At 29.3% G+C, this 72,089-nt stretch overlaps 7 pseudogenes; 6 read left to right on the forward strand and 1 right to left on the reverse strand.

Moving 5' to 3' along the window:
- Positions 1-3,740: 3,740 nt before the first annotated feature.
- Positions 3,741-7,438, reverse strand: LOC149516858 (25S ribosomal RNA; annotated as a pseudogene).
- A 5,618-nt stretch (positions 7,439-13,056) lies between these two features.
- LOC149516859 (18S ribosomal RNA) lies at positions 13,057-14,343 on the forward strand (annotated as a pseudogene).
- A 377-nt stretch (positions 14,344-14,720) lies between these two features.
- Positions 14,721-15,945, forward strand: LOC149516860 (25S ribosomal RNA; annotated as a pseudogene).
- Positions 15,946-17,447, forward strand: LOC149516861 (25S ribosomal RNA; annotated as a pseudogene).
- A 10,150-nt stretch (positions 17,448-27,597) lies between these two features.
- On the forward strand, positions 27,598-27,753 carry LOC149516862 (5.8S ribosomal RNA; annotated as a pseudogene).
- A 232-nt stretch (positions 27,754-27,985) lies between these two features.
- LOC149516863 (25S ribosomal RNA) lies at positions 27,986-30,670 on the forward strand (annotated as a pseudogene).
- Positions 30,671-39,755: 9,085 nt separating this feature from the next.
- On the forward strand, positions 39,756-42,315 carry LOC111303303 (3-hydroxyisobutyryl-CoA hydrolase-like protein 3, mitochondrial; annotated as a pseudogene).
- The last annotated feature ends 29,774 nt before the right edge of the window (positions 42,316-72,089 follow it).

Here is a 72,089-nt window from a genome sequence, read left to right on the forward strand (position 1 = left end):
TGGGTGCTAGTCCTTATACCTTATATTGGCCACTTATCCCCTGAGGAACCTCGACAACTCACACCCCCTTAAAGAGCATAAGAGCTTTTACAGGTTTATAGCCAGTAGCCATTCAAATGTCTAAAATAGAGATGTATTTTCCAAAATGCCACAAAATCTTCTACACTTTGATTTTTTAGCTGAATGTTTTTATGGATGCCAACAAAAATACAAGGATCAAGTATACCAAATTTAGAGCCAAAACTCCTTCTAAAAAAATTTAAAAAAATCCTTAACCACAAAAAATTCCAAAAATATGAAAATAGAAATCAAGTCATCTTGCCATTAAACTTCACATGAAGGCTTAGGACGTTCCTTGTACCAAAACCACATGTTTGTGTTGCACCAAGACTACTCTTAGTGAAAGTCAACCTTTCTTAAGTCCATTTTCCTTGGATAGATCGTTATTGATCTTTCAAGCTGCATACTCATGAGCTCTTCCATGTTTTGACCTCATAGGGTCGTATGCAACATTTCTAAACTCAATATGGAGGAAACCAACTCCCATCATCTCATTAGCTTATGATTCTTAGGGTGGTCCCACACACCCATCTCTACTTGTAAACATCAAGGTCCTGACCACTGACCCACCTTACTCATAAGGGTGTGCTGCCTTGGTTCTTATGTTATTATCTTGTTCTAGCATGGTGAAAATCTGACACCATGCCCACCTACATCATATACAAGCTCTTATGCCTAGAACTTAAAGGCACAACTCCAATGCTGGTCAACAGCCAGCCCAGAGCCACACTAGGCTCATCTTATCCCACAAATCTCATATCTTAGGGCCTCAACCCTTAGCCTCATTCTAGGCTACCCTTACATATGATGGACACTCAACATCTTACCTATGTTGCCTCATGAAACTTGGGTGTGCCACCTTACTATAGCACACTTTTACCGATTAGCCATAAAAGTCTAACAGTGTGCCTACCTGCTAGCTCACTCATCTTTTAGGCTTAATGGTGCCCCTTCTACACAAACACCATCTCATGATCCTTGGTTATTGATCAAATTAGCTTAAAGAAGGAAAACCAAAGGGCCTAGCAAATGTTATCATCTAACCCTATGGTTCAACATAAAGGCATAATGCAAGGCCTACTAGTCCCAACAGTCGCCAAGCTTACTATGACCCAAGAAGACATTGTGCCATACTCATGACCTAATGATGTCCACCCACCTAGACACCACATGTGCCTAAGAGTAGCTCACTGCAGACTAGCCAAGCCTCTGCTCACTCATTAACCAAGGGAGTGATAGAGAGCTAACATCACTCATCCCCCTATAAAGAGTGTAAGAGATTTCTCAGCCATCCTACTAGGAATCATAAGACTGTTTAAAATGGGGATACTTTTCTCCCCAGCCATCTAAGGGCCTTTCTTCATCCAATTCAGGGTCAAATGACCTTACTCTTGGTCATCATAATTCTTAGATTCAGCTCATTGCTCCACCAACCCAATCGAGGTTGCCTGTGTATAGCTTCGATTGATAGCATCTGACTGGCTACCTAACTTTAAGGCACCTGCCCACTGGCTCGCACCTGCCTGTGCACCTTTGGGAATTAGGGCACACACTGCCCACACACTTTATCAAATCATGTTTCAGGGCTTACATTGCTCATGCACTATTCTAAGACCATTGTTTCAACCATAAGGCCTTAATCGCTGCTTAGCTCAAGGTTAGTCATTGTAGGACCAAAGCACACTAGGGCCTGACCATCACATATGGGCAGTGATTAAAACTTGAAAAGCTTAAGCATAATGTTCAAGTTTAGTGAAATTGAGCCAGGCCAAGGTGCAGGCATTGGTAAGCAATAAGATGAATTGATAAGCCAAAAAATGGCATTAGAATGGCAGAAATATGAAGATGTGCCTGAACCCACCTATTACACAGCCTCGACTCAAGATACCGATGTAAGGTGTGCAACCTAGTGTGTGTCAATGTTGTTTGAAGGAATTGCTCACACAAAGGACCACTATGTGCCAATGATGGTCAAAGCATATGTTGAGACAAAAGGCCAACATGTCTCGATGGTGGTCAAGGCATGTGCATCTATCATGGTCCGTAAACTGGTCTAAGCCTAAAGATTTTCTTTGAGTCAAAGAGCAATTCCAATTCTGATGGTGTAGAGTTCAACTGCTAAGGGGACCAGGCCTTGAGGCCTACTAAAAGCCCAGGTCTTGAAGCTTACTAAAGGCCCTGGTCATAGGGAACTAGCCCAGAATAGTGGTTCAAGCAGAGATAAAGACTCTAAAGGCTTAGGCACGAGGTTCAAGTTTGGCAAAGTTAAGCTAGTCTTAGATGCAAGTGCTGGTGAGTGTTTATAAGAATTCACAAGCCATAAAAATGGCATTGGCATGGCAAAAATATAAAGATGTATCTAAACCCACCTACTGTTGGTCATGGTGCACATTGTGCATAGCCTAGGCCCATGATACTTATGCATGGTGTGTGATCCAACATGTGTTGATGGTGTTCAAAGGAACTACCTACACAAAAGACCAACATGTGCCACTAGTGGTTGAAGTATGTACCAAGACTAAGGGCCAACATGTCCTGATGGTGGTTGAGGTATCTACATGTTTCATGATCTGTAATTTGGTACAAGCCCAGGGGTTCACTTTGATCAAAAAGTAGTTCTAGTTCTAGTTCTAGTGAGCTAAGATCTGACAACAGGTGGACCAAGCCTACTAGAGGCTAAGGCATGGGGAACTAGCCCAAAATAGTGGTATGGGTAGTGATCAAGACTTTAAAGCTCAGCCAAGGTGTTCAAGTTTGGTAGAATTAAGCTAGGCCTAGGTGCGAACACTGGTGAAAGATGCAAAGGCACACAATCAGACCTAGGTGTAGACAGTAATGATTAAGGTGTGGGTGTATGATCAAACTCAAGTGTAGGAATACCTAAACTCAGTCTTGGGAGGGTCAAATTTGTGGGCTTCTAGAAGGCCTAATACTACAGCATAATGTTTGACAAGCTAGAATTATGCTGAGCACTTAAGTTTTGTAGGCTCACTTAGGTAGATGGACCCAATTCCTGGTCCAATGTTACATGGAGTTTGGCTTTAGATCAGAGCCTATCACACATGCACCAAGCGTCATTTGGTGTCGATGATGAGCAAAGGGCAAACAAATGCCTTAGGTGAAAGGTTCACGGTAAACATACCACACCAAGTGCCAGCATCTACCAAAGAGGTGTCTGAGGCAATAACCCACTCCAAGTGCTAGCATCTATCAAAGAGGTGTCCAAGGCAACAATTTGTACCAAGGGCCCACTTGTGCCAACAATGGCCAAGACAAGTGCCTACACTAAGTGCTAGCATCTGGTGATGGTGTTTGAGGCAACATCCTGAACCAAAGTGCCAAATGGTCTTCGAGGCAAAAATAGGTCAACATCTACCAATGGTGTTGGATGCAATTGCCTATAGGAACCAAGGTCTAGGTGTTGTCGATGGCATGCAGGTAGAATCGATCCAAGGGCCTATTTGTGCAAATGGAGTTTAAGGCAAATACCTAAACCAAGGGCAAGCCCATCCCTATAACAAATGCCAAGGGCATTTAGTTGTCATTTACTTAGATGCTCGAGAGTGGGATGTCATCCCTAGACTAAATCAGTTGCAATGGAGAACACCATTCATCCCCAACCCTAGAGGGGTGTAGTGTAAAAAATTAAAGTGAGGAATTCAATGGGTGTGGGAAGAGGGATGAATCAAAGTGACAAAGGGCTGATCTTAGTGGATCATGACAGCAAGGCCACTTTGCCACTTAAAATACCCCATTGCATATTTAAGTCATCTACAAAAGATTCTACCCACCAATTGATGGGAATTAAGCTCGAATGAGGCTTACACTACTTTTTTTTCTTGGGGATTGTACCTATGACATGTGCCCTTATGGGCCATGGACCCTTACTGTGGGTCAGCAATTGGGAAATAGGCATGTGCATCACTTCTAGCCTAGATTTTGACTTAGAGGTATTCAATCATGATCCAATGTATGGCAGCTTTGTGCCATGGCTTTTCAATTAAGCACAATGACCAATTGTGCAAATCAATGGTTCCTCTCATATTAGGTTGATTACTATTGTGACCTAACATCAATAGGGTAAAACTAACCTATTTCATGATAGTCTAAACCTAGCTCACATTCCCTATTAGTGGGTGAACAATCCAACACTTGGTGAATTTTGCTTGACAATGATAGGAAGAACTAACATCGAAGGATGAAAAAGTAACGTCGCTAGGAATGCTTGGTTGCTACAAGCTAGTTATCCCTGCAATAACTTTTTTGACACCTTTAGCTTCAAATTCTGAAGGTTTAAAGGATTGATAGGCCATGCTTTCATGGTTTATATTTGTATTGGAAATTAAAAACAAATGAGCTTTTACCCATTTGCTCCACCTGAGATTTCTATTCTCGTTAAGCTCATCTTAGGGCACATGTATTATCTTTTAATAGATGTGCCACCCTAGCCAAACTCCCCACCTAACAATGTCTTCCATTTGGATCAACTAGCTAAGGCTAGCCTTGGGTCCAAAAGAAAGGATCACGCCTTGCCTCTTATTCATGGAATAAGTAAAACAATGTTAAAAGTAGTGATATTTCAATTTTGCCCAAGGGCTCGCACTTATCCTATAGCTCTCAAGTCATTTAAGAAAGTTAGACTAAAGTCAAGCTTAATAGGGTTTTCTTTCCCTATTGATTCTGCCAAGCTTGTTCCCTTGGTTGTGGTTTCACTAGATAGTAGACAATTATAATGGGAATCTCATTAATCCATTCATACGCGTCACTAATTAGATGACAAGGCATTTGGCTACCTTAAAAGAGTCATAGTTACTCTCGCTATTTACCTGTGCTTTGTTGAATTTCTTCACTTTGACATTTAGATCACTGCACAAAAATCACATTGCATGGGCATTTGTAAGAACCATCACAATGCATTGTCTTAATTAAATAGTCAATTCCCCCTATCCATACTAGTTATGAGTTAACTATTCATTATCTGAGGAAAGCCCCCTAGGAAACCTATGGAGACCCACATCTACCCTACAAGCCTTTAAAGCTTGATGTCCCTATCAAGCAAAGTCTAATCATAGGACCAAGATCACACCAGACATTGAACTTCTAGAGGTGGCTCCCTATCATGTAGCACTTAGCAACACCTATGATGTAGCACTTAATTATCACTGACTGGTGACCTCCCTAATACCATTTATAGAGACCTACACCTAACTTATAAGGTATTGTCTACTTTGACCTGAAAGACTCACTGTTCTATCCCATAAAAGGTGCCTCACAAGTTTGGGTTTAGATCTTTACATATATATCATATCATATCCATATATTCTTCCAATGTGGGATTAGGGCATTATAAAGTTGTTCCCAGTTCATCCCCCAGCTAGAAAATGATGACCCATTCTCACCACTAGAACAGCTTGAGTAGTGCACTAGCAGTTGATGGGTTTGGGACTAGAACCCTCATGCCTAGCCCTAAGATCTAATCCTTTTCCCAAGGTTACATATTCCATCAACTAGAGGCAATTCACCTTGTAAACCTATTACAACTATAAGTATGACCAAGCATGGATGGCACTTGATCCTCCAGATTTTCAAAGGCCACTAGGAATGAATCGAACACTATGTGACAAGTGTTGCTTTTCCAATCGCTAGACCTTTCCTTTAGTTAAGCCGTTTCTAGGGTAGGCATGATGTTAAACAAAAAGGATAACTCTTCCTGAGGCCTCTGCCTATGTCTTTGGACTCCCTAACATTGCCATCAACCATCGTGTCCTAGTTCAAGAATTTTAAGCTAATTCCCTTTTTAAGCTCACATTAGATGCATTATCGGATCAACTTCCCCCATCTTTTAAGATTGATTAACCCTTGTGCAAGTGTCGTTCACATAGAACCTTTCCCCTTTCGACCTTCAAAGTTCTCATTTAAATATTTGCTACTACCACCAAGATGTGCACTGACAGTCACTCCGCCCAAGCTCATGCCTCAATTTTGCTACGATCATCGTGCCCCTACACATCGGGGCCTAACCTTGCCATGATGGCTGGAAATAGGTCATGAGCTTAAGCACCATCCATTTTGGGGCTAGTTGTTTGGTAGATGAATTGTTACATAGTTCTTAGAAGATTTTGACTTCCATGACCATCATCCTGCTATTTTAATCAACCAACACTCTTTATGGGTTTTAGGTTAACGTGCAGTTAGGCACCATAAATAAGTTTTTGGTTCATCCTGCATTGCCAATTTTGCATACTAAAAATGGCCCACTTGAAGCTTTTGATTTTGTGGCATGGCTCAATAATTTAATTGTACCATCCTACCTATTTAAAGTTTAAGAATAGGTCAAGCGCATTATGCCCTTGATGTCTCTAATCATTGGCTTTACCCGATAAAACTTGCTAAGTGGTCCAGTTATCCTGAGGGAAACTTTGGAAGAAACAAACTACTAGATAGTTCGATTAGTCTTTTGCCCTTATACCCTAGTCAAATGAATAATTTGCATGCTAATATCTCTAAGGTCCTCCATAAGAGTTTCCTCTGGCTTTGCCTTGCTTAGGCATTATTCACCATCTTTCGGGTCCCAATAAGCATGCTCACACTTGAACCTTTCTTAGAATATCAAGGTCAATCGGTGGTGCACCTTCTAGGGATCCCACCAATTAACTTCTTTGCACCTTATGGGTGTTTTCTAGCCCGTTGACTCACACACATGTCAGACTCCTTGGTCTGTGTTTCAAGATGGACTAGATAGGGAGCCTATTGGTAGAAATTGGGAACATGCAAGTGTCGAGGCATGCCGAGATGGCACATGATGCATTCCATAATCACAAAGACGACATCTCCATCAGCATATTGAAAGCTCAGGCTTGGGCCACTATCATGACCCACATCGGTCCATGCCTCAAACCGATTGACGGACTAGCTCTTACCATTCCACATCCAATTGGCATGCATCACTGGCCCTCATTCGCTTCCTTCCTAACAATTTCAAGCACTCTTTGACTTTCTTTCCAAAGTCCTTTTCATCTTTCCCTCACGATACTTGTTCGCATTAGTCTCTCACCCATATTCAGCCTCAAATGGAATTTACCACTGATTGGGGCTACATTCCTAAACAACCCGAGTCACAAACAACGCTTTATGGTGTGATAAAGTCTAGGCACTTTGGGGCTTTCACCTTTTCCACCACCCCTTTCCAAGGGACTTGTGTCCAGTCCGTTACTAAGGATGTTTCTCCAAACTATAATTTGGATGCTAGGGTGCTTAATTCTCAAGCTATGTTATTCCTAGTTCGATCACTGGTACTAGGGGAATCCTGGTAAGTTTCATTTTTTTTATTTATTGGTATGCTTAAACTTAGAGGATAATCTTGCTTTACTTGGGGTGGGATACGAGCATCGACCGAGCCATGTGAAGGGTCTAATGGGGTTTAGATAGACAATGAGCATGTATCATCAGAGATGAGGCACGCTAGGAGGTTTACCACTGACAGTCATGGCGCTATCATTGCTGGGGACTCACTTTCAGGCCAACCACAATTGACAAGATCATGACAGGCCATCTTCTACCCCTTTACCCAGAGTCTGTGAGGGGTTGGAGGGGGTGATGTTGCATGACACCCAAGCAGGTCTACCCTCAACCTAATGGCTTGGGGTGTAACTTTTTTTCACAAACTCGATGGTTCATAGGATGCTATGATTCACACCAAGTATCGCATTTCGTAACGTTTCCATTATCGATGGTCATTTTGGTTTTTCATGACAAAATGAGTCATGATGCTATCGACGCATGCATAGTAAATAGGATGGCAATGGCGCATGTGCTCTTTTTCATTCCAATTCTTAGCATGATTCACACCAATGGATAGGTCATTTGACTATGGGTGGTGATACCAATCATATTGCCTACCTAGGAGGTGGAATGAAGTGATCATCATGCCTACCTGGGGTCAGAAGTGACCAATAATTGGAATGATCTATCCCTATCATGATGAAATTTGAAAGATTACCTAGGCCTATTGGCCAAGGCTATGGACTCATTGAATACATCAATGTAGTGCACATGCGGCCCATAACATATAAGGGCATCACTGACTTGTTATTACCTCAAACTTCCTTGGCATAAGTGGCTAATGTCCCTCTAAGAATCTAGCCATGAAGGATCAACTTTACATAGCTAGTTAGCAGGCTAACATCTTGTTCATTAATAGAATTAGCTAGACATATTACTCCACCAACTAAGAATGGCCATGTACCACCACCCGTAGAATCAAGAAAGAGCACTCATTCTGTTAATCCTTACTATGTCTAGACCTAGTAAGTTTCCCTATGTTAAGTCAAATTAAATTATAAGATCCACTCTTGGTGGTGCCTTTACATCAATTCCTTTAAGTTTCAACCTTACGACCATACTCCCCCTAAAACTAGCTTTAGGATGGCACTAGCCTATGGATCTTTCTTCATATTATCTTCATTTAGCTTGTAAATATCTATCATGATTTTACTAGCCACCATCAGGGTGATTCTCCTAAGGGCAGCCAACTCTGTCTATCTATTCGATGCATTTGCCATTTGATTGGTCCTTCCAGCTGTGTGCTCAAAACAAAATTCAAATTAGGTTGAAAGTCCAGCCATCTAGCTTACTTAGTTGTGAGCCTCAGCTAGGTGAGAAATGACTAACTACCACATTATTAATCTTAATTACAAATTGTGAACCGAACAAATAATGTTGCCATGTTTTCAAACAATTGATTATAGCCAAGAGTTCTTTCTCTTGAACCGTATATCTCTTTTTGGCTTCACTTAACTTTCAACTTTCAAATGCTATCAGGTGTCATTCTTGCAAAAGCACTCATTTAATAGCGAAATTAGATGCATCTATTTGAACTTCAAATGGCTTCCCAATGTCAGGGAGAGCCAAGACAAGGTCCTTCATCATGCTTCCTTTAAGCCTTTAAAAGCCTCTTGACATTCACTTGTCCAATACCACTTATGCTCTTTTTTAAATACCTCTATGAAGGCCTTGACTCTATGAGAATACCCTTCCACAAATCTCCTATAATACTTGGCCAATCTAAAAATGAGTAGAGTTCACTGATATTCTTCAGTGTTGCCCACTCCTTGATAGCCCTAACTTTTTTCATGTCCATTTGAATGTGGCCTTGTTTAATAATGTGGCCTAGGAAGTGAATCCATGTTTGAGCAAATGCACATTTCTCTTTTTTAACGTACAACTAATGGACTTATAGTATTTGAAACACAAGACACAAATGTTTTTATTGCTCTTCTAAGGTAGAACTATAGACCACTATGTCCTCTAAATAGATGACCACAAACTTGTCAAGAAAGTCATGGAACACTTGATTCATCAAGCGAAAAAATGTGGTAGGAGCATTAGTTAATCCAAAAGGCATAACAAGAAATTCAAATACACCATACCATGTTACACAAGTGGTTTTTAGCTCATCTCTTTTAGTAATTCTGACCTGATGTTAGCCATATCTCAAGTCCAATTTGGAGAAGTACTTAGCCTAGTTTAGTTGATCAAACAAATCCATAATAAGAGGGATAGGATATTTGTTTCTCACAGTGACTTTGTTCAAGGCCCTATAGTCTATACACAATTGTAAACTCCTATCACGCTTTCCTGAAATAGCACGAGTGCCCCAAATGGTGCTTTCGATGCTCTAATGAATCTAGCTTGTAAGAGCTCATCTTTTTCTCAATTTAGCCAACTCTGGTGGACCGTGTAATATGGGCCTTTAGTTGGTGTCTTAACTCTCAAAAAAAGCTCAATCTTATGGTCAATTGATCTTTAAAAAGGTAAGATCTTGGGCAATTGCTCTAGCATCACATTTTCAAACTCTTCCAATACTTTCTGTGCCCCATCGGGTATCGATTCCAACTTAATTCCATCTTTATAAATTGACATGGCCACATAGAAAAGCTTCCCTCTCTTTACCTCTTTCTTGAATTGTAATGCTGAAGTCATTTTCTTCTTATGCTTAGGGAGGATCATGGTTGACACAAAACATGGGTGTTCCCCCAAGAACAATAGACAACTAGTAGTGAGGATTAGGATCACCTGAGCCAATATCATGAAGGTCAATCCTAGAACAACTTCAAAGTCATCCATAGGGATTACTATGAAGTTTACGTTTCCTTCCCATGGCACTAACTCAGTCATTAAACTTTTAGAGCTTTCACTAATCACAAAGGTTGGTGAGTTAACCGCTTTCATTTATGCACCATCCTTATTAACCTTGAGACCACATATTTTTGCTTCCTCTAGTGCATTCAAGGTATTGATTACACTTGTATCTACTAAGGCCTTTGTGGTTTTACCATTGAATACTAAGTCCACATACATTAAACCTCTCCTAGGTTCTTTCTTTATCATGTTTAGTTAGGTACAAAGGGCACTAAAAACCATATTGAGCCCATCCTTATTGGCTCCCCCTCAACTTCTTTGACAGTTTTGTGCACTTTGGAAAACTATTGAAAAGAGGCTATCAGAGCATTAAGGGCACCTCTATATGGGCATTCAGCCACTTAATGCAACCCATGGCATAGGAAGCAAGTTAACAGTTGCTTTGGCTTTAAATTTAATGCATTGTTTACCTTGGGTTGGGTATTGTCTTGACCAAAAGGCCTCCTATCTAATCCCTCACTGAAAGGTCAATCCACTTTGGCCATCTTTCCCCCATTCCCAAAGTTGTAGTTACTGTCACCTGATGGAGGGTTATTTCATTTTGAAGAGCTATCATTATAGTCATTAAGACATTTGGTGACAAGGATGGTAGTGGCCACTTCTTTCACCTTTTATCTTTGTAATTCTAGCTTGGCCCAAGGTTTAAGGCCCTTAAGGAAATAAAACATCTTATCATTTTCAGACATGTCTCTAATGTCTAACATGAAGGTAGAAAAGCTCCTTACAAACTCCCACATCATTCCCATTTGCACCAATTCTCAAAGCTTCCTTTAGGCCATATACTCCACATTCTCAAAGAAGAACTAGTTTCTCAATTCCTGCTTAAGATATGCCCAACTTTTAATAGGGCATTCATCATTTACAAATTTTAAATGCCATTATAGCTTGGCATCTTTGGTAGGGTACATTGAGGCCATTACAACCTTATCCTCCTTTGATTCTAAGTGATAGCTTGAAAGTATTATTTTATGTCAAATAAGAAGTTTTCAAGCTGTTTGTTATCTCTTGCCTCATCATAACATGAGGCTCTGACACCTTGGCCTTTTTCCCTTTCCTTATCAAGCTAGAACTCAACCTGGCCACAGCTATTTGTAATGCACCCACTTAGCCCTAAGTTCTCCAAACTCTCTATAGAATACACTCAAGGCATCTTTAGTCTCCTCACCCGCTCATCACCTAGTTGCCAACCCACAATAAGGGCCCATAGGCCCCAAAAGCATGTGTTATAGGTGTAGCCACTAGGCATACAAGTTGCACGGGCCTTCTTAGAGCTCAATTCCCATCGAGTAAGGGGTAGAATCCTTTACAGATGACTTAAATATGTGATAGGGTATTACAAGTGGTAGAATGGCCTTGCTACCATGATCGACTGAGATTCAACCCTTTGTCACTTTAATTCGTCCCTTCCCCCCACACCTACCAAAGTCCTCTCACTTTATTTTTTTACATTACCCTTCTAAGGTTGGGATGAATGGTGTTCTCCATTGCAGTCAATTTAGCAAGGGGTAGACAACCTTCTTTTAAGTGTTCAGATAAATGAAAACCAAATACCCTTGGTGTTTATTAGAGGGACAAGCTCACCCTTACTGCGGACACTTGCCTTGAACTCCATCGACACACTAGCCCTTACATCAGTTTTGCCTACATGCCATCAATAGCACTTGGCCTTGGTTCATACAGGCAATTGTATCCAACACCATTGGTAGATGTTGGCCCATTGTTGCCTTAAAGACCATCAGTAAATGCTGGCCCCTTATTTCAAGATGTTGCCTCATACACCATCACCAGATGTTGGCACTTACAGTGACCATTATTAGAAAAAATAAGCCCTTGGTGTGGGTTGTTGGCTTAGATACCTCTTTGGCAGATACCAGCACTTGAGGGGTTATTGTCTTAGACATCCCTTTGGTAAATGCTGGAACTTGTTGAGGCATGTGTACCATGACTCTCCCACTCAAGGCACTTGTCCACCCCTCAATTGCCATCGACACCAAATGGCACTCGATGTATGTGTGATGGGCTTTAGTCTTAAGCCAAACTCTATGTGGCCTTGGATAGGGAATTGACTCCATCTATCTAAGTTTGCCTATGAAACTCAAGAGCTCAACATAATTCCAACTTGTCAAATATTGTGCTATAGTATAGGCCTTCTAAAAGCTCATAAATCTGATCCTTTTAAGACTATGTTTAGGCACACCTATACTTGGGTTTAACTATACACCCGTGCCTCGATTATTGATGCCCGTATCTAGGTCTGACTGTGTGCCCTTGTATCGTTCACTAGTACCCACACTTGGGCCTACCCTAATTCTGCCAAACTTGAACACCTTGCCTAAGTCTCGGAGCCATGATCACTGTTTCTACCACTATTCTAGGCTAGTTCCCTTTGACCTAGGCCTCTAGTAGGCCTCTAGTAGGCTTCAAGGCTTGGTCCTCCAAGCAATCAAATCCTATCCCACTAGAACTAGAACTACTCCTCAACTCTAAGAGAACCCCTATCATTAGACCAGCTTGCAAACTGTGACATATGCATAAGCCTCAATCACCATCAAGACATGTAGGCCCTTTAGTCTTTACACATGTTTCGACCACCATCTGTACATGCTGGCCATTTGTGTGGGTAGTTTCCTTAAACACCATCGACACATGTTAGCCATGCACCACATGTAGGATCTTAGGCCTAGGTCGTACACCATGCATACTATGATCTAGCAGTAGGTGGGTTCAGGCATATCTTCATATTTCCATCATGCCAATGCCATTTTTATAGGTTGTAAGTTCATATAGGTGCTCACCAACACCCGTAAATGGGCCTGGCTCAATTCTACCAAATTGAAATGCAATGTCTAAGCCTCTAGAGTCTTAATCATTGCCTGTACCACTATTCTAGGCAAGTTCTCCTCAACCTGGACCTTTAATAGGCCTCAAGGCTTGGTCTTTCTAGCAGTTGGACCTTATCCTGTTAGAACTAGAACTGTTCCTAAACTTGAAGAGAACCCCTAAGCCTAGACTAGCTTACAGACTGTAACACATACGTATGCCTCGACCACCATTCTTAGCAAATTAAAGTGCTCAAAGTACTCCTACGTTTGTATACATTAACATGGGATAACATCATAGGATTTTAGTCCTATTGTGTTGGCCTACGGGATAAAAGTAATGATTAATAAGGACAGTCAGCGGCATTCAAATTTAATAGTCAGAGGTGAATTTTTTAGATTTATGAAAAAGAAACAACTACAAAAGCATTTGCCAATGATTTTTTCAATAATCAAGAATGAAAGTTGGGGGCTCAAAGACTATCAAATACCATCATAGTCTCAACCATAAACAATGTTAACCAACAATTAATGGATGTTACTTTTAGGACTCCACCAACACCTTATGAGAAATCAAAGTCTTTAGGTTCCATGGGGGGTCACAAGACTGAAACTTAAAAGAATTTATGAAAGGGCAACACTAGGAGTGGAGTCTGTGGCTTAATTTGACTTAACACGAGAAAACTTACCAAGTCTAGACATAGTAAGGTTTGATAGACTGAGAGCTCTTTCTTGATTCTATAGGTGGTGGTGCATGGCCATTCTTAGTTGGTGGAATGATTTGTCTAGTTAATTCCATTAACGAAAGAGACCTCTATCTAATAACTAGCTACGCGGAGGTGATCCTTTATGGCTAGCTTCTTAGATGGACTATGGTTGCTTAGGTTGAGAGAGTTTGAGGCAATCACAGGGTTGTGATGCCTTTAGATGTTCTAGGCCACATGCATGCCACACTAATGTATTCAATAAGTCCATAGCCTTGGCCGATAGGCATGGGTAATTTTTAAACTTTAATCATGATGGAGATAGATCATTGCAATTATTGGTCTTCAAAAAGGAATTCCTAGTAATTTAAGTCATCAGCTCACATTGACTATGTCTTTGCTCTTTGTACACATTGCCCATTACTCCAAGCAATTGAATGGTCCGATAAAGTGTTTGGATCACGGTGACATGGATGGTTCTCTACTCATGAAACTTATCATTTAGAGGGTGGAGAAGTTGTAACAAGGTTTTCATAGGTGAACCTACTAAAACATCATTATTGAAACCCACTCATCAAATGACCTGCGAGTGCATTAATGAAACACTAAGGGGACGAGGGTACTTTCATGCCCTGAGCCCCTTCTGGACCTTAACAGGCATGAAGGTCACTTGCTCTACCTTTTAGACAACCGAAACGATCAGTATCACCACCCGCGATCGAATAACAAACCACTAGTGTGAATCAGGTCAAGGAACCAAAATGAAAAAAAGCACATGTGCCATCACCATCCTATTTGCGGTGCATGAGAGGGTGGCATTATGACTCCTTTTGTCACGAAAAACCAAAATGACTCTCGGTAACAAATATCCTAGCTCTCACATCGATGAAAAACATAGTAAAATATGATACTTTGTGTGAATTGTAAAATCCCATGAACCATCGAATTTTTGAACGCAAGTTATACACTAAGCCATTAGGCTGAGGGCACACATACCTAGTTTCATGCATCATTGCCCCCTCAAACCCCCCACCTGTTAAGCATTAGGTGTTAAATTGTGAGAAGTGTTCAAGTGTGAGCATGTCTATTATGACCTAAAAGATGGTGAAATATGCCTAAAAAGGGGGAAGCTAGAGTAAACTTTGGTGGAGGCCCACAATGATACTAACTTGCAGATCATTCATATAACTTGGGTATAGGGGCAAAAGACTTATCAAACCATCTAATAGCTAGTTCCCTCCAAAGTTTCCTTTAAGATAGCTAAAGCCCTTAGCAAGTTCTATAGGGTAAATCCAATGATTAGATGTATCACAAACTTAATGCCCTTGACCTATTCTCAAACTTTAAATAGGTAGGACGATGTAGCTACTTCATTAAGCCACACCATGAAATCAAGAGCTATAAGTGGGCCATTTTTGGTAAGCAAAACTGCTGATGCAAGATGAATTGGAAGTCAAGTTATGGTAACCAATAGTGCACTAACCTAGAACTCATTAAGGGTGTTGGTCAATTAAGACAGCAAGACGATGGTCATGAAAGTTAAAATCCATGAAGAAGTGTGTAACAACTCACCTGTCGAATCAACTAGCCCCAAAAATGGATGGTGCTTAAGCGTACAACCTATACCTAACCATCAAGGGAAGGGCTAGGCCCCATTGAGTAGGAGATCATGGTGGTCATCACAAAACTTGAGGCACGAGCCTGGGTAGAGCAACTATCGATGTAGATCTTGGTGGTAGTAGCAAATATTCAAATGAGAACTTTGAAGGCTGAAGAGGGGAAAGGTTCCATATGAACAACACTTACACATGGGATAATTGATCCTAAAAGATAGGGGAAGCCCATTCGACAGCATGTTCAACATGAGCTTCGAAAGGGAATCAGGTTAAAATTCTTGAACTGAGATGTGATGATTGATAGCAACGTTAAGAAGTCCAAAGATGCTAGTAAGAACCTCAAGAAAAGTTACATTTTCTATTTAACAACTTTCCCACCCTAGAAACAACTAAGCTAGAGATAGGGTCCAACAGTTGGAAGAGTACCACATCTCAAATGGTATCCGATGCACCACCAGGCCCTTGCAAATCTAGAAGACCAAATGCCATCAGTGCCTAGTCATACTCATAATCGCATCAGGTCTCCAAGGTGAATAGCCTTTGGTTGATGGAACAATGTAGGCAGAGAAGTCGACAAAATGGATTTGTAACCTCAGGAAAAAGATTGGCTTTGAGGGTTGGGAATGAGGGTCCGAGTCTCAAACCCCTCGATTACTGGTGCACTACTCTAGCTATTTTCACAGCAAGGATAGGTCACTGCAATCCAGTCAGGGGAGGATTAGGAATGGCTCATTCGGGGGCCTTTCTTAGGTGATGAACAGTCAACTCAAAATTGGAACAAACAAGGGGAATCTAACTATTTAATTAAAACAAATCATTGTGATGGTCTCTATGGATGCTCACACAATGTGATTTCTACCCAATGCTCTGAATGTCAAAGTGAAGAATTCAACTAAGTGTAGGTAAATGGTATGAGTAATTATGATTTTCTTAAGGTAGCTAAATGCCTCGTCATCTAGTTAGTGACACACATGAATGGATTAACGAGATTCCCACTATTCCTATTTACTACCTAGTGAAACCATAGCCAAAAGAACAGGCTTGGTAGAATCAATGAAAAAAGAAGACCTTATTAAGCTTGACTCTAGTCCAACTTTGTGCAATGACTTGAGAGGTGTAGGATAAGTGGGAGCCCTTAGGCAAAATTAAAATACCAATACTTTTAATGTTATTTTACTTATTTTGTGAATCAAAAGAGGGGCACAACCTCTTTTTATACACCAAAGGTTGACCTTGGTTGGTCGATCCAGATGGAAGACATTGTCAGGTAGGGAGTTTGGCTAGGGTGGCACAATTTTTAAAAGATAATGTAGGTGTCCTAAGATGAGCTCAATGAGAATACAAATCGTATGTGGAACAAAAGGGTAAAAGTTCATTTGATTTTGATTGCCAGTATAAATATAAACCATAAAAGCATGGCCTATCGATTTTTTAAACCTTTGAATTTGATGCAAGAGGTGTTAGAAAAGTTACCATAGGGATAACTAGCTTATGGTAGCCAAGTGTTCATAGCGATGTTGCTTTTTGTTCTTTTGATGTCAACTCTTCCTATCATTGTGAAGTAGAATTCACCAAGTGTTGGATTGTTCACCCACCAATAGGAAATATGAGCTGGGTTTAGACTATCATAAGGTAGGTTAGTTTTTCCCAACTGATGATAGCATCACAATAGTAATTCAACCTAGTATGAGAGGAACTATTGACTCACATAATTGGTCATCATGCTTGGTTAAAAAGCCATTGGTACGAAGCTACCATGCACTAGATTATGACTAATTGCCTCTAAGTTAGAATCTAAGCTAAAAATGATGCATATGCCTATCGCCCAATTGTCGACCCACAGTAGGGGCCATGGCCCCCAAGGGCATATGTTGTAGGTGCAGCCCCTAAGGAAGATGAGCCGTACAGGCTTTCTTAGAGCTTAATTCCCATTAAGTGGTTGGTAGAATCCTTTGGAGATGACTTAAATATGTAATGGAGTATTGTAAGTGGCAAAGTGGCCTTATGGCCATGATCCATTGAGATTCAACCCTTCATTGCTTTGATTTGTCCCTTCTCTACACACCCATTGAAGTCTTCTCACTTCATTTCTTTTATAGTACACCCTTTTAAGGTTGGGGATGGATAGTGTTCTTCTCCATTACAATAGATTCGGCTGAGGGATGACATTTCCCCTTCGAGTGTCCAAGTAAATGACAACCAAATGCCTTTGGTACTTGTTTCATGGATGGACAGGCCCTTGCATCATACTCAATTGGCACACACTGGCCCCTGCATTGGTTCTACCCGTATGCTATTAATCACACTTAGCCCTTAGTTCATGTGGGCAATCACATCCAACACCATCGACAAATGCTGGCCCATTGTTGCCTTGAACACCATCAATAGAAGCTAGCCTATTGTTGCCTTCAACTCTATCAAAGATGTTGGCTTTTTGGTAGAGGATGTTGCCTTAGACACCATCAGCAGATGCTGGCACTTGGTGCAGGTGTCACGAACTTTGACCTTAGACTCAGAATCCGTATGGCCTTAGGCTTGGAATCTCCTCTTTTATGCCTAAGTTAGCCTAAAACATAAGCGTGCGGGCACTAGAACAATGGGAAGGGTTGATTACACAAGTTAAAGAGAAACAGGTTAACAAGGCAGAATGCTAGAATATGCTGTGTGTTCACTGAAAAAGAAGTGTTTGATGGTGTACTAATGAGGGTGGAGCAGCCCTCTATTTATAGTTGAGGCTCTAGCTACACTTAATGGCAATATCCCTAGAATAAAGGCTAAAATCATGAGATTACACAGATTACAATCAATCAGGATTCTAACTCTTGATTTCTAGGGTCAATCAAATTTACCAAGAGGCTCCTGCTGATCCTGCAAGCTTTCAGAATGTTCACTTGCATATCTAGCACCTTGGGCCCTTTTGGATATGGTACGGGCAACCTACTGGCTAGGCCTTGACCTCACGGGTTGGCCTGCAAGCTGGGCAGGCATTTTGGTCTCGTCTCCTAGGCCTTGCAAGCAAATACCCACCAGCGCACCTGGTTTGTGGGCCTCAACCTCTGGCTCGCGTGCTGGTGTGCCTGATGTACCCGGTGTGCCCATCCAGGACATGACATTCTCCCCCACCTGATTACACAATGCCCTCATTGCGTCTTTTTCATGGTACTACCTGATCTAGTCCCCAAACTGCCATAAGTCCTTTGTTGGTTCCTAGCTCACCTCACTATTTGAAAGTCCCTTCCAGCACACCAAGTACTCTTGTCTTGGTTGATAGTTCTTTTATCTCACCTTCCGGTCAGCTATGATGCTGTGGACCTCCTTCTCATATGAGGCCCTTGCTCCCAATAGAGCATGCTTTGACTCTGTCCGTCCTGGATCTCCCTCATCCTTATGGAATGGCTTGAGCATGCTCACATGGAACATCGGGTGTACCCTCGACTTAGGTGGCATATCCAGCTTGTAGGCAACCTTGCCTACCCTCTTGACTACTCGAAAAGGTCCCTCATACCTTCAAACTAGGCCTTTGTGCAGCCCCCTGTGGCGTACAATGGGATGCAGCTTCACCAACACCAAGTCCCCAACCTAGAACTGCACATCCTGCCTATTTTGGTCTGCCCATTTCTTTGACCTCTTGGCCACCTTGTGTAGACAGACTCTGGCCAAGTCAGTTTGCTCCTGCCATGCCTTGGTAAACTTGTATGCTACTGGATTCAACCCTGTATAACTTGTAGGAATCGAATCGGGTGTTAGTGGTTGCTGACCTATCACAACCTCGAATGGGCTCTGGTTCATTGCCTCGCTCCTTTGCAAGCTGTAGGAAAACTATGCAACATCTAGTAGCTTTGGCCAGTCCCTTTGTATGGCACTCACATAGTGCCTGAGGTAGACCTCTAATAGTCTATTCACACATTCTGTCTACCCATCAATCTGCAGATGCATGCTAGTGGAAAAGTTTAAGTCTGACCCCAATAGCTTGAACAACTTAGTCTAGAACCTGCCTATGAAATGCCCGTCCCGATCATTAACAATGGTCCTCAGCACTCCCCAGTACTTAACCATGTTTTTCAAGAACAATCGAGCTGCCTCCTCGGTTGGGCAGTCCTTGGTTGCTGGAATGAAGATTCCATACTTGGAAAACCTGTCCACCACTACCATAATGCTTCCAAACCCTTTTACTTTGGGTAGACTGACTATAAAGTCTAGAGAAACACTTTTCCATGGTTGTTCTGGCACTGGCAATGGCTCCAAGAGACCGCTTGGTTTCTTGAGCTCTATTTTGTCTTGTTGGCACACAAGACAAGTCTTCACATAGGCCTTCACATCGTCCCTCATATGCGGCCAGTAGTGTCGATCCTTGATCAGCGCCAAGGTACGGCTCACTCCTAGGTGTCCAGCCCACCTTAAATCATAGCATTCTTGCAAAACTTCCTTGTGAAGCTTTCTGTGCTACGACACAAATAGTCTATTACCCCTGGTGTACAACAAACCATCCTGCACCCAAAATCGCCTAGTCTTACCTTGCTAGGCATACTCCATAAAAGCCTTGGCTGTAGGATCATGCGCAAGTCCCTCCTTGATGCATGGCACCAGTGACCTCTCTGGTTGGCTAATGGCAGCAAGGTTAGCCTTCCTGCTCAGGGTGTCTGCCACTAGGTTCGCTTGTCCGGGCTTGTACTCCATTTGGAAATTAAATTCTGTAAGAAAATCTTGCCATCTCACCTGTTTGGGGGACAGCTTCTTCTGTGTCTAAAAGTAGCTGGTCACCACATTGTCCGTCCTAACCACGAACCTTGACCATAACAGGTAATGACTCCAAGTGCACCACTGCTGTCATCTCCTTCTCTTAGACCGTGTACTTACACTCAGTCTCGTTCAACTTTCTGCTCTCAAACGTGACTGGATGTCCTTCCTGCATCAACATGCCCTCTATGGCAAAGTCTGATGCATCTGCATGCACCTCTTACGACTTGGCATGGTCTGGCAAGGCCAAGACTGGCTCCTCGATCACAGTCTACTTCAACCTGTCAAAGGCTTCCTGGCACCCTGCGTTCCACTCCCATGCTCTCTTTTTCTTGAGCAAGTCAGTCAATGGCATGGCTATTGCTGAGTAACCTTCGATGAAGCACCTATAGTAGTTAACCAACCCAAGGAATGATCTCAACTCAGTGACCTTGGTCGGCGGTTGCCATTCCAGGATGGCATGCACCTTGCCTTCATCCATGTATATCCTGCCACCTCTCACTATGTGGCCTAGGAACAGGATCTCCTGCTGGGCAAATGAGCACTTCTCCCTCTTGACATATAGCTTGTGCTCCCATAACACCTTGAACACCTGTCTCAAGTGGTCTACATGCTTTCCCAAAGTCTGGCTATAGATCACAATGCCATCCAAATAAACCATAACAAATCGATCAAGGAACGACTAAAGTATCTTGTTCATAAGGGTGCAGAATGTTACTGGGGCATTCATGAGTCTGAAAGGCATCACCAAGAACTCATACGAACCATACCGAATGACACATGCTGTCTTTGGCTCATTTCCCTCTACGATCCTGACTTGGTAGTAGCCCGACCTCAAATCCAGCTTGGTGAACCACCTTGCACTCCCAAGTTGGTCGAACAAGTCCGTAATGAGTGGGATAGGATACTTGTTCTTGATGGTCAGCTTATTCAAAGCCCGATAGTCTATGCACAGCCACAATGACCCATCTGCTTGCACTGGAATAGAACCAGTGCACCATATGGTGCCTTCGATGGCCTGATGAAGCCAGCATCAACTAACTCTTTGAGCTGCTTCCTTAACTCTTCCAACTCTGGTGGGGACATTCGTTAAAGGGCTCTAGCTGACGGCTTGGCCTCGAACACCAGCTCGATCTTGTGGTCCACCTCTCTCTTAGGTAGTAGCTGGCTAAGCAGCTTTGCAGGCATCACATCGTTAAAGGTCTTCAGCACCTTTAGCACCTCCAAGGGTGACTCGATCTCCTTCTCCCTTTGCTCATCATATTTTAGGGCTACCAAGAAGGTGTCTTCTTCTCTACTTACCGTCTTGGCAAATTGGATGGCTGACACCACCCATGACCCAACTCTAGACCCTCTCCTCAATGGCACTAAGCATTGGCACCATGCATCCAAGATGCAAACACAATCGACAAAAGGCACAAAGAAGGCATTAATCTGAACAAGAAAATCTAATCCAATCACAAACTCATAGTCATCAAGGGGTATTACCTCTATGGTCTCCTTGCCTTTTCAATCTCCAACCTGTAACTCCACTCCCTGTGATACTCCAATGGCTAGAACCTCTTTGGAGTTCACCATTTTAATGGTACTAGTCCCTTTCTGCACCTTTAGTCTGAGCTTTCGGGCTCCATCACCTAACATAAAAAGATGTGAAGCACCTGTGTCCACCAGTGTGCTTCTGACTTGTAACCATCAGATCCATAAACATCAAGCCCTTTAGCTTATGGCTTCCCTTACTCTGTATAGCATTGAGCACTAACGACCCAAGCTTTGCTACCCCTGACTCTGGCTCCTCGTAAAACTCCTTGTCTATAGCAGCAAGCTTGCCCTTTTGTGGGCAATTGCATGCTATGTGGCTCCTTTCACATAGGTAGCATGCTAGTGGCTCTCGGTCCCCTTTTGCTTTCAACTTGCCTGTTGGTGGCTTTCTCTCGCCATCCTTGTTTGAACAATCTCGATCCCCATCCTTGGACCTCTGATCACGATCTTTCCCCTTGGACTGCTTCTTTCGGTCCCTATCATCCCTGCCCTTACCCTTAGGCTTGGAAGACTCAAACTTGTTCAGAGGCTTAAACTCTATCAAGGTTTCAGCAGTAGTCATGGCTTTAGCCAAGTCATGAACTTCCCTCTATTATAGCTCATGCTTCACCCATGGCTTCAGCCCATCCATGAAAGCAAATAAGGCATCCTTCTCGCCTAGATCCAAGATCTGTAGCATCAATTCAGAGAATTTTTAGATAAACTCCCTTATGTCCCCTTACTGGCTAAGCCTGCGTAACTTTGCCCACGCCTCATCATCGGCATACTCCGGGTAAAATTACTCTCTGAACTCTTTTTAGAACTCTACCTAGGTTCCAATCTTGGTGCTCTCACGCCTAACATCATCACACATGTACCTCCACCACAATAAGGCTACATCAATGAGATACATAGTAACGGTGCTTACCTTTATTGCCTCGTCCTGCATGCCCATGGCCTGAAAGTACTGCTCCATACCCCATAGGTAGTTGTCTACTTCCTTGGTCACCCTAGTCCCCTTGAACTCCTTAGGCTTGGAGACATCCAATCTGGACTTGGACACTCTAGCAAACATGCCATTTCCAATGGTAGCCTTACAAGCAACGAGCTCACTGGCAAGCTCTTCCATCCGCTAGCGCATGGCCTCTATGCCATCACGCAAGGTCAGCACTTCAGCCTCCAAGGCCTCATTCTTTTGGGTGATCACATCCATGCCTTTGTTGAGAGTACCTTGCAGCTTACCTTGGATCCCTTCTCCTATGAAGTCTAGTGATGCAATGTGAGTCTCCATTTTCTCAAGCTTCTCCCTCATGTCGCCCATGGTCACCTCCACCTTGGCCAGCCTACCATCCATGGTAGACCATATATCTCTTGAACTGGCTTTTCTACCTCTTTCATGCCCCTACTCTTAGGCCTTTGGTTGTTGGTTAGTAACGTCCCTTTGGGATGCCATCTCCTCAATCACAATCTAACATGCATAACATAAACACGCAGAATCGAACTTGCTCTGATACCAACTGTCACGGGCTCAAACCTTAAACTCAGAATTTGTGTGGCCTTAGGCTTGGAATCTCCTCCTTTATGCCTAAATTAGCCTAAAACACAAGCATGTGGGCACTAAAACAATGGGAAGGGCTGATTATGCAAGTTAAAGAGAAACAGGATAACAAGGCAGAATGCTGGAATATGCTGTGTATTCACTGAAACAGAAGTGTTTGATGGTGTACAAATGAGGGTGGAGCAGCCTCTATTTATAGTTGAGGCTCCAGCTACACTTAATGGCAATATCCCTAGAATAAAGGCTAAAATCATGGGATTACACAGATTACAATCAATCAAAATTCTAACTTTTGATTTCTAGGGTCAACCAAATCTGCCATGAGGCTTCTGCTGATCCTGTAAGCTTCTGCTGATCCTATAAGCTTCCAGAATGTTCACTTGCGTATCTAGCACCTTAGGCTCTTCTGGATGTGGTACGGGCAGCTTACTAGCCAGGCCTTGGCGTCATGGGCTGGCCTGCAAGCTGGGCAGGCATTTAGGCCTCGTCTCCTAGGCCTTGCACGTAAATACCCGCCAGTGCACCTGGTCTACAGGTCTCAACCTCTGGCTCGTATGCTGGTGCACCTGATGTGCCTGGCGCACCCACCCAGGGCATGACACAGGCACTTACCTCGATCACTATTAGCACAAATAGGGCCTTGGTGTTCCTTCAGTGCTATTATGTTGAAGAAATTAGACTCCTTAAAGTAGGCCTATGCTTGTATATATTATTTATAGGATAACATCATAGGATTTATGTCCTATTGTGTTGGCTTTCAAGACTAGAGCAATAATTAAAACGGTTAGTTAAGGGCATTCCTATTTCCTAGTCAAAAGTGAAATTCTTAGATTTATGAAAGATGAACAACTAGAAAGTATTTGTCAAGGATGTTTTAATTAATCAAGAACTAAAGTTAGAGGCTCAAAGATGATCAGATAGCATTCTAGTCTTAACCATAAATGATGCCAAGCAGGGAGCGATGGATGTTACTTTTAGGACTCTACTGGTACCTTATGGATAGTGACTTGAAGTGAACCCATGGACCTAGATCAGCTTGTAGACCATGACACATGCATATTCCTTGACCAGCATTAGGACATGTTGGCCTTTGGTCTTGGAAAATGCCTTAACCACTATCGGCACATGCTGGCCCTTTGTGCTGGTAGTTTTCTTGAACACTATCGACACATGCTATGCCATGCAGCACCACGAGTATCCTAGGCCTAGGCCACGTACCATGCACACTACGATCAAGTAGTAGGTGAGTTAGGCACATCTTCTTATTTCTGCCATGCCAATGCCATTTTTATGGCTTTTAAATTTATATAAGTGCTCACCAGTGCCCGCACCTTAGCCTAGCTCAATTTTACCAAACCTAAACACCATGCCTAAGTCTCTAAAGTCTTGGTCATTGCCTGTAGCACTATTTTTGGCTAGTTCCCCATGATATAGGCCTCTAGTTGGCATTAAGGTTTGGTCTTTCTAGCAGTTGGACCCTATACTGTTAGAACTAAAACTACTCTTCAACTAAAAAAAAACCCTTGGGCCTAGACTAGCTTATAGACCATAACATATGCACATGCCTTAACCACCATCAGGAAATGTTGGACCTTGGTCTCATCACATGCTTCGACCATCACCGACACATGTCATCCCTTTCTATAGGCAGTTCACTCAAACACCTTCAGCATAAGCTAGGCCATGCACCATGTGTGAGTATCATGGGCCCGAGCTGCGCACCATGTGCACCACGACTAGATAATAGGTGGGCTTAGGCACATCTTCATATTTCTACCATGCCAATGCCATTTTTATGGCTTGTCAATTCATCTAAGTGCTCACCAATGCCCACACCTTGGCTTGGCTAAATTCTGCCTAACCTAAATGTTGTGCCTGAGCCTCTAGAGTTTTGATCACTACTCGTACCATTGTTTCGGGCTAGTTCCCCTTGACATGGGCCTTTAGTAGGCTTGAAGGCTTGGTTTTCCTTACAATCTGACCCTTTCCCACTGGAACTGGAACTACTCCTTAACTCAGAGAGAACCTATGGGCCTGGACCAACTTGTGAACTGTGACACATGCACATGCCTCAAGCATCATCGAGACATGTTGTTCTTTAGTCTTCGCACATGCTTTGAACTCTATCAGCACATGCAAGCCCTCTGTGCAAGCAATTCCCTTGAACACCATTGACTTAAGCCAAGCTATGCACCAAGCACAGGTATCTTAGGCCAAAGTGATGCACCATGTGTACTATAATTGGCAATAGGTGGATTCAAGCACATATTCATATTTCTACCATGCCAGTGCCATTTTTATGGCTTGTAAATTCATATAACACTTGCTAGTGCCCACACCTGGGCCTGGTTTAATTTTGTTAAACCTGAACACTATGCCTAAGCCACTGGAGTTTTAATAACTACCTGTACCACTATTTGGGCTAGTTCTCCATGACCAAGACCTCCAATATGCCTCAAGGCCTAGTCCCCTTAGCTTTCAAGCTCTATGCTATTAGAACTAGAATTGCTCTTCGACTTGGGAAGAACCCTTCAACTTAGACCAGCTTACAGACTATGGCATATGCACATTTCTTGACCGTTGTCGAGACATGTTGGCCCTTGGTCTTAGCTTAAGCTTTGACCACCATCAACACATGTTGGCCCTTTTTGTAGGTAGTTCCCTTAAATAGCATCGGCACATGCGAGGCCATAACCAAGCATGTGTATCCTGAGCTTAGATCATGCACCATGTGCACCACGATCGAGTAGTAGGTGGGTTTACTCACATCTTCATCTTTTTGCCATGCCAATGCCATTTTTATGACTTGTAAATTCATATAATGGTCGCCAGCATGCTCACTTGGGCCTGGCCTAATTCTTTCAAACTTGAACACTGGACCTAACCCTCTAGAGTGTTGATCACCGTCTATACTACAATTTTAGGCTAGTTCCCTATGACTTGGACCTTCAGTACACCTTAAGGCCTACTTTCTCTGGCTATCAGACCCTATCATACTGGAACTAGTATTGCACCTTAACTCAAAGAAAATCTCTAGGCCTAGACTAGCTTGCGAACCCTGGCACATGCACATGCCTTAACAGCCATCAGGACATATTGGTCCTCGATCTTTGCACATGTTTTGACCCCCATTAACACATGCTAGCCCTTAGTATGGGTAGTTCCCTTGAACATCATCAGCACATGTTGGGTCGCACACCCCGTGCAGCTATCTTGGGCCCAAACTATGCGTTATGCACACCATGATCGAACAGTAGATGCGTTCAAGCAAATTTTCTTATTTCTGTAATGCCAATGCCATTTTTTTTAGCTTTTAAATTCATATAATGATCCCCTAAGCCTTCATGTGAAGTTTCATGGCAAGATGACTCATTTTCTATTTTTCATGATTTTTAAATTTTTTTTATAGTTCAAGATTTTTGAAATTTTTTTAGAAGGAGTTTTAGTTCCAAATTTAGTATAAGGGATCCTTATATTTTTGTTGGCATCCACCAAAAAAAAAATTCAACTAAAAAATTGAAGTGTAAAAGATTTTTGGCCATTTGAAAAAAGCATCCCCATTTTAGACACTTGAATGGCTACTGGCTATGAACCTACAAAAGCTTTTATACTCTTTAAGGGAGTGTGAATTATCGAGGTTCCTTGGAGGATAGAGGGCCAATATAAGGGCCAAAGACCAATAACCATCACTTAGGCCAAGAAAGTTTAATGCAATAACAGGCCTATGATGCCTTTAGATGTTTTGGGCTGCACGCGTTCTACATTAATGTATTCAACAAGTCTATAGCCTTGGCCGATAGGCCCGGGTAATCTTTGAAATTTCATTGTAATGGGGATAGATCATTGCAATTGTTAGTCTTCATCGAGGGATTCCTAGTAAGCATAAGTCATTAGCTCACATTGTCTATGTCCCTACCTTTTGTACATACCACCCATTACTCCTACCGATTGAATGGTCTAGTGAAGTGTACGAATCATGGCAACATGGATGATTAGCTACCCACAACATTATAAGAAATCCATTGAACCTCATCATTTAGAGGAAGGAGAAGTCATAACAAGGTTTCCAAATGTGAACCTGTGGAAGGATCATTGTTAAAACCTACTCAACAAATGACTTGTGGATGTGTTATCCAAACATCGAGGGCGGTGAGGGTGCCTCTATGCCCTGAGCCACTTTTGACACTAAGCAGGCACAATGGTTACTTTATTCTACCTCCTAGGTAAGCGAAACGATCAGTATCGCAACCCATGACTAAATAACGAATCCTTGACATGAATCACCAAGGAATCAAAATGAAAAAGAGCACATGTGCCATCACCATCCTATTTATGATGCATGCAATGTTGGCATTGTGGCTCTTTTTGTCATGAAAAACCAAAATGACTCTCAGCAATTGATATCTTAGGTCTCGCATCAATGAAGATCATAGTGAAATGCAATACTTAGTGTAAATTGTAAAATCTCATGAAATATCTATTCTTTGAATGCAGGTTGTGCCCTAGGCCCTTAGGTCATGGGCACACCTGCCTAGGTGTCATGCACCATCGCCCCCTCTAACTCTCTACCCATCAGGCTCCTGGTGATGGAGGTAAAAGATGGCCTCCCATGATCTCATTGATCATGGTTGGCTTAAAAATGATTCTTCGACAATGATAGTGCCATGAACACCTGTGGTAAAGCTCTCAATGTACCTTGTCTTTGGTGATGCACATTCATTGTCCATCCACACCCCATCAAACCCCTCATACACTTGGTTAATGCTTGCATCATGACCCTAGATCATGAAAGATTAGTCGTTAAGTTTAAGCATATCAATAAGCAAAGGAAAAAAAACTTGCCAAGATTCCCTAATAATGGTGAACAAACCAGGAATAGCCTAGCTTGAGAATAGAGCACCCCCAGAGTCTAAATTGTAGTCTGGAGAAGCATCCTCAGTGATGGATGAAATCCCAAGTCCCCTAGAAAGGTGCATCGAAGAAAGTGGAAGCCCTATTATGCATGGATCCTATCGTACCACAAGGCATTACCTACGAGTTGGGTTGTTTGGGAATGCAGCCCCCAATTGGGTGATAAATTCTATCCAACGCTAAATATAAGTGAGAGACCGATAATTAACAAATACTGCAAGGGAAACTTAAAAAGGACTTTGAAAAAAAAGTCAAAAAGTGCTTGAAATTGTTAAGAGGGAAATGGATGAGGGCTAGTAATATACCCCAGTCAGATGTGGAAAGGCAACAGCTAGTCTATCGATTAGCTTAGGGCATGGATCAACATAGGTCATGATGGTAGCCTAAGCTTAGGCTTTCAATATGCCCAACTACATGCTAATGTAGAACCCATAAAGGGTGTTGGTCAATTAAGATAGAAGGACATTAGTTATGGAAGTTGAAATCCACTAAGAAGTGTGTAACAACTCGCTAAATGAACTAGCCCTAAAAATGGATGGTGCTTAAGTGCACAACCTATACCTGGCCATTAGGAAAAGAGTTAGGCCTTGATGAATAGGAGCAACCATCAAAATAGATCTTGTTAGTAATAAAAAATATTCAAAGAGAACTTTGAAGGCTGAAGAGGGGAAAGGTTCCATGTGAATGGCACTTGCACATGGATTAGTTGACCCAAAGAGATGGGGAAGCCCAACAAATAGTGCATCCAGTGCAAGCTTCAAAAGGGAATCAAATTAAAATTCCTATACCAAGACACGATGGCTGTTGGCAATGTTAAGGAGTTCAGAGACATTGTTGAAAGCCTCAATAAGAGTTGTCATTTCCATTTAATGAACTACCCACCCTAGAAATGGCTCAACCAAAGGTAGGGTCCCATGGCTAGAATAGGATCGCATGTGTGTGGTTCTGGTGCACCCAGTGGCCCTTGAAAATTCAAAGGACTAAGTGCCATCCACACTTAATTATACTCTTAACCGCATTAGGTCTCCAAGGTGAATAGCCTCTGGTCAATGGAACAATGTAGCAAGCAAATTCAAAAAAATGGATCTGTAACCTCAGGAAAAGGGTTAGTTTTGAGGGCTAGGCTCGAAGGCCTAGTCCCCCCTCAGCTATCGATGACAACTCAAGCTACTCCCATGGTGATAATGGGTTGCCACGTGCCAATTAGGGGATGGACTAGGAACGTCTCCTTTGGGGGCTTTCCCTGGGCGATAAATAGTTGACTCAAAATTAGTACAAATAAGGGGAATTTGATTGTTTAATTAAAACAAAGCATTATGATGGTCCCTACAATTGCTCACACATTGTGATTTCTGCCTAGTGCTTTGAATGTCAAAGTGAAAAAATCCAACTAAGCGCTATAAATGGTAAGAGTAACTGTAAATCTCTTAAGGTAGCCAAATGCCTCATCATCTAATTAGTGACATACATGAATGGATTAATGAGATTCCCACTATCCCTATATACTATCTAGTGAAACCAAAACCAAGGGAATGGGCTTGGTAGAATTAATAAGGAAAAAGACCCTATTAAGCTTGACTCTAGTTTAACTTTGTGAAAAGACTTTAGAGGTGTAGGATAAGTGGGAGCCCTCGGGCGAAATTGAAATACCATTACTTTTAACATTATTTTACTTATTCTGTGAATCAAAAGCAAGGCACAACCCCTTCTTTTAGACCCAAGGTTGGCCTCAATTAGTCGATCTAAGAGGAAGACATTGTTAGGTAGGGAGTTTGGCTAGGGTGACACATCTATTAAAAGATAATGTAGGTGTCCTAAGATAAGCTCAACAAGAATAGAAATCTCATGTGGAATAAAAGAGTAAAAGCTCATTTGATTATGATTTCTAGTACGAATACAAATTGTGAAAGCATGGCCCATTGATCCTTTAGATTTTTTGAATTTAAAGTTAAAGGTGTCAAAAAAGTTATCATAGTGATAATTGGTTTGTGGCAGGCAAGCATTCATAGCAACGTTGCTTTTTGATCTTTCGATGTCAGCTTTTCCTATCATTGTGAAGTAAAATTCACCAAGAGTTGGATTATTCACCCACCAATAGGGAATTTGAGCTGGGTTTAGACTATCATGAGATAGGTTAGTTTTACCCTACCGGTGGTAGCATCATAACACTAATTCAACCTAGTAAGAGAGGAATCGTTGATTCGCACAATTGCTCATTGCACTTGGTTGGAAAGCTAGTGGCACGAAGCTATTGTGCACTAGATTATGATTGAATGCCTCTAAGTCAAAATCCAGGCTAGAAGCGATGCACTCACCTATCTCTCGATTGTCAATCCATAGTAAGGGTCCATCACCCTTAAGGGCATGTGTCATCGGTGCAACCCCTAAGGCAAACAAGCCACACAGGCCTCCTTAAAGCTTAATTGCCATTAAGTGGTAGGTAGAATCCTTTGCAAATGACTTAAATACATGATGGGGTATTGAAGTGGCAAAGTGGCCTTGTTGCCACAATCCACTAAGATTCAACCCTTTTTTGTTTCAATTTATCCTTCCCCCTGGATCCACTGAAGTCCTCTCACTTCATTTTTTTATACCACACCCTTTAGGGGTTAGGGATGAATGGTGTTCTCCATTGCAACTAATTTGGTTAGGGGATGACATCCTTCCCTCAAGCATCCAAGTAAACAACAATCAAATGCCCTTGGTATATGTTATAGGCCATGATCACCCTTGGTGTGGGAACTTGCCTCGAACTCTATTGGTATAAGGTGGCCCTTATATTGGTTCTACCTGCATGCCATCGATAGCACCTGGCCCTTGGTTCTTGTAGGCAATCACATCCAACACCACCAATAGATGCTGGCCCATTGTTACCTCATACACCATCAATAGATGCTGGCCCCTTGGTTCTAGATGTTACCTTGGACACCATCGCTAGATGCTAGCACTTGGTGCAAGCACTTGTCTCTACCACCATTAACACAAGTAGGCTCTTAGTTTGGGTTTTGCTTCAGACACCTTTTTGGCAATTGCTAACACTTAGGGTGGGTTATTACCTTCGACACCTCTTTAGAAAATGCTAACACTTAGTGTGGCATGTTTACCATAACCCTTCCACCCAAGGCACTTGTTTGCCCCTTTATCACCATTGACACCAAATGGCGTTTGGTGCATGTGTCACAGGCTTTGGTCTAAAGCCAAACTCTGTGTGGCCTTAGACAATGAATTGACTTCATCTACCTAGATCAACCTGTGAATCTCAAGCATTCAGCATGATTCTAGCTTGTCAAAGATTGTGCTGTAGTACTGGGCCTTCTAAAAGCCCATAAGTTTATCCTCTCAAGACTATGTTCAAGCATGCCTACACCTCGGTCTGATTGTGTGCCTACACATCACTCACCTTCGCCTGCACCTGAGTTTCATTTAATTTTGTTGAACCTAAATACCTTGCCTGAATCTCTGAAGTCTTGATCATTACCTATACCATTATTTCTCATGACCTGAGCCTCTAGTAGGCCTCAAGACATAGTCTCTTAGCTATTAAACCCTATCTCACTAGAATTAGAACTATTCCTCAACTCGAAGAGAACCTCTAGGCCTAAACCAGCTTGTAAACCATGACATATGCATATGCCTTGACAACCACTGGGACATGTTGGCCTTTGGTATCGACACATGCTTTGACCACCATCAGCACATGTTGGCACTTTGTGTGGGTAGATCTTTCAAACACCATTAGCCATGCTGGGCTATGCATCACTCATAGGTATCTTGGGCTTAGGTTGCGCACCATGCGCACTATGATTAGGTAATAGGTGGGTTCAGGCACATGTTCATATTCCGACCATGCCAATGCCATTTTTGTAGCTTGTAAATTCATAGAAGTGTTCACCAGCACTTAACCTAGGCCTAGCTCAATTCTACCAAACCCAAACACTGTGCCTAAGCCACTGGAGTCTTGATAACTATCCGTACCACTATTTTGGGCTAGTTCCCTTAGTCGAGGCCTCCAGTAGGCCTTGAGGCCTAGTCCCTATGATAGTCAAACGATATCCTACTAGAACTAGAATTGCTTCTCGACTCGAAGAGAACTCATAGGCCTCGACCACCATCGGGACATTATGGCCCTTGGTCTCAGCACATGCTTTAACTACCATCAATATATGCTAGCCCTTTATGTGGGCAGTTCCCTCAAACACCATTGGCACCTATTAGGCCACACACCATGCACACCATAACTGGGCAGTATGTGGGTTTAGGCACATGTTCATATTTTTGTTCTGACAATGTCATTTTTATGTCTTGTCAATTCATTTAAGCACTCACCAACAGTCACACTTGGGCCTAGATCAATTTTGTCAAACCTGAACACTATGCCTAAGCCTCTAAAGTCTTGATTACTACTTGTACCACTATTTTGAGCTAGTGCCCTATGACTTGGGCCTCTAATAGGCCTCAAGGATTGGTCCTTTGGTACCCTTTTCGCTAGAACTAAAACTACTCTTTGACTCAGAGAGAACCTTTAGACCTAAACTAGCTTGTAGACTATGACACAAGCACATGCCTTGACCACCATCAGGACATGTTGGTCTTTTGATTTGGCGCATGCTTCGACTACCATCGACACATGCTGGCCCTTTATGCAGGTTGTTCTCTCAAACACCATTAACACATGTTGGGCCACACACTATAAGTGGGTATCCTATGGTCGAGCTGTATACAATGCACACCATGAATGGGTAGTAGGTAGGTTCAAGCGCATCTTTCATATTTATACCATGCTGATACCATTTTTATGCTTGTAAATAAACATAAGTGCTTACTAGGGCTCGCGCCTAGGCCTGGCTTAATTCTGCCAAACCTGAACACCATGCGTAAGCTTCTAGAGTCTCGATCACTGCTCGTACCACTATTTTAGGCTAGTTCTCCATGACTTGGGCCTTTAGTAGGCCTCAAGGCCTAGTCTCTTTGGCATTCGAACCCTTTCTCGCTAGAACTTGAACTACTCTTTGACTCAGAGAGAACCTATAAGCTTAGACCAGCATACAGACCATGACACATGCAAATGCCCCAACCATTATTGGGACATGCTGGTCTTTGGTCTTCGCACATGCTTCGACCATCGTCAGTATATGCTAGCCTTTTGTACAAGCAGTTTGCTCAAAAATCAATGGTATATGCTAGGCCATGCATCAAGCACAGGTATTTTAGGCTCGAGCCACACATAACACGTACCACGACTAAGTAGTAGGTGGATTTAGGTACATCTTCTTATTTTTGCCATGCCAATGACATTTTTCTAGCTTGTAAATTCATATAATGTTCACCAGAGCCCACACCTAAGCTTGGCTCAATTTTGCCAAACCTGAATACTAGGCCTAAGCTTTTGAAGTTTTGATCATTACTTGTACTTTTATTTTGGGTAAGTTCCCTATAACCTGGACCTCTAGTATGCCTTAAGGCCTAGTCCATCTAGTTGTCAAACCCTATCCCATTAAATTTGAAATTGCTTATTGACTCAAAAAAGAACCCTAAGATTGAATCAGCTTGCATACCATGACACATGCACATGCCTCAACAACCATTAAGACATATTGGCCTTTGGTCTTGGCACATGCTGGCACTTGGTGTAGGTAATTCTTTCAAAGACTATTGACACATGCTTGGTCGTGTACCACACATGGGTATCTAGATTTTAAGTAGGCACATCTTCATATTTTTGTCATGCCAATGCTATTTTTATGGCTTGTAAATTCATATAACGATCCCCTAAGCCTTCATGTGAAGTTTCATGGCAAGATGACTCATTTTTTATTTTTTTTTATTTTTAAAAATTTTCACGATTTGAGATTTTTTGAAATTTTTTTAGTCAGATTTTTGGTCCCAAATTTGGTATATATGATCCTTATACTTTTTTTGGCATCCACAAAAATTCAGCCAAAAAATTGAAGTGTAAAAGTTTTTGTGGCCATTTGAAAAAAGCATCTCATTTCAGACACTTAAATGGCTACTGGCTGTAAACTTGTAAAAGCACTTATGCTCTTTACAGGGATGTGAGTTGTTGAGATTTCTTAGGAGATAAGGGGGCTAATATAAGGGCTAAGGACTAGCACCCATCACACATTATGCATACACACCCCTTGGCCTCCTTCCCCTAATCATTAAAACCTCTAATGTCATCGATCAAGTTCTCGATGATGCTTTGGCTATGATGTGCTAGGCAAAAAAATGTGACACTAGCACATGCACCAAACTAGCACATGCACCAAACTAGCACATGCACCATGGCCTAGCATCAAACTTCTGCAAAAGCCTTGACTATTATCGACATATATTGATGCATGGTGTGGTTTATGCTAGTGCATGGTGTGGGCACATGCCTCAACCATCATCGACATAAGCTAGGCTTTGGTACGGGCACCTGCCTTAACCACCATTGACACATGCTAGCCCTTGGTGAGGGCATATGCCTTGATTAGCATTGATAGAAGTTGGCCCTTGACGCAGGCAGTTACCTCGAACACCATTGGCATATCCTAGCCCTTGTTGTAGGTACTTACCTTGAACACCATTAGCATAGACTGGGCCTAAGTGCATGCACATGCCTCGACCACCATTGGCACATGCTAACCTTTGGTGTAGGATATGCTTATTTGAAAAAGGTGTCACCATTATTGATACTTTAATGTCTACTACTAGCATATCTATAAAATCTTTCATGCTCTTTAGGGATAGTTGTTTGGGCCTTCCTTCTCCCCCTATAGGGAGAATAGGTATGCATGATGGGCTTGTCATTACGTAAATCCACAGTAACATCCTTGGAGCAAAATCCAGGCCATGCATGAATTTTGGCCATGTTGTCTAGTAATCGGTTACTTCAGTGACCTACAAGAGCCTATAGCCTTGATCAATTGGCATGCATGTAAAAAAAAGGCTCGACCGTGTCGAGCTTAAGTTTGTGCTTATAGCTGATGCTACCCTAGGCCCCGACCAAGTCCCTAAATCAGGCAATGGCTCTTTGGGGTTGTGTAAGTAGAAGTTATGGTAACGAGCTTGCTTTGGCAATGTCTCTTAAGTATTTGGTAATCTCATGGTCCCTTCTCGTCAACCATAAAAATGCCTTAGCTTGGCCAAGCCATGCATCCAATTAATGTTGCCCAAGACCCTAGGAACAAGTCCCTAAATCGAGCAACATCCCCCCTAGGGTGGTGATAATAAAGTTTACGAGTGCGATCTTAGCTAGACCAAGCATTGGTGGGGTTGTAATGTTGTTACCTATTAGATGGTAGGTATAGTCTTGTGGCCTTTGCTTGTGTTTTTCCCATGCCAAGCAGTTGTAGCATGGCCTCATATTTCATTTCCTTCACTCACTCATCAAGTAATCGATTGGGTGGGTTGTAGATTGGTGTGCATGAATACTGCCACTTGTATGTAATAGGCATATGAGTGGTGTTATGGTTATACATGTTGGCAAGCTCCATGCTCGGTGCATTAAACTATCAACCTATCATCCTTTTTAATCTCCCCTCATGTGGTCATTATACCTTGACGATGCAATCGGGATCTTGTACTACATACCTAAATCAATGGAAACTGGATGTCTTGCCATCCCTCATCTATCTTGTGTCATTAGATACTATAAGTCAAACCTTAATTGTGCCCTATGTCCTAAGCATGCCACCCAAACCTCCATAGCTGTATTGGTGATTAGTGTTCAATTGTGCTCTCGAATGCAAAACATTTTGTGGGCATGGGCTCTTAGCCTTTGTTCATCTGATGCTGTGCATTTTACGTGCTTAACACATATGATGCTTATGCTCTGTGTTGGCTCTCTCTATCACTCAGTCAGTGCATTATGGCCCATAAGATGCCAATGTCCTTAAGAAATGCTACTTGTCTCAAAGATTAAGCCATGCATGTGTAAGTATGAACTAATTCAGACTATGAAATTGTGAATGGCTTATTAAGTCAGTTATAGTTTGTTTGATGGTATCTATTACTCGAATAATCATAGTAATTCTAGAGCTAATATGTACAACAAATCTCGACTTCTAGAAGGGATGTATTTATTAGATAAAAGGCCAATGTGGGTGTCATAACATATAAGTCCAGAGACTCGATTACTAGATGTAAAAATTTAAAACCGTGTAAAACATAAAGAGTCAACACCAATCTTTTTTTAGGGTATGATTAACCACCCCAAAATTTATCTTTTTAATAAACGTGTTTAAAGCTTTATTAAAAAGAAGGGTTTGGTCCATGAAAACAAAATTGGGTTCGAGAGTTGGTTACATGAGGGGAAAGATTAGAACCCTCACAATGCCCATAAAATTGGTACCGATAATTATGTGCTATCTATAGTTTTGGATAAAAATAGTTTTTTATGTGAAATTTAATTATAATTCCCTTTGTTTTAAAGAAACAAAATTAATTTAAAGAAATCTTTATTTAGGAATATTATGAAAATTTTAGATTAAAGAAATACCTTCAAATTCTCTGGCATAAGGTGGAATTCAAAGATAGCCTTTTCACCTAAAATTTATCACAACATTCCTTCTAAAAATAAAATATAACATTCTTTGTAAATGAAAATTAATTATTGGCAACTCTCTAACATCTAGGCAAAATACCAACAATTATATTTCATGGAATGCTATTTTAAATTTATTTGTTTAAATTTATTTTTTTAAAAACTTTTTTATGTAGTAAAAATGAAAAATAATATAATTAATATTGAACATCAACAAACATATATACGAATTATGAATGTATGCATTATTCTAAAAATGAAATATATGGAGATGATGATCAAATGTGAATTTACAAATTAGGTTTTCAAATGTAAATAGACCACCTGGACTCTCCAATATCTAGGCAAAGTTTGGGGTGCAACTTTTATATTTAAAATCTTGTCCTATTATTTTTATTATTTTATACTTTTATACTTGTTATTTTAACAAAATGATTTTATTTTGAGTTTCAAAAATATGAAAACTCTTAATGAAATAAAATTTTCTAAATACGCCATCATCTAGGCAGCATTCAAGAATAGATTATTTCATAAAATGTTTTCATACAAATCCTTAAAAAGCTTAGAATTTTGTGGTTTTGGAACTTTAGGGTTTAGGTTCTCATTTAGGGTTGGAACTAAAGTTTTGGGATTTTGCTTAGGGTTTAGGAATTCACCTAAAGTTTAGGGTTTCAGCTAAGTTTTTTACTTAAGGGTTTCAATTTAGGGTTTCATCCTTAGGGATTTCAACTTAGGGTTTTAATTTAAGGTTTCAATTTAAGGTTTCGATTTAGAGTTTCAATTCAGGGTTTTAATTTTAAAGTTTTATTTTACAAATTTATGAGTTTTTCTAAAAATCTCCAACATCTAGGCAGAATTTTGAAGTAAGCTTATTTTTTATAATTTTTTTAAAAAATAAATTTTTAGGTTTTAAAAATTTTATTATTATTATTTATCTTTTATTATTAAATATTTAATAATTCCCTAATATCTAGGTATAATTATTAATTTTTAAAACATGATTTTTAATTCCCTCCAACATCTAGGCAAGTATTTTTATTATTTTTTTATTTTTATTGTTATTATTATTATTTTTAAGAGATTTTAAAATTTAAAAAACAATTAGGATCATGAATATAATCAAAAGCAATATAAACATGTTAATTAATAACTTAATACCTATGTAAAGACATAAAACAACAAAAATCCAACATAAGCTAAAAATATTATATGTTAGTAAAAATAATAACCCAAATTGATGCAAAATCTATCTATTCAAATGATTTAAGTTTTTATTATTTATATATATTATTTAAATTTCACACGTAAAAACAACAATAAAGAAAGAAGAAAAAAAAACTCTAAACCCTAAGTGGAAGCCATTATTATTTCCTTTTTAAATTTCAATTTTATACTGCAATGGAGATCAAAGTCAAAGTTTTCAATCTTCAAGTAAATAAGTTAAAGGAAAATACTACTCATTCCATTCAAAACAAGTCTAAACTTTTTTCCTTTTACAAGCAAAAACCTTCATGCCTTTCCGTTTTAAAACATCTCCTTTTTTTTTTCACTAAACAACTAAAATAAAAGGAATAAAACGTTATAAACAAAGAATTAAACTGAACCATATTCCCTTCTTAACAAGGTATGAAGCTTAAAACAAACCTTGCATAACTAAGAAGAAACCAAGCGTAAAACAAAAATATTAGACTGCCAAATAAATAGAATATATAAAAAAACTATATTCATTCAATTTTGGAGCTTTAAAGTTCCATAAACACAAGTTTATGCAATTAAAAAGAAATGGAAAAAAAAAGTACCTCTTATCTCCTATTAACATTTTTCATTGTCTGCTTTTCGGTTTCCCTTTGCTGCATTCTTTTCATTTATGTTTCAAAAATTTTTGTTTCTATTTTTTTTTGTCTTCTGCTGAGTTCCCCATTTGGTTCTACTGCTTTTTATTTTTATATCTTTTTCTTTCCATTCTTTAGATCTATTTCGATTTTGTATTTTTTTATTCCTTTTTGTTTGGGTTGCTATTCACGACTTTATTGCCCATGCCTTTCCTTCCTCATTTTCATTTATCCTCACTGTTTCAATTTCAATTTCTTTTGTTTTAGCTTTTCTTTGTCCTATTTTGCCTTTTTTTGGTACTACTACCTACAGTTTTTCCTTTGCCATTTTGAAGCTCCATGTTGCTATTGTCTTTTTCTCTTAGTGCATGCCCAATTTTGATATTCTTTTTTTTTTATGGTTTCTGCATATCTCTTGTTTGTTTTGCTTTCTTCAACTTTTTACTCAGGTTTTTCCCTTTTTCGTTTTACCTTTTTTTGCTACTTCCTACTTTCAAGTTTCATTTTTCTGTTTGTTTTTTTATTTATTTCTACTTCTGGTTCGACTCTTTCTTTCTCAAGCCTTTTCCATGCCTTCAACACATGAAAGCTTTTTCATTTCAATTTTTTAGTTCCCTATTCCTTTCTCCATTTTTGGCTGCGTGCATCTTTTCTACCAAATGCTTCACGTTCTAGCTTTTTTTTTCTTTTTACTAAACCATGCAACCAATCTAGTATTTTTCTTTTAATGCCTTTTCTTTTTCACCTGTCCTATTTTTTTCTATTTTGGTCATCTCTTGCCACTTGCTTCCTTCTAGTTTTTCTTTTTACTTTTCTTTCTTGCCAATGCTTCTTACCCCTTTTTCAGCATAGTTTTTTTTTTTTTTTACCTTTTTCTTGGTTTCTCTTTTTTGTTTCATACATCTCTTCCTTTTTTTCACTACAAAAATTTTTTCATATACTGACACTTAATTATACTAACGGTCAAACTGTGTCAGTAAAAAAACCTTTTACTAATAGATTTTTAATATCGTCAGAATATACCATACTTATACCAATACTTTATTTAACTATAGGTATAAATAAACTTTTTCTGACAATATGACTATCCATCAATATAAATATGTTATATACTAATGATTATTCGTGTAAATGTTAGTATAAGCTCAAAACAAAAAAAAACTATTGTCTTTTATTTGGGAAAAAAATATTAGGGTTATGAAATTAAATCATTTCTTTAGCTCCACCTCCCACGTACTTTACATACTTAATCTCCACCTCCTACCAACTCTCTACACCCATCGATACCCATAGCCTAATCTTTACCTCCCACCAACTCTCTCCACCTCTCATTAACTCTACAAACTTAAACCTATTAGCACCCAAGATTGAAACTTCTCCACCATGGCTGGTGCTAAAGATTTTGTTAAGGGAAATATTTCTCCAAATGACATCACAATCATCACTCTCGATAGTCCCAAAGCCCTCAACACCATGAATTTAGGTCCCTTTCATTATTTCTCCTTCATTTACATTTAAATTAAATTTGTTTTGTATGAGTTTGATTAAAACAAAAGTGAATTCAAATTGAATAATCGGTTCTAGCACATTTTTTAAATTATGAGCTCTACCCTTGATAACGTAATGCTAAAATTTTATGAAGGGATAAAGTTGTCAAAAATAATGAGAGTACAAGATGAAAAGTAAGACATTGTTCAAGAAGTTGCTAGTAATAAAATTGAAGGATTACAAGAAGTTTGTAATGGTGTTACAAGATATCCTAGTAAAAGAAGAATCTTTGTCATATCCACAAAATTTAACACTTGTTAAGAATTCATTGACAAATGTACTACTATAATTTTGTTGTCTTATGGCATTTTCATTAATTCCATATGAATCAATAGTTTGCATATGTGTTTTCTGGATAAGAGGTATGTATATTTTGATAAATGTAGATATGGATATCAAGTGCAAGCAAATTCTTGAATAATGGGAATTGGATCCAAATGTCAAATGTGTTTTGATCAAAGGCAGCCCACCAAATGCATTTTGTGCAGTACTTGGACAAGAATTAAGGTTTCTTCTTTGACAGGGAAATGATACTTCTAATAGTATTTCTAGATGTTGTTTGTAATAAAAAAGTGTATTGATATCCTTGTAGGCTATTTTTCACGTTGCTAGTATTATGGGAGTTTTTGGGGCAAACCACTAATGGATAATGCAAGAATGGATATTAAAGGTGTTGTTGCTGAAATCCAAAAGGACAAAAACACACCTCTTATGCCAAAGGTTTCCTTTTCCTTCTATCTGTAAATGCATGCCTTGTGCTTCTAATGTTTCCTACAAGCATACTATACTTAATAATTTTTTTCATTCTTGGCAAATCCATTTTTCAAGCTTTAAGTTGTTTGCCTTATTCTTTTTTTTTTTTTTTGTTTGGGTTGGGGGAATGTGGATAACATTTTACTTATATTTTTCCTTATTCTTTTATTTTTGGGTTCCATGTTGTGTTTTTTTTTTTCTTAAATCAAAGCACTCAATGTTTCTCTTATTGATAACTTAGATTTAGCATACATGCAGGTTGTGATGTGAAGTAGATTGCAAACAAAAACACACTATCAGATATGATTGAGGTTAAATTACATACAATTATAATCATGAACATTTGTAATTTGCTAAATCAAGTTAACATAAGATGTCTATCGTGTTTGTCCAAACTTGGAATACAACTCTCACCATGGCTATTATATAATTAACCTTCCAAAAACCATTTATGATTGCTTATATCAATCTCAGTAAAGTGCTATCCTTTTACCTTTTTTCTGTAAAAAGAAAACGACACCATTTCTACTTCATGCGTCTCAATTTAAAATCCCACCACCTAATTTTTACGTTCATATCTCTTACAACTAATTGTATGCAATTCTGAAATGTCAACCATCCATAATTATGGGGTTTATGTGGCTCCATATGAATCCCATGTGGGCACAAATAATGGGGAGGGTTGGGTTTAAATAATTATAGGTGAAATGAATCTTTTTTCTTTTTGAGAAATAGAGGAATGGAAATCTTTGATTATAAATGTAGTACAACTTGCACAATGTATATCATAATTTTGCCTCTATTGTTTTTCATATGAAATTAGCTTTTGCTTATATTAGTATGAGCATAATTTAAATTTTAACTATTCTATACCTGTGCTTTGCAAATTTAACTTTTAAGATATGTTTAAAGTGTTTTATCTTGTAATTGTGTTAAAATTGTAAATGATCTATTATACATGTCCAAGATGCAGCCATTGGCATGATAGGATGCAAGCATGGTACCAATGCATGCTGATTGTTTTGCACTAGCAATGACTAGCATATAGTTTGGGTGATTTCTTCATATGTGCAAGATGTGTTTGTTGGATATTATATCCTTTCTTATTAGGGAAACATTTGTTTATGCTATGTTGTTTCTCTTTACTGTTACATCACTTAGTGCCTTACATATTCCCTTGTCATCTGAAGTTCTAGCCTTATTATGCTGAAATTTTTGCTAGGTCTTCACTGTAGAGTATTCTCTAATATGAAAAATTTCAGAGCACAAGAAGCTTTTATATCATTGATGGATGGCATAACAATGGGCTTTGGAATTCACCTATTTGGGCATGGTCGCTATAGAGTGGTAATTGAGGTACAAATTGATCTCTTTACTATCGAAGAAATATATGGTCTTGCATTTTAAGTAATAATAGCTTTACAAGTGTCTCTCTAATATTTTCCTCTTGCATAAATCTGGGTTAAAGGACTATTCTTACTATGCCAGAAAATGGAATTGGTTTGTTTCTTGATGTTGGATTTTCATAAATATGACTATTGAACATGCAGCTAGGGAAGAGCTTTTCTTCATAATCTAGTAAGTAGCTTATCCTTAGGCCTCTTGGATAAAAACATCACAAAAAAAATCCTTTTTTCTAAAATTTTAATGCCTGTTTTACTTTTATAGGATCTTTCCAACTCTAATTGTTCAATGCTATCAAAGGTAAGCAGTTATTTCCATTGGCTTTAGAAAGAAGGATGCATATACAAGTTCAACAATTACAATGTTACTTTTATTGTAGCTTTTTCACCATTAAAGATTAAAATGGGTGGTACTCTACAAGATAAAGTCATTTATGAGACAATAGGTGATAAAAATCCTTATGCACCATTTACTAAAAATAACTCAAAGATGTTTGGCTCCTCAAAAGGTTGCTTACCCATGTCTAGATGGGATGAACTTAACATTTTCTTTAAAAAATTTAGGTAAGTAAACTTTATTACCATCTTCATGAACTTTGTAATTTGTCTATTTCCTAACATTTAAATAGCTAGATGAAGTTTCCTTTTACCTAGATCTAATGCCTTTTACTTCTAACATAAGGCTATGGTTGTTTTCAGCTTAAATGCACTAAATGGGAGGACTATAGGTCCAGACAGTTCTGCCATAGGAGCTTGGAATTCTAATAAGGTTGAATCACTCACTAGATACACTATCAACCAAGGCTATACCATTCATGGCTGTGAACTTGGTAAAATCTCTCCTTCAATATGTAGTTTAATGTGTAGGAAAAAAATGATAATATTGCTTTTATTTTTTCATTAGCAAATTCTTTTACTACATTTTTCATTATCAGAAACAATGGAATTTCTTAAATAATAATCTAGTTGATTAGGAAATAAATTGTCTAGCTCCAGCATTAGAACAAGAGTTGCAGTAGATCCATATGCATCTGATGTGAACAATCTTCAAAACATTGTTCAAAATATATATAAAAGATTAGAGGTTCAACCATTAGTAAAAGCACCAGGAGGATTCTTTGATGCAAATTAGTTCACACAATTTATACAAAAAACCCCCAAATCTCTACAAGTAGTGACTCAACACATTTACAACATTGGTGCAGGTACAATAAAATAGTAAATTGCATTGTTTAAAAAATATTTCCTAGAATTTAGTTATTAAATTACATATTTTCCCTGTATGTAGATAATGATAATCAGCTTATGAACAAAATCTTAGATCTATCTTATCTAGATGGTGGGTAGTATACCTTTAGAGACCTTTAAACAATTCTGAAGAATTCAACAACTTCATTTGTTGCTTGGGTTTTGAAGCAAGGGGAGCCTATAGCAGTGGACAAAATCTTGTCAGCAATTCATTTTGTTTATAGTTTTGGTATGCTTGACTTGACCTTGGGAACATTTCCTATGTTAATTGACTGGTAAAAGCTTAATTTGAAATGAAATTCTTTATTAGGTTTTAGTAATTAAATAGGTATTTGGACCAGCTTAGGATGGCATCATCTTACTTTGGGGAGTTGTTTATTTACTTCAAGCACCATATTTGTGGACATTCAATCATAGATATTAATGTTCTTTTTTTTTTTGGATTTGGTGCAATGATGTTAGTTTTTGACTTATTTTAAATTTGTGGATTATAAAACAATTTGGTTGTTGTTTTATTTCAAATGTTATTAAATATTTTTACCTTTTTATGTATTTTTACTTTATATGAATCCATATCATATTATGATTATAAAAAAATTAATATTAATAATTGAAAATATAATTCAAAAAAAAGTTTTTATCAACGTCTCAAAATTTATACTAATGCATTTTACTATTAGAATATTTCAGGCTATACTAATAGTCATCATGGACCATTGGTAAAAGTTAAAACACATAAGGCTATATTGACAGGCATTGACCATTGGTAAAAGATATGCTAGCGGAGACATCATCGGTATAAGTTGAAAAAGTTAAAACATATGAGTCTAGACTAATGGGAATAACTATTGGTAAAAGGTATGATGCAGAACACACAATAGTTGCTATATCAATTGTTTTACATATAGTGATAGAGTAAAACCATCAGTATATCTTTGTTACATATTTTGACAGTTTAAAAACTGTTAGTTTAGGTCTACACTGACAAGGGATATATTGACGACTTAAATTCATTAGAATAGATATTTTGACCATTAGTATAAGGTTTATTGTGCTATATCAACAAATTTTTAAGTTTTACTGATAGTTTTTTTAGTGTCAGTATAGAACAGTTGTCTTATAGTGTTTGTTTTTTAGTTTTTCCTCTTCCCACCTTACCCCACACCATCCACATGCATGCTTGTTTTCTCTACCGCACATTGCATGCTTGTTTTTCACAAAAAATGCAAGTTAAATTCCATGCATATAAAAGTCACACACACGTTTGTTTTATCTTAGCTTGTCTTTGCTTATTCATTGGCATACATGCCTTTGCCATTAATTTGGGCTACATGGTCCCAATTCCATACAGATTATTAAGTTAATTAATAACTATAATTTAATATATAAATAATTACAAACATAATTAAATAATTTAATATTATAATTAAATAATATGAATTGTATATAAATTATAATAATTATATAAACATAAATTATATTAATAACTTAATATTATATTATATTTTAAACTTAAAAATACATAATATGTTAAATAATATTGTTAATATTAATATTGAGTTGAAAATAATTAGTATATTAATTCTACAAAAGAAGGAATTAATATTAAATATTAAATATTGTATATAATATAAAATTATTAATTAAATAATTAAGTATATCTATTATAATTTACTAAAAATAAATTATAGAATAAATCTCCAACTTCTTTAATTTTTGAAATATTAATAAATATAGTTATTCTCTTACTAATTATATTTTATAATATTAACTAAGGAAGAGATTTAAAAAAAATTTATTAATTTTAAAACAAAAGAATAATTATTTTTTTAATTTATACTAATTATTAAACTATTATTAATATAATTATAAATTATAATAGTTAATTAATAATTACTATAGTTATGAATATTTGAACTTATTTGGTAAACATATTTATTTTAAAATCTTTTATTAATTTTTAAAATATTAATAAATTAATATTATTTTAATCCAAATAGGCTTTTATGAAGAAAAACAATTGTGTCATGAGAAAACAAAAGGTCATAACAATTTGAAATAAATAATTGTTCAAATAGTCATAATTATTTAAATTATTCGATAAATAGATTTATTTTTTAAATCTTTTTTATTAGTTGTCTGAATATTAATAAATTTGTATAATTTTATTTGAAATAAGCTTGTATGAATAGAAAATTTTGTTTTTGGACAAAACAAAAGGTTATAGCAATTAGAAATAGATAATTATTCAAATAATCATAATTCTTTGTACTTGCTCGATAAACAGATTCATTTTTTAAATCTCTTATTAATTTTTAGAATATTAATAAAATAGAATTATATTATTTCAAATAAGCTAGTCCAGACAGAAACAATTGTTTTGTGATAAAACAAAAGGTAATAATGATTTGAAACAGATAATTATTCAAATAGTCATAACTATTTACACTGGTCAGGCCAATTGATTCATTTTTTAAATCTATTACTTATTAATTTCAAAATATTGATAAATTAATATTACTTTATTTCGAATAAGACTGTATGAACAAAAATAATTATTTTATGACAATACAAATGGTCATAATGATTTGAAATAAATAATTGTTTGAATAGTTATAACTAATTAAACTAGTTTAGTAAACAATTTTACTTTTTAACTTTCTGACTTCTTAAATTTCAAAATATTAATAAATAATTATATAACTTATAAATAATTTATAAGAATTCTCTATATACTTATAATTTATTAACATATATAATAATTATAAATACATAATAACAATTTACTAAATCTAATATAATTTATATTAATAATAAAATATTATAGTATTATAGTTAATTTGTAATAAATTTATATTTAATAATTACTATTAATATTATTAAAGAATATGTATAGTTATTTTATAGTTATAAAATATAATATAATAAATTTTAATATATTTAACTTATTATATTATACTAATATTTTAATTATATTATGATCTTTTAATCGATTATAATTTATAATACGTTATTAATATTGGAATAACAATAAACTTAATAATAAATTTATCTGATAACAATTAAATTTAATAAATTAGTAAATTATTTATTTAAATTTATCCAAGCAATTAATAATAATATCAAATTATTATCAAATTATCATTAATATTGAATTATTTTGACTAATTACTATAACTAATTTTTAATAATATTATAAATGGTTATAATATTCATATTATTTATTTAAATAATAATAATATTTAAATGTTATAATAACAAAATAATTAAATAATAAGACAATTTTCATATTAATATAGAATTTAAATATACTTATTTGATTTATAATAATAATTAATAACAAAAAATATTAGTTATGATGGTTAAATTATCGTTATATTTAACTAATATATATTCATTATTAGTAATATATATAATTATTAATAATAATAATTGAGATATTATTATACCATCTGCTTCAACAACAATTATTTATTATGATACTATATTCAATTATAATATGGATTACCCTTAACAAAGCTCTATCAATTCAATATTTACAATTATTAATAGGTATGAATAAATAATTAGATTTATTTGCATTAATTATCCAAAATAAAAATATTTAATTATCATAATTTAAATTATTATAATGTATTAGTTTTGATAATATTATTAATATGATAATAATAAATATTTATTATAATTATTATATATATTAAAACAGATTTTAAAAAAATAATTATTTTATATTTTACATATTAATAATGTTATAATAGTTTAATAGATATTATAATGATAAACTATGTTATTATCTTAATTATTATTAATTATCTTAATAATAACAATTAAAGTTATTGATTATTTTAATAATTTATAATACTAATAATATTATAATTATCCTAATAATTACTAATAATGATTATCTTTAATTAATTAAAATATTCATAACTATTTGAACTGGTTTAGTAAATAGATTTAGTTTTTAAATGTCTTATTAATTTTCAAAATATTAATAAATCAAAATTATTTTATTTTGAATAATTTTGTATGAACAGAAACAATTATTTTATCATAAAACAAAATGTCATAACAATTTGAAATAGATAATTGTTCTAATGGACATGATTATTTGAACTTGTTCGGTAAACAAATTTATTTTTTAAATCTCTTACCTATTAATTTGCAAAATATTAATAAAAGTAGTATTATTTTATTTTGAATAAGCTTGTATGAATAGAAACAATTGTTTTTATGACAAAACAAAAGGTCATAACAATTTGAAATAGATGATTGTTTAAATAGTCATCACTATTTAAACTTGTTCGATAAATAGATTCATTTTTTTAAATCTCCTACTCGTTAATTTTTAGAATATTAATAAATTAGTAATATTTTATTTCGAATAAGCCTATATGAATTGATAGAATTATTTTATGATAAAACAATAGGTCATGATGATTTGAAATAGATAATTGTTCAAATAGTTATGAATATTTGAATTATAAGATTTCAAATTCAATTGTTTTTAAATCTTTATTAACAAAATAAATCTATTTTTAGAATAAGTTATATCTAATTATAAGATTAAGTAATAAGTTTACAATTATTGATTTGAATAAACATATTTAATTAATATTAAATTTATGAATATTGATTTTAATTTAAATATTTTAATTATTGAATTCTCATTTTAATTAATTAATAATTTTAATTATGGACTAAAAGTCAATAATTATTAATAACAATAATTATTTAACAATTTTTTCTGAATTGTATATTAATTAATTATAATATTTAATTATAATTAATTAAATTAATTAATATCCATCCCCGTACAATTTAATATGTACCTTATAATTATAATTGAAATTATTAGTATAAATTATTATATATATTTTATTGAATATGAATATTTAGCAAATATAATTGTAATAACTATACATATTATAATTTTAGCTTTTAGATAATATATATGATTCTCAAACTAGGCTCTTCCTGGTTCACTCATCGTTACTAAGGGAATCTTTGTAAGTTTATTTTCCTCCACTTATTATTTAATAATTTTATTCTTAAATAATATTTAAATAATAAAATATTTAATCTAATTTATAATATAAATTAATTACTATTAATTTTCATATTAATAATTAAAACTAAATATAATAATTATTATTATAATATCCAAAAATATAATCTATAATTATTAAACTTATAGAAAGCAATTTAATTATGTTAGAATAGTTTACATTCTAAGAATGTTTTGTCATACTAATTTATTAACATTCAAAAAATTAATAAGCAAGAGATTTGAGAAAATAAATTTGTTTACCAATCAAGTTCAAACATATATGAATATTTGAACAATTATCTATTTAAAATCTAATAAAATTTAAATCTCTTATTCTAATTTTTGGAATATTAATAAATTAGTATTATTTTATTTCAAATAATTGTTAATATAAATTATTAATATAAACTATAACTTGATTGCTAATAAAATTTATTAATTATAACTAATTATAATAATTATAATATATGCTCTAAACAATTTTTAATTTAATAATTATATAAAATTGTTAATATTAATATAACATTTAACTATTTAAATATTTATAATTATTAAATTAATTAATTAATTTAAATAATATTTAATATTTCAAGTAATTATTGCTTGTCATTTAAATGTTCATTATACAAGTTTTATAATTAAAGTATAATATTAATTTTATTTTTTATTAATTATTTAATTATTTAATTATTAATGATTTTAATAATAACATTTAATTATTTACTGATTAATTTTTATTATTATGATTATTTATTATTAATAGTTTAATAATCAATTGTAATTAGTATTATTATATTATTATACTACTACTAATTAATATTGTCATTATTTAATTTATTATATTAATATTTTTATAATATTAGTAATTTTGTTATCCAAAATTAGTTATGACTATTTAGTAGATTACTATTATTAATATAGTTATTAATTAAAATAAATTAACAAATATTAAAAAAATGAATATTTTTATTAATCAAGTTTAAATAATTATTACTATTTGAAATCATTATAACCTTTTGCTTTTTTGTAAAATAATTTTTTCTATTTATAAAAGCTTTTTTTGAATAAAATAATACAAATTTATTACAAAATTGATCAAATCTACCCTCCGTGACAATTTATAATTTTAATTAGTTAAATAATTGTATATTAATAAAGTAATAAATTATTTTATTATTTATAAATTTAAATTTAATAAAATTTATTAATAATTATTGTACATTTATTAATTATAATAATAATTAAAAATTATTAACTATAATAAATATGTATTATGTTTTTACTTAATATAAATAAAATTTATTATTTAAACGTGATTAAGGTTAATTTATCATAAACTAAAAATTATAATATTATAATATTATAAATATAATATTTATATTAAAATTATATGTTATACAATATTAATAATTATTTGTATTAATTATATTAACATAATTAATAACTTAATTATTAATATTTATTATAATTATATATAATTATATTACTTAATAATTATTTTTAAATTTATATGAACTATATCCAAATAAAATAGTTATATTAATACTAATTTAAATTAATATTTGAACTTTAATATATTAAATATTTAAAGTTTAATATTTGAATTGTTCCTACAATTTAAGTTATAAGTTAACATATAACTTAATTATCAATAATTAAATTATAATAAGTTCTAGTTATATGTTAATAATAAATATTTATTATAAATTATTTATAACTATTTATTATTATAAAATTATTTGTCAATAAATTTGTTACTTTATTATAATAATTTTAATTTGAAATATAATATTATATTTATAGTCTTAATATAATTAAACCATTTCAAACATACCTATGACCTTTTGTTTCTAATTATGATATATAAGAGTTTAGTCAAAATTAATTTAATTAATTAAAGCTTTATACCAATTTTATGATTATTCATTATTATAAATATATATAGTAGGAACATTAATTTTAAAAAAAATTATAATAAAATTATTAATAAGTAATTTATTATTAATAAATAATAAATTATATTTATAATTTAATTGTAAGTATGGATAATCTTTTATGATTATTATAATAAGTACTGTTTAATAATTATTGCTTATAATTTTATATTATTGAAAATAATAATTATATAATAATTATTATATTATTTATTATTAATAATAATTAATTTATATATACTTATAAATATACATATAAGTAATATATTATATTAATTATAGTTATAAATATAATAAACAAAAGTAGAATATATAATAAGATATCCACTAATAATTATAACTAGGTAGTTTATAATAAATCTTATGAATCTAAATTTACTTATATTTATTAAAAATTATTCAGTTATTTTATTACATTAAGATTACTAAATAATTGTTACGAACAGTTATTAACTAATACTAATTTATAATAGTATTAATTATACTATTAATAAATTTATATGTTAATAAATTTAATAATTATTAACATTTTATAAATTAGTTACTATATCTAAAAGTTAATATCAATAATTATTTATAATAATATATAAAATTTATTAATTAATTATTGTAAGTTAATAATAATTTATATTAAATTATTAATTTTATATTATAATTTATAATTATATTATAAATTAACATAATATTAAATAAGTATTATATTATAATTAAATTAAATAATTCAATTTAAGTTTAATATAAGTTTATTAGTTAAATTATAATATTAATTATTTATGTAATTATAAATAAATAAATTTTTATAATATATTAATTATATTAATTATTAAATTTAATTTATTATTATAATATATTAATAAGTAATATTATAATAAATTATATATATTTTTCGATAATTATATTATTTTTTAATAATTATAACAAATATATTATAATTAGTTATATTTAATATTATATTTTTATTAAATAGAAAATTAAATATATAATTTATAATCTATATAATATTATAATTAAATATATTTCAAAATTAATTATATATAAATTAATAGTAAATTGAATTATAATTTAATATTAATATGATAATTATAACTAAATTATAAGGATTATAGTTAACTATTTAATTTAACAATTATACAAATTTATTATATTCTATAATATAAGTTTTTATATTATAAAAAATTATAATTATTATAATTATATACTTAATTAAATATATTATTGATATATAATAATTATATATTATAAACAAATATAATTAAATTACTAAGTTACAAAAGGTCATAACTATTTGAAATAGATAATTGTTCAAATAGTCAGATCTATTTGAACATGTTCAAAAAGCAAATTTATTTTTAAAATTTTTACTTATTAAATTTTGGAATATTAATAAATTTAATTATTACTAATTATCTAACAGTTAAATCAATTAGATTTAACATAATTATTTGAACTTGTTCGGTAAACAGATTTTGAATAATAAATTAGAATTATGTTATTCTGAATAAGCTTGTATGAATAAAAGCAATTGTTTTGTGAGAAAACAAAAGGTCATAACGATTTGAAATTGATAATTATTCAAATAGTCATAATTGTTTGCACTGGTCAAGCTAAAAGATACATTTTCTAAATCCATTACTTATTAATTTTCAAAATATTAATAAACGAGCATTACTTTATTTTGAATAAGATTATATGAACATAAACAATTATTTTATGATAAAACAAATGGTCATAACAATTTGAAATAAATATTTGGTCAAATTGTTATAACTAACTAAACTGGTATGGCAAACAGATTTTATTTTTTAAATCTCTTACGTATTAATTTTTGAAATATTAATAAAGTAATATTATTTTATTCCAAACAAACTTATATAAACAAAAACAATTTTTTATGACAAAATTGATATTATTAAAATAACTAATAATAATTATAAATATTATTAGTTATATTTGATAAATGAATATAATAATTAAATTTCAAAATTATTTATAATTATATTTATAAATTAACCTTAATATTTATAATTAAGTCATATGTTTTTTATATTATTATAAAACTACAATTGTTTTAAATTTAATTTTAAAATATAATATCAAATATTATTATAATATTTATTAATATTTATAATAAATTATATCTTATATATAAGAAAATATTAAACTTTAAATATCTAACATAACATTGATATATCTATTTTATTACTAATAAAATATAACAAGTATAGTATATAATATAATAATTAATAATATTATTATAAAATAATAATAAATTATTATCTATTTATTTAATTATGTATTATCTATAATAATTAATATAAATTATTAATAATTTGGTATATAACTAAACTATTTTGTATATAGTTTTTTTTATTCATTACTATATTATTAATTATAGATAATACCAATAATTATCTTAATATTATACTTTTTTGTTAATACTTAATATTCAATTATTTATTTAAACTATTATATAATTTATAATTTATAATTTGTTATAGATTAACAAAACAAATATTATTAAATCTATTTAAATTAAATAACTAATTAATATTTAAATATTATCAAATAATAGAAATTATGTTTTATAATTATTGATTAGCTTCCTCGTACTAATCTGTATATATTAGAATTAATATATATAATTCAATTAATTATGAATAATAACAATAATACTTATTTAAATACTTATTAATAAGTAATAATTAATCCAAACATTTTAATATAACGCTTATAAGTAATAATATATTAAATATTTTTAATATTTTTAATATTACATAGTCACCAAGGATCAAGTGTGTGGCTCTTATATACATTCTATAGGTTCCGAAGCCCCTAGACACATATAAGGTCAATTAGGGACTTTTTAGAAAGAAGTTGATTCTAGACACTTTGTGGTGCACCTGGTCTAGAAGGTTGCAGACTCTCTCACAAAGTGTTCGAGAAATTATTAATTTAAAATTAATATTATTATTTATAATATTTATAATGTAACATATTTAATATTATTTTATAATATAATTATAATAGATTTAAATTTATTATAATATAATAGTTTATGTAACTATTATTAAATTTATATCATATATATTTAATATATATTAAAATATATAATTTATTCATAAAATAAATATTATAATTATTTATTTATAATTTAATAATAAAATTATAAGTAATTATTAGTAATATTAATAATTGTATAATTACAAGTAATGAATAAATATATAGGTTTGTATTATATTATATTAAAGTTACAACATAATATAAAATTTTAATTAAGAATTTAGTATCTTAATTAATAATCTAATTATATTTCAATTAATAATTACTATATTAAATAAAAATTATAACTTATAATTAGTTAAATATAATTTATTACTTATAAATTAGTATAAATAATATATTGAAATTATGTTTATTTATATAATATTTATTAAATAACAAATTATTTATTTAATTTATATTAATTAAATATATTATTTAATATCAATTTTATATTAAATAACTAAATATATATTAATTTAGCTAAAATATAATAATATTATAAAATTTAATAAATATATAATAATTAATAATTAATAAGATATTATATTTATTAATTAATAAATTAATTATATTATAATTATAATATTTGTTATAAAACAATTATAATTTATTATAATTATAATATTATTTGTTATAATATTATTTTAATTGTTCAAATAGTCATAACTATTTATATAATCAATAATTACCTAATAATTATTTATAACCAATCAAATAGTAAAATAATATTATATTATTCAATTATTTATTTAATAATTATAATAGAATTATTTTTTAAATCTCTTAGTTATAAAATTTTGAAATATTAATAAATTAATATTATTTTATTTCGAATAAACTTGTATGAGCTAAAATAATTGTTTTATGACAAAACAAAAAGTCATAACGATTTGAAATAAATAATTGTTCATATAGTCTTAACTATTTGAATTGGTTTGAAAAACGTATTTATTTTTTAAATCTCATAGTTATGAATTTTTTGAATATTATTAAATTAGTATTATTTTATTCCAAATAAACTTGTATGAATAGAAATAATTGCTTTATGATAGAATAAAAGGTTATAACAATTTATAACTATTTGAACTAGTTCAATTAATAAATTTATTTTTTAAATCTCTTATTAATTCTAGAAATATTAATAAATTAGTATTATTTTATTTCAAACAAGTTTGTATGTTGAAAAACAATTGTTTTATGACAAAATGAAAGGTAATAACGATTTTATTTCAAATAAGCTTGTATGTTGAAAAACAATTGTTTTATAACAAATATTATAATTATAATATAATTAATTAATTAATTAATTAAATATAATATCTTATTCATTATTTAGTTTTATATATTTGTTGAATCTTATAATATTATTATATTATAGCTAAATTGTAATTTTATTCTTTGAACAATTCTATACTAATTAATATATTGAAACAATTAAATTAATTTAATCATTTTTTCAAGTAATTATAAATAATATAAATATAAATATAATTACTAAGATTAATTAAGTATATTGATAATTTATTTATAGGATAATAAATTTATATATTATAATAGTAATATACTTATAACTATTTGAATAACTATTTGGTTAATTATTGTAGTATTATAAGTATCAATTTAAACAAATCTATTTATTTAATTAAAATAAATAATCAATTTATTAAAAATAATAGTATTTATTAATAGTTATTATAATAAGTTATAATAATTACAAAACAAAAAGTGCTAACAATTTTATTTCAAATAAGCTTGTATGTTGAAAACAATTGTTTTATGACAAAATGAAAGGTATTAACAAGTTATTATTAATATATAATTATATCTATTAAATAAGTTTATGATATAGTATGAATTATTAAGATTATTTATTAATATATTATATATATTGTAATACATATTATAACTTAATAATAATGATTAATTAATATATAACAATATCTACTTCAAGTTTTATATAAATTACCTTATATTATAGTTCTATTATAAATATACTATAATTATATTATCGATAATCTATAAATAAATAATTATTAATAAATGTATATAATATAAATAAGTATATAACTATTAACTAATTTATCAATAACTAATTTGATAAAATATTTAATAAATAATTGTTTATTATATTTGATTATTTTATAACCAACTCATAAAATATAAATTAATAAACCAACTAATAATTATATTAATTTATTACTAATATATAATAATTAAAGAAATTGTTCAAATATATTAAACTATCAATTTAAATAATAATATCATTATTAATTATCAATTAATTAATTTATTAATAATTAATTAGATCTATTTATATATAGAAATATTAATAATACAATTATAAATTATTAAGCTATAATAAATTTTGATATTCTAATTATAATTTATAACTTATTCTTATATTAAATTTGATTATATCAGATAATTATTAACTATAAAATAATTATTAAATATTAAGTTATAATTATATAATATAAATATAAATAGTTATATAATATTATTTATAATTATATTAGTTATTAATTTAATTATATAATATACTTAATTATTAAAATATTAAGTAGGATACTTAAAATATATTAAATGATTAGATTTAATATAAATTATTATTTTATTTTGATTATAATTAATAAATATAGAATTTTAATTTATAATTAAATTTAATATTATAATATAATAATAATATAATTAATAATATATTAGTTATAAATTAATTATTCATATAGCCTTAACTATTTGAACTAGTTCAATAAATAAAGTTATTTTTCAAATCTCTTAATTATTAATTTTTATAATATTATTAGATTAGTATTATTTTCTTTCGAATATGCTTGTATGAACATAAATAATTGTTTTATGACAAAACAAAAGGTTATAATGACTTGAAATATATAATTGTTTGAATAGTCATAATTATTTGAACTAATTCAGTAAACAAATAATCTCTTACTTATTAATTTTTGAAATATTAATAAACTAGTATTATTAATAATTTAAAAATTAATAATATATTAATAATTATAATAATTAATTATAACTATTTTAATAATGAATTGTTCAATTATTTATATAAATTACATATAAAATGAACTAAGATAATTGCAATAATTATTATTATAATAATTTCTAATATATTATTTATAACATGTTCAAATAGTTATGACTATTTTATTAAATAGTAAATCTAATTTACTATTTTAATATTAATTAATATAATATAACTATATATTAAATTATAATATAATTAATTAATATAATTGAATATTAAGCTATTAATTAATAATATTGTTTTAATATTATAACAAACTTATTTCAAATCATTACCAAATAAGTTCAAATAGTTATGACTATTTGAACAATTATTTATTTCAAATCATTAAAATAATAATAAATAACTAAAATAAATATAATAATTATAAATAACTTAAATATATAATAGTTTATTTCAAATCATTAAAATAATAATAAATAATTATAATAATTATAATAATTTAAATAACTTAAATATATAATAGTTATTAATATTATATAAATAATAAATATATTATATAATTATATAGTATAATATATTAATATAATTTATAAATATGATATAATTAGATTATTTTATCAAATAGTTAAATAATTATTTGTAATCATGAATTAAGATTAGTATTTTAACTATATTAAAATTAATTATAGTATTATATTTAAATTATATAATTAACATTATTATTTAATATATTACTAATATAGAAATAATATAACATAATTATTAATTTCGAATAAGCATGTATGAGTTGAAGCAATTATATTAAATTTAAATTATAATAATTACTAATTTATTATAATTATTATAATATTATTTTATTAATATTTTAAAAAAATTTTAACTAATAGTTATATTAAATTGTAATACATTATAATAATCAAATAATTGAAATAAATTTTGTTTATAATATTATAATTATTGAAAATTTTGATTATAAACTTTAATCAAAAGGAATTTATTAATTATTTATTGTTATATTAATTTAATAATAATAATTATTTGTTATTTGATAATAGATTAAATATTTATACTTGTTTATTTTTATATAAAAATAGACTCATTCATTATAATATAAAACAATAAATATTTAATATTATTTTACAAATAATATATAATATATATTTATATATTGGAATAATATAATATTATTTTACTGTTTGATTAATTAATAATTGTTGAAATATTACTGCTATTATTAAAATTGAATAATAATTAATATAATAGGTCACTTGTTAATTTATCATTAATTTTATAATATTAATTAATTAGAAAATATTATAATACTTATAATATTATAATTAATATTATTAAATTATTAAATTATTTATAAATTTAAAGTAATAGATAATTTAATAAATTACTTCAATAATTTATTTTACTAATTTAACAATTAGGATTTGAAAAGTCTTAACTAGGCTTCAAATATAACAATAATTATAATTACTAAATATTAATAAATTGGTTAATTAATCTATTAATTGTTAAATTATAAAGTGATTTAAAAAATAAATCTATTTATCAAACTTGTTCAAATAGTTATGACTATTTGAGCAATTATTTATTTCAAATCTTAACATATTAATATTACAGAATTTATCCAATATTAGTAATAATTAATTGTATATTAATAAATATAATATATTAATTTAACATATTATAAGTAAATAATATAATTTCAATTGGTTATATTATTAATAACAATTATTAAATAATTATAAATAATTATATTTATTAAATATATAAATAATTTATATAATAATTTATATTGTTATTTATCACCACTAACCAAACAGAATTACAGGACTAAGTAGAAGGCATAACCAAACAAGTTTATCATATGGGAGGTTCACTAAAATCGAAAATATTCTAAGCACATATGAAAAAACAATAGGCATTACAAACTATTAAAATGAACAATTTATATTTAATGTAATACTAATTTATTATTTTAAATTAATAATTTAAATAAAAATTATATTATAATTTATATATAATAATAACTAGTAAATATATAAGATATATTAATTATTTTATCTATTTTAATAATATCTATATAATAATAATACCAATTTAATAATATAATTTAATATTATAATAAATATATATTTAATAATATTTATAATTATTATCTTTAATTAAAATTAATAAAATTTAATTTATAACTTTTTAATAATTATTAAAATATTAATAATTATTAAAATATTAATAATTAAAATCATTATGACTTTTTAATCATTATTAAAATATTAATAATTATTAATAAATTATTAAATAATAATTTATAAATTATTATAATTATTATAATATATTATTAATTAAATATATAATTAAATTATTATATCAATATTAATTTATAATCAAATTATAATTATCATAATGTTATTATTATACTTATTTATTTATAAATAAATATATAAATTATTTTAATAAATACAATTTTTTAATAATTAGTTATTATAGATATAACATATCTATTGTTATGCATATTATAATATTAATTATATTAATTATTGATTAGATTTATGAATATAATAGTTTACATTAATATACATTATATTGTAACATATAATATGAAACAAAATAACAAAAATTTTAACGATTTGAGATTTATAATTGTTCAAATTGTCGTAATTATTGAATTGGTTTGGTAAATAGATTTATTGTTTAAATTTGTTACCTATTATTTTTGAAATATTAATCAATTAGTATTATTTTATTTCGAATAAGCTTTTATGATAAAAAAAAATTGTATTACATAATGATTTGAAATAGATAATTATTCAAATGGCCATAATTATTTTAACTGATTTAGTAAATAGATTTATTTTTTAAATTTCTTATTAATTTAGGAAATATTAATAAATTAGTATTATTTTATTCCATCTAAGCTTGTATTAACTGAAACAATTGTTTTATGACAAATTAAAAGGTTATAACATTTTAAATAGACAATTGTTCAAATAATAATAACTATTTGAACTTGTTCGGCAAACAAATTTATTTTTTAAATCTCTTTCTTATTAATTTTTCAAATGTTAATAAATTAGTGTTAATTTATTCTGAATAAGCTTGTATGAATTGAAACAATTGTTTTATGACTAAAAAATGGTCAAAACGATTTGAAGTATATAATTATTTTAATAGTCTTAACCATTTGAAATAAGTAATAATAAGTTTAAATAACAATTTATTATTTATAAATAATATTGTAAATAACATAAAATAAACCAACTATAAATTAATAATAAGTTTTTACTTATATAATTGATTAATTAAATATAATAATTTAGAATTATTATATAGATATTATAGTATAAATATTAATTTATTAGTAATTTATTAATAAGTAAAATTAATATTATTAATAACAAAAATATTTGTAATAATAATATAAAAATTATTAATAGTTAACATTGAAAAATATTGAAATTATTTTATATTAATATCATAATAAACTCTTTACATTTTGTAACTGGATATAGTATTATTTTATTATTATTATTCTAAATAATTATTATTATTACATAATTATTTTAACTAATTCAATAAACATATTTATCTTTTAAATTTCTTCTTAATTAGGTAATATTAATATTTAGTATTATGTTTTTCATCTAAGCTTGTATTAACTAAAAAAATTGTTTTATGATAAATCAAAAGGTTATAAAGATTTTAAATAGACAATTGTTAAAATAGTAATAGCTATTTGAACTTGTTTGGTAAACAGATTTATTTTTTTAAAATCTCTTTCTTATTAATTTTTCAAATATTATTAATTAGTATTAATTTATTTTGAGTAAACTTGTATGAACTGAAACAATTATTTTATGACTAAACAAAAGGTAAGATATTATAATAATTGACTATTTCAATTAATAAATATTTATTAATAAATAATTATCTATTTTAAATCATTATTAATATTATATTTTAAATCATATTATAATTTATGATACTATTTGTTAATAACTTAATTAAAAAATTAATTATTAATTTTTTATAATTAGTTTAAAAATAACTATTTTGTTATTATTTAAATTCATAATAATTGAAATAAATATTATATTAATAACTTATTAATTAACTTATTATTTATTAGTATATTATAACTAATTTATAGTATAATATCAAGTATAAATAATAATAATAATATAATTATTATAATTCATAATTTAAAAATAATTTATAATAATATAATAAATTATATAAATAAATATATATAATTATAATAAATATTATTATAATTATTTATCTAATTATTAATTTATTAATCTATTCAATAAACAATTTAATAAGTACTAATCAATAGTACTACTTTATAAAATAATATTTTATTAATTTATTAATAATATTTATTAATATTAATTATATTTTATTTGTTACTAATATATTTATATTATATAGTAATTTAATTGTATAATCGGACAATAAATCTAGTAATATAATTTAATAACAATTATTACTAACATTTATATAATATTAAAATAATATTTAATAATACAAATATACAATTATTATTAAAAATAAAATAATTTTTTATTATTATCTAATAATATTATCTATAATAATTGTATTTATTAATAACTAATAATTATTATAAATATCTTATAAATTTTTAGTAAATATTTATAATAATTTATAATATTTGATTTATAGTATAATATAAATTATAAGTAACAATTTATAGTATGACTAGAATAATATAATATATTATGATAATAATTAATTATTATTAATTAATATTTTATAATTAATTTATAATTTATATTATAAATTATTAAATATAATATAATATATTATGATTTATTAATAATATAATTAAAGTATTTAATTAGTAATTAGTTATAATTATAATTAGTTTTATGAATAACTTATTAGTTACTATTACTAGTTATACTAAAATATACATTATTTGAATAGTTCATAAATTATTAGATTAGTTATAACCGATAATTATGACAATAAATTTGAAATAATTATCTTTAATTATTATTTATAAATTATAATAATAATTATTTTATGTTATTAAAACAAAATTGGTTTATATTATGTAAATAATTAATCATTTATAAAATAAGTTATAATTATATTAACATATTTATTTCACTATCATTAATAGATTATTATATATAAGTTATAAATTTAATTATAATTAAATTATATATTAGTTTTTATTAATTTATTATTATTGTATTAACTATACAATTGTTAATTATTATATTATTATATAATAAATTAATTAATCATTATACAATTTATTTTAAAATAGTTTATAAACAATATCGAATATTAATTATAATTAATTTTATAAAACAATTGTTAATTATTAATATCATTATATTTATTAAGTTATATATAATAATAAATTTATATAATCTCATATTATAGTAATAATATTATTATATTATTATATTTATCATTATATTTGAATAATTTCTAATATTAATAAAGTGATATTATTTATAATTTATAATATACTATTTGAACAATAGTATAATTAATAATAATATATAATTCAATATATTATCAAGACTTAATATTAATTAGTAATTTTAATAGTATATTAATTCAAATATAATTTAAATAATAATTAATCATATATATAAATTTAATATTATTAATATTTTAAAATAATTTTTTAAAAATTAAAGAGTAACAGAATTAAAAAAATGAATTTTCTTAATGGTCAAGTTGAAATAGTTATGACTATCTATTTATAATACCAACTATCAAAAATAATAATCATATTTTGCTTAATGCAACTAATATGAAAGTGGCTAGTGTTTTAAGATGCTTCATTGAATTAATGAAGCTGTTTCTTTTTGTTATGTTAGTAATAAAACATGAAAATATTATAATATTCATTGTTATAATACAATTAACATGTCAATTATAGGAAATAGTTGATATTTTTATATCATTCAAAAGAGTAATGAATTTCATAATATAGATTAAATTCTATGCATGAAAATACAAATAATGTTATGCACCTTACTTTGAAGTAGAAGCAAAAAATTCTTGAGAACTATATATCATATTATTTCATAATATTTATTATTTAATTTATAAGTATAATAAATTAGTATAATTTATAGATATTGTTACTATGTTAATTTAAATTTTTTTTAAATTAATATTTATTAAATAAATCTAATATTATATATTTATAATATATAGTCAAATATATAAATACTTTACTAAATTTAATAATAACTTATAAATTATATTAATAATCTATACACATTATTATAAGATTAAATTAATAATATATTTTATTAATAATATTAGTTATTATTAATTTTAACATATAATAACATTTAAATATTATTAACTTATATAATATATAATATTTTATATAATTTATAAATTATAAAATAATACAATTATATTTAAACTAATTAATAATATAATTAATTTATATTAATTTAAACTATAAATAATAAATAATATTATTGTTCAATATATTATATATTAATAATTAATAATTATATTATTTTATTTGAAATAAGCTATTATAATCAACTATTATAATATTATATAATTATAATATAATTTATAAATTATTCAAATATTAATTATTATTATGGTCATTTTTTATATTATAACTATTAATATTAGTTAATATTATAAGTATAAACTTATAAATTTAATATTATAACCTTAACTATTAATACCTTAATATAATTATAATTATTATAATTATTTAATAATTATAATAAATATATAAATTAGTATAATACTATAATAAGTTCTTACTTATTATAGTATTATAAAAATAATTAATAGTTATTTATAGTTTATGAAATAATTATTATAACTATAGTATTCTAATTTTTTATTATAATATTTAATAATATATGTATTATTAATAATATATGTATAACTAGTAATATTAACTAATAAGTTATTCATAAAACTAATTATAATTATAACTAATTATTAATTAAATATTTTAATTATATTATTAATAAATCATAATATATTATATTATATTTAATAATTTATAATATAAATTATAAATTAATTATAAAATATTCATTAATAATAATTAATTATTATCATAATATATTATATTATTCTAGTCATACAATAAATTGTTACTTATAATTTATATTAAACTATAAATTATATAATATTATATTATACTATAAATCAAATATTATAAATTATTAAAGATATTTACTAAAAAATATTACTTTTTAATAAATACAACTATTATAGTTAATATTATCGAATAATAATATTATAATAGTTATAATATTATGAAGTTATTATACTATTATATATAAAATAATTTATATAGTTATTTTCTAATTATAATAAATTATAATTTTTTATTATTAAAAATATAATATAATAATATAATATTATCAATTAAGATAATTAATTAATAGCATAATAATAATAATAAGAAAATTTTATTATTAAATATTTAATAGAATATTTAATTTAATTAAATTAATTATATTTAATAATTAAATAATACTTTAAGTAAATTAATTATAATTAAAGGTTATTAATAATTAAATATAAGATATTTAATTGATTATTTAAAATTATTATATTAAAAAATATAATATTAATTATATGAGTATTAAATATACTAAATTGTTAACTAACTATTAATTTTTTATTAATTATTAATATTAATATATTATTATATCTATTAATATAAATATTTCACATGATTAGGTTAACTAGTTCTGTAATTTCGATAACAATAAACTATTTAAGAAGTACTAATCGATAGTACTATTTATAAAATAATAATTTATTAATTTATTAATAATATTTATTAATATTAATTATATTTTATTTGTTACCAATATATTTCAATTATATAGTGATTTAATTGTATAATCCGATAATAAATCTAGTAATATAAATAAATTATATTATTAATTTAAATATTAATAATTAATATTATTATTTGATAATATTAACTATATTAATTTAATAATATATATCAAATATTAATAGAAACTGTATTTAAATTATTTGAAATAATAATTAAATAAATATTAACAATAATTATTAACAAAACTATATTAATTTTATTATAATATTATATATAAATTAATCTAATTTATTATTTGTATATTATAATGAATTAAATAAGTATTAGAATAAATATCTTACTTATTAATTAATTTATTATATATTGAAATAATATACTTAGTATTTATTAATTATATTATATAATTATAATAATATTAATAAGTAATTGATAATTAAATAAATATTATATTAGAAATACAAATTTATTTAAATTACAAGATGAATCTGGCAAGAAAGAGAAAGTTTTTTGTTACCTGAGCAAGAAATTCACAGAGTATGAGTCTAAGTATTATAAATAACTTCTGAATAACTAATAGTAATAAAATAATACTATTTTATTACTATTTTGAAAATTAATAAGAGATTTAAAAACTAAATCTCTTTACCAAACCAATTCAAATAGTTATGACTATTTGAATAATTATCTATCGCCAATTGTTATGATTTTTGCTTCATCCTAAAACATTTAATTTTTGTTCAACAAGCTTAGTCAGAGTAAAATATTGCTAAATTAGTAATATTCTAAACATTAATAAGTAAGGATTTAAAAAATAAATGTGCTTGCTGAATCAATTTAAATAGCTAAGACTATTAGAACAATTATCTATTTCAAATCATTTTGACCTTTTGTTTAGTCATAAAATAATTGCTTCAACTCATACATGCTTATTCGAAATAAAATAATACTAATTTATTAACATTCAGAAAATTATTAAGTAAGAAATTAAAAAAAAATCTATTTACCGAACAAGTTCAAATATTTTGGACTATTTGAACAATTATCTATTTAAAATCGTTGTGACCTTATATTTTATTATTAAACAATTATTTTAGTTCATAAAAGCTTATCTGAAATAAAATAATATTACTTTATTAATATTATAAAAATTGATAAGTTAGAGATTTAAAACATAAATCAATTTATCGAATCAGTTCAAATAATTATAATAATTATATCCATAGTGGTTATATTATATATTTATAATAAAATAATTAAAATTGGACTTATAATAGTATTCAAATTACATTTAATAATTATAATATTAAATTTTAATTATAACAAATATAATATTATTTGAATTAATTAAAATATAAATATTTAATTAAATTATTATTATAAATACTTATAATTTATTATTAATTATCTAAATATTGATTTTAATTTAAATATTTTAATTATTGATTTTTATTAATTAATAAATATCTTAAAAGATTTTATTTTTTAGATCTATTATTAATTTTTAAAATATTAATAAAGTAGTATTTATTTATTCTGAACAAATTTATATGGACAAAAACATTTGTTTTATGATAAAACAAAAGGTCATAATTATTTGAAATAAATAATTGTTCAAATAATCATAATTATTTGAACTAGTTAGGTAAGCAAAATTATTTGTTAAATCTCTTATTAATTTTTGAAATATTAATAAATTCATTTTATTTTATTCTGAATAAGCTAGTATGAATTGGAAAAATTGTTTTATGATAAAGCAAAAGGTCATAATGATTTAAAATAGATAATTGTTCATATAATCTTAACTATTTAAGCTGGTTCAACAGACAAATTTATTTCTTAAATCTCTTAGTTATTAATTTTTAGGGTATTATTAGATTAGTATTATTTTATTTCGAATAAGCTTGTATGAACATGAATAATTGTTTTATGACAGAACAAAAAAGGTTTATTTTTTAAATAACTGATTTAAACTATACATTTGTTCAAATAGTCATAAATATTTAAACGGGTTCAATAAATAAATTTATTTTTTAAATTTCATACTTATTAACTTTTGAAAGATTAATAAATTAGTATTATTTTATTCTAAAGCTTGTATGATAAAAAAAAATTGTTATATGACCAAACAAAAGGTAATATTGATTTCAAATAGATAATTGTTGAAATAGCCATAATTATTTGAACTAATTCGGTAAACAGAATCATTTTTTAAATCACTTATTAATTTTTGGAATATTAATAAATTACTATTATTTTATTTCGAATAAGCTTGTATGAATTGAAACAATTACTTTTATGACAAAACAAAAAGGTCATAATGATTTTAAATAGATAATTGTTCAAATAGTCATAACTATTTGAATTTGTTCAATAAAACAAATTAATTTTTTAAAACTTTTGCTTATTAATTTTTGAAATATTAAGAAATCAGTATTATTTTATTTTGGATAAGCTTTTATGAATCAAAACAATTGTTTTTTGTCAAAACAAAAGGTCATAACGATTTTAAATAAATAATTGTTCAAATAGTCATAACTATTTGAACTTAATCTGTAAACAGATTTATTTTTTCATATCTTTTGCTTATTGATTTTTTGAATGTTAATGATTAAAAATTTTAAATTTTAAATATTTAAATTAAAATATTTAATTTTTATTATTTAATTATCATTATTTATTAATAAATAAGCTATGAAATAATAATATAATTCATGAATTTTGTTAAATAATTATTAAAAATAATCATAAATGTTTTAAAATGTATATTTGATCTTTTATGATAAATTATCAATAATTAAAATAGATAATTATTATTATTAATATAATTAATTATTAGCTATATATATTGTTAAATATAATGTAGAAGATATTATTCAAATAATATTATTATAAAATAGTATTACTTATAATTAATAAAATTAATAATTATAATTATTATATATAATAATTAAATATATTATTTGAATATATAATATATTTTTATATTATATAATAAATTAATAATATTTATTTTTTCATAAATTTATTTAATAAATTATTAATAATTCTTTTATTTTGTCATATTAATAATAAATATGTTTATATAATGAATATATCTTTAATATATTCAAAACTTAATTATAATTAATACTAAATAAGTAAGAGATTTATAAACTTATATAATAAATTATTAGCTATTATTAATTTATTTATAATATAATTAATATTATTTTATTAGATTAATTAAGTATATATAAGATAATAATTCCATTTAAACAATTATCTATTTCAAATCATTATGAACTTTTGTTTTGTCAGAAAACAATTGTTTTTCATCATACAAGCCATTTCATAATAAAATAATACTAATTTATTAATATTTGAAAAATTAATAAGTAAGAGATTTAAAAAATAAATCTATTTATCGAATCAGTTCAAATAGTTATATTTGAACAATTATATATTTTCAATTGTTATAACATTTTGTTTTGTCATAAAACAATTATTTATCTTCATACCAGCTTATTCAAAATAAAATAATACTAATCTAGTAATTTTATGAAATTTAATAACTAATAGATTTAAAAAATAAATTTGTTTACCGAACCAACTCAAATAGTTAAGGCTATATGAATAATTATCTATTTCGAATTGTTATGACCTTTTGTTTTGTCGTAAAACAAATGTTTTTGTTCATATAAGTTTGTTCAAAATAAAATAATATTAATCTATTAGTATTTCAAAAATTAATAAGAGATTTAATAAATAGATCTATTTACCATACTAGTTCAATTAGTTATAATAATTTGAACATTTATTTATTTCAAATTGTACTAAATTAATAATTTGTTAATAAATTTGAATCGTACCTTTTGTAATTTAAACTTATTAAATGTTTTTTAATTGAGTTGTCATAAAACAACAACTAAATAATTAGAAAAATATTACCTTTTAAATCTCTTAGTTATTAATTTTCTATATTTGAAATCTTATAATTCAAATATTCATAACTATTTGAATATTCTAATTTATGTTTAAATTAGTTTAATTTAAAAATTAAAAATTTGATTTCAAATCTATTTTAAAGTAAAAATATTTAAAGATTTGTTTTGTCATAAAACAATTGTTTTTGTTAATATAAGTTTGTTTGAAATAAAATAATATTGTTTTATTAATATTTAGAAAATAAATCTGTAAGAGTTTTAAAAAGAAAATATGCTTACCAAACCATTTCAAATAGTTTTGACTATTTCAATAATTATTTATTTCAAATCGTTATAACATTTTATTTAATCATCAAACAATTGGTTCTGTTCATATTATTTTATTTATAATAAAATAATACTAGTTTAATAATTTATATATCATATTATAAATTTATTATAAGTATGGTAAAAATATGAAATATAGTTAATTATTATAAATATATATTAAATTAATTATATATATGATTAATATTAATAATTGAATAATTATTTTACTATTTAAGGATTATAAAGCTTATTAATCTATATACTAATAATATAGTAAATTATATTAATTTCAATTATTTTTAAATCTTTTACTTATTAATTGTTGGAATATTATTAAATTAGTATTATTTTATTTTAAATAAGCTTATATAGATAGAAACAATTGGTTCATCACAAGACAAAAAGGTCATAACTATTTGAAATAGATAATTATTCAAATAGTCATATCTATTTGATCATGTTCAAAAAACAATTTTTTTTTTAATTTTTACTGATTAAATTTTGGAATATTAATAAATTTAATTATTTTATTCAAAATAAGCTTATATGGATAGAAACAATTGGTTTATCACAAAACAAAAGGTCATAACTATTGGAAATAAATAATTATTCAAATAGTCAGAACTATTCAAACATGTTCAAAAAACAAATTTATTTTTTAAATTTTTACTTATTACATTTTGGAATATTAATTAATTTAATTAATTTATTCGAAATAAGCTTGTATGAATAGAAACAATTGTTTTAATATATACTAATGATATATTATAGTCATTAATTATTATAATATAATATTCCTAAAACATTTAATTTATGTTCAACAAGGTTATTTAGAGTAAAATATTGCTAAATTAATAATATTCTAAACATTAATAAGTAAGGATTTAAAAAATAAATGTGTTTGCTAAATCAATTCAAATAGTTAAGACTATTAAAATAATTATCTATTTCAAATTGTTTTGACCTTTTGTTTAGTCATAAAATAATTGCTTCAACTCATACATGCTTATTCGAAATAAAATAATACTAATTTATTAAAATTCAAAAAATTATTAAGTAAGAAATTAGAAAAAAAAATCTATTTATCGAACAAGTTCAAATATTTTTGACTATTTGAACAATTATCTATTTAAAATCGTTATGACCTTATATTTTATCATAAAATAATTGTTTCAATTCATAAAAGCTTATCTGAAATAAAATAATATTACTTTATTAATATTATAAAAATTGATAAGTTAGAGATTTAAAACATAAATCAGTTTATTGCATCAGTTCAAATAATCATGGCCATTTAAACAATTATCTATTTTAAATCATTATGAACTTTTGTTTTTCATCATGCAAGCTTATTCAGAATAAAATAATACTAATTTATTAATATTTAAAAACTAAATTTGTTTATCGAATTAGTTCAAATAGTTTTGACTATTTGAACAATTATATATTTCCAATCGACCTTTTGTTTTGTCATAAAACAATTATTTATCTTCATACAAGCTTATTCAAAATAAAATAATACTAATCTGGTAATATTATGAAATTTAATAACTGATAGATTTAAAAAATAAATTTGTTTACCGAACCAACTCAAATAGTTAAGGCTATATGAATAATTATCTATTTCAAATTGTTATGACCTTTTGTTTTGTCGTAAAACAAATGTTTTTGTTCATATAAGTTTGTTCAAAATAAAATAATATTAATTTATTAATATTTCAAAAATTAATAAGAGATTTAATAAATAAATCTATTTACCATGCTAGTTCAATTAGTTATAACAATTTGAACATTTATTTATTTCAAATCATACTAAATTAATAATTTGTTAATAAATTTGAATTTTGTTTAATAATATACTATTATTTTATATGATTAGATTTACTAGGGGAAGAAAATAAGGAAAGAAAAGTTGATGGTTAATTAATTATTATTAATTACAATTATTAGTATAATTAATAAAAATCAGCACATTCGGTAATTACATAATTTGTAATAATAACAAACTATTATTAATTAAGGTATTTAATTAATACCTATTTGTAATTGTTCAAATATTAATTAGTTATTATTAATTGAATTATATATATTCATTAATAATAATTAATTTTATTACATTCAAATTTACAAAATAAATTCTTATAACAAATAGTATTACAAAACATTATCTTTAATTATAATAATTAAATTATAAAATTTAATTAATATATTAAACATAATAATAAACAATATAGGTATTGTAAATATCGATTAATATTTAATAATATTATTTGAATAATATCTTATATATTATATTTAATAATATAAATAGTTAATAATTAATTATATTAATAATAATAATAATAATTTTCTATTTAATTATCAATAATTTATCATAAAAGATCAAATATATATTTTAAAATATTTATAATTATTTTTAATAATTATTTAACAAAATTCATAAATTATATTATTATTTCATAGCTTATTTATTAATAAATATAGATAATTAAATAATAAAAATTAAATATTTTAATTTAAATATTTAAAATTTAAAATTTTTAATTATTAATATTCAAAAAATTAATAAGCAAAAGATATGAAAAATAAATTTGTTTACCGATCAAGTTCAAATAGTTATGACTTTTTGAATAATTATTTATTTAAAATTGTTATGACCTTTTTATTATGACAAAAAAAAATTGTTTCAGTTCATAAAAGCTTATCCAAAATAAAATAATACTAATTTCTTAATATTTCACAAATTAATAAGCAAGAGTTTAAAAAATTAATTTGTTTATTGAACAAATTCAAATAGTTATGACTATTTGAACAATTATCTATTTAAAATCATTATGACCTTTTTTTTTGTCATAAAAAAATTGTTTCAATTCATACAATCTTATTCGAAATAAAATAATAGTAATTTATTAATATTCCAAATAAGTGATTTAAAAAATGATTCTGTTTACCGAATTAGTTCAAATAATTATGACGATTTCAACAATTATCTATTTGAAATCAATATTACTTTTTGTTTGGTCATATAACAATTGTTTTTTTTTATCATACAAGCTTCAAAATAAAATAATACTAATTTATTAATCTTTCAAAAGTTAATAAGTAAGAAATTTAAAAAATAAATTTATTTGTCAAACCTGTTTAAATAGTTATGACTATTTGAACAAATGTATAGTTTAAATTAGTTATTTAAAAAATAAACCTTTTTTGTTCTGTAATAAAATAATTATTCATGTTCATACAAGCTTATTCGAAATAAAACAATACTAATCTAATAATACTCTGAAAATTAATAACTAAGAGATTTAAAAAATAAATTTGTTTGTTAAACCAGTTTAAATAGTTAAGACTATATAAACAATTATCTATTTTAAATTGTTATGACTTTTTGTTTTGTCATAAAACAATTTTTTCAATTCATACTAGCTTATTCAAAATACAATAAAATTATTAATATTTCAAAAATTAATAAGAGATTTAACAAATAATTCTGCTTACCTAACCAATTCAAATAATTATGACCTTTTGTTTTGTCATAAAGCAAATGTTTTTGTCCATATAAGTT

This window comes from Durio zibethinus, chromosome 9 (genome assembly GCF_047325235.1).
Source record: "Durio zibethinus cultivar Kanyao isolate XHJ-2024 chromosome 9, ASM4732523v1, whole genome shotgun sequence".
NCBI classification, from domain to species: Eukaryota; Viridiplantae; Streptophyta; class Magnoliopsida; order Malvales; family Malvaceae; genus Durio; species Durio zibethinus.